This window comes from Pristis pectinata, chromosome 4 (genome assembly GCF_009764475.1).
Source record: "Pristis pectinata isolate sPriPec2 chromosome 4, sPriPec2.1.pri, whole genome shotgun sequence".
NCBI classification, from domain to species: domain Eukaryota; kingdom Metazoa; phylum Chordata; class Chondrichthyes; order Rhinopristiformes; family Pristidae; genus Pristis; species Pristis pectinata.
In genome coordinates, this window is record NC_067408.1 from 57,388,859 (window position 1) to 57,460,947 (window position 72,089).

Below are 72,089 nucleotides of genomic sequence, written 5' to 3' on the forward strand. Positions count from 1 at the left end.
CAGTGACCAGCACATTAATACCATTTATCACTGCCTCTTTACAGACAAATTAATCTACCCCTATAGCAGTGTTTATCTACTTTCTATCAATTGCTTATTCAAAATCAGCTGAATATTTATGGGATTAATCTTATTTACTAGTTGGCCCAAGTTGAATTAAAAATGATATCTAATTTCCAAAGCACAGCACATTTTGGAAATGCCTGCTAATTTGCACTGACTGTCAGTATGTAGCTCCTAATCTTTCTATAATTGAATAATATAATGCTATAGTTTCAAAGGCTAATTATTCAAAAATAGAAAGTACCATTAATCACAAAGACAGGGAAGGCAGGAGCTTTGCTAAATATTCTTGCATCTCAAATACTTTCAATAATGATTATACTAGGAGTCTTTCCTTTTATGACTTTTCATTTGAACCATTTTCTGGAATTTACTTCTTTCTTCTACCTCTTATTACCAATAATGGATTTGTAAACCTATTACACCAAACTATTGTAAGCTTTTGTTTGTATTTGTTTGTTAGCAACCAAAAGGGGGTTGGTGACATGAAGTTCATTGCCCAACAAAAACTACCACATCAGTGGTAGAGGTTTAATGTCAACATAATTGTTCAAGCGGTTCACCTTCACATTAATCTGAGAAATGGTGAATAAGCCAAATACCAAACTTTCGCTTCTTGTGCATTTTGACATTGAATCAAGGCATATAAATAAAGTTAAACAAATCAATTATTTCAAGCTTGCTCAGGATAAAAACAAACATATCAGAGGTGATTCTGTCAGGAGACTTGAATAATAATCTTTCACTGATTGATCCACAGATCAATAATGTTCCAGTTATATAATAAAGCTTACTTTATACTAACAACTAAATCAACAGAAGCAACCAAGTGTTCTTCTGCTGACAGGGAAAAATTCTTTAACACATATGCTTTCTTCTTATTTAAATTCACGTTATACAGATACAACCACAGCAATTAATTCACATATTGATGGATATGGATTTCCATCTCATTTATGATAGAATTGCATTTAAAATTAACTTTTTTTATTGAGGAAAAATTGCAGTCTTATAGTTGACTAGAAAAGTAATCCACCATAACACTCTTGATGTTAAGGGCCTTGAAATGATAGAAATTAGAGCACAAAAATGGATAATTTTCATCCTGGTGCTACCTGTTCAGCTTAACTATCTATTCTAACTTCATTTCCTCTGTATTGTTTTCAAAACCGCTTTTGCAGATACATGTTCAATTCCATTTTAAAATTACATTATTACCTTTGCCTTAAAAGCTGCTTGCAGCAAAGTATTCAGTGTTCTTTTAACTCACTTGCGAAGATATTTTTTTGAATTATTACAGAGGAAAAAAAGATAAATATGAGAAAACTGAACAGACTCTTAAATTATATGACTATTAATTCTTCCATAGAAAAAAGTTGTTACAGTTCTGTTCTATTATATCCATAAACTCTACACATACCATCAGTTCAGCTTTTTTCAAATCAACTAAATGTCAGCATAGTCTGGTTGGACCAGACTAGTCTGGTTGGTCTCTCTGACATAACCTAGATCAATTCTTCAACAATGGGAAAAAGCTTATACTATCAGCTCAAAACTTTTCATAATTTTGAAAATTTAAGATTTCATTTTTTTAAATCTTCAAATTTCTTTGCTCTAGTGAAAACAACTCCAAATTTGTCAAATATTTCTTATTGACAAACTGGTTCCAAAATTGGCTGGGTGATTAGGAGGAAAAGGGTGGTGGTGGATGGGTGTTTCACTGAGTGGAAATCTGTAACAATTGCTGTACCGCAGGGATCAGTGCCAGGACCCTTGTTGTCTGTAATATATGTGAATGACTTTGATGAGAATGTCAGGGTTATGATTCGTATGTTTGTAGATGACACAAAAATTCATGGAATCATGGTTAATGAAGAAAATTGCTCCGCATTCAATACTATATTTCCAAGCAAACTCATCACCAAACTCCAAGACCTGGGACTCAACACCTCCCTCTACAACTGGATCCTTGACTTTCTAACCAACAGACCGCAGTCAGTGAGGATAGGCATCAATACCTCAGGCATGATTATTCTCAACACTGGTGCCCCACACGGCTGTGTCCTCAGCCCCCTACTCTGCTACCTACACAACCATGACTGCATGGCCAGATTCTGCTCTAACACCATATACAAGTTTGCAGATAATACCACTGTAGTGGGCCATATCTCAAATAACGATGAGTCGGAGTACAGGAAGGAGATAAAGAGATTAGTGACATGGTGTTATGACAACAACCTTTCTGTCAATGTCAGCAAAACAAAAGAGCTAGTCATTGACTTCAGGAACGGGGGCAGTGCACATGCACCAATCTACATCAACAGTGCTGAGGTCGAGAGGGTTGAGAGCTTCAAGTTCCTAGGAGTGAGCATCACTATTAGCTTGTCCTGGTCTAATCACATAGAGGCCACGGTCAAGAAAGCTCACCAGCACCTCTACTTCCTCAGGAGGCTAAAAAAATTTGGCATGTCCCTCTTGTCACTCACCAACTTTTATCAATGCATCATAGAAAGCATCCTATCTGGATGTGTCACGGCTTGGTATGGCAACTGCTCTGCCCATGACCGCAAGAAACTGCAGAGAGTTGTGGACACAGCTCAGTACATCACAGAAACCAGCCTCTGTCTATACTTCTCTCTGCCTCGGTAGAGCAGCCAGCATAATCAAAGACCCCACCCATCTGGGACATTCTCTCTTCTCCCCTCTCCCATCAGGTGGAAGATACAAAAGCCTGAAAGCATGGACCACCAGGCTCAAGGACAGTTTCTATCCCGCTGTTATGAGACTAGTATGATAAAATGGATTCTTGACCTCACAATCTTCCTCGTTATGACCTTGCACCTTCTGTCTACCTGCACTGCACTTTCTCTGTAGCTGTGACACTTTACTCTGCATCCTGTATTGTTTTACCTCGTACTACCTCAATGCACTGTGTAATGAATTAATCTGTATGAACGGTATGCAAGACAAGTTTTTCACTGTAGCTCAGTACAAGTGATAATAATAAACCAATTCCAGTGTACAGAGAGAGTTTAGAGTACAAGTACATAGCTCAGACATCTCTGTCACTATGTACAAGTACATAGTAACAGGGATGGATAGGGTAGTGAAAAAGGCATGGTGTATGCTTGCCTTCATGGGCCAAGGTACTGAATGTAAGACCTGGGACACCAAATTGCTGCTAGACGAAACATTGGTTGACTACATTTGGAGTATTGTGTACAGTTCTTGTCACCACACTACAGGAAGCAATCGAAAGACTGCAGACGAGATGTTGCCTGGAATCGAGGGCTGTAGATATAAACAAAGATTGTTTAGACTAGCTTTATTCTCATTGGAATGAAGGAAGCTGAGGATTGACTTTAGAGAGACTTATAGAATTATGAGGGGCATAGATTAGACAGATAGTCAGAGTCTTTTTTCCCCAAGGCAGGGGAGTATAGAACTAAAGGGCGCAGGTTTACAGTGAGAAGGGAGAAACTTAAAGGAGATCTGAGCGGTAATTTTTGTTTTTACACAGAGGGTTATCTGGAATGAGCTGCCAGAAGAGGTGGTAGAGGCAGATACAACATTTAAAAGGCATTTGGACAGGTACTTGGATAGGAAAGGCATAGAGGGATACAAGCCCAATGCAGGCAAATGTGATTAGCATGGATAGGCATCAGAGTCAGCATGGAATAAGTGGGCTGTCAGGGCCTGTTTCTGTGCTGTGTGATTTTGTGATTGTTGGATTCTATGAAACTTGCATCCTTCACGAGTACAGGGGCACAGAAGCACCACCTTCGCAAGGGCAATTGGGATACACATAACTGCTGTTTTTCAGTGATGCCCAACATCGCGTCAATGAATTTTTAAAAATTATGCTGAACAAGATCAAAGTAAATCTCTCAATGGTCTGGACTATAACCCCCACCACCCTCAACCACTCCCCCCCCCCCAAGAGTCCATTACTTAATAACTATCAAATGATTACAAGGTGAAACAAGATCATGATGCAGATACAAATGAGAAAAACTTTTTTCCTTCACACCAAATTGCTCCTAGTTTGTTTGAAAAATTGACCAGTTTGCCTGGAGCTTCTGAATCTAGAATACTACTATTAATTAGCAACACAGGTGGATGGATGCAGTGTTAAAATAATATGAATTATGACATTTCAAATTTAATTAAAGCTATTAGTCATTTGCAATGCTTCCAGTTCTGAAGCAAATTTTTGATTATATTAAGAGTTTATTTGACGGAAACCAGGAGTATGGGATGCATATGGAGGGAAGAGGGGGCAAAGAATTGATTCGTTCCAAGGCATCTTCTTTACTAGATGGAGGTTAATTTGGCACTCCCTTCTAGAAAGCTTTGATGTGGTTGGAATATAGTTCCATGGATGCCTGTCTTATCCTTTGTCATTCATAGCTCATTCCCTGCGCCAGAGGACTGAGACATTAAGAAAACTGAGAAACATTGGCTTGCTGGCTTCAGGAACACAGTCAATGTTCACATGCTTATATTTTGGCTCCAGAATGTGCATCTGGTCTTATCTTTCACCCCCTAAATTCAAGCAATTCAGTATTGGTTCTGTATTCGAGGCCTGCTATCACAACGAAATTCACTTTAACTGCTAAAGTTGGCCACTCATTTACTGAAACTATACCATAAAACTTCTAAGTCACAAAGCATTAGAATCAATAGTATTCTTATGAAGGTGCAGTTAAAACACAAGATTAAATCTCTTTTAAATTCATTACTAATATGTCACACTTTATGAGGTACAGATTATTGAAAGTAAACACCATCATTAATAAAGATATTTCTGTTGACTAACAACACAATTACCACACTGGTCAACGTGAACCATTTAATACTTGAACTGATTGTACCACATTCATTCATTACTACTTTCTGATTATTTTGCCTCCTCCTCTGCTGATGCTACTGGCTCGTATTCTTTCGCAGCTACATGGACTCTCTGAACCTTCAATAATCAGCTAGATTTTTTATGCAAATCAAGAATAGTTGGTGGTGGGCTGGTAGGCTAGATGGAGTCATTACAGCTGGACTAGAAATGATGCAACACATCACACACAGAAATCAAAGGCTATCCTAATCTCTAAAATTATGTAAATTATGTGGAATGGCGATTTTAATGGTATGCCAAACCATAATCCATGCTCACCAACACCTTTAGACTGAAAAAATGTAATTTTATACATGTGGATTGTCATTCACTCAAAAGTATATCAACATTCCTTTCATCTTAAAAAGATATGTTTATCATTTTTTAAACTTTCTGTATATCAATTTCTATCTTAATCTCAGGAATATTCCAATTTCCGTTTTTCCCTCTCTACAAAATGGCTGAAATTTGGTCAAAAATTGGAGCGTTTTGTTCCTGGTTTGCTGTCTGTGATAATTCTTCAATATAACTGGGTGGTCAACTGTAATGCTGACAACACTATGGCTGGATACCATGGCTCTAGATCTCTGGAATACTGGTCCAGTAATACAATCATCATGCTCCTTTACTTACTGTGTGAGGTGCTTCATTGGCTACAGCTGTGCTACAAAAGAAGCTAATGCTATATTAACTTAAGAAAAGTGCTGATAAAGTAAGCTACAGGGTGGCAAAGAAAAATACTGCAGATGGTGGAAATTTCAAATATAAATTGAAAATGCTAGAAATACTGGGAGACCAGACCAATCTGTGGAAAGCTGAGCTTTACACATTCCTGGTTAGCTTACACCAGGAGTAATGTGTTTATTTCTTGGCATCACACCTTTGGAATGAAATATTGGCCTTGGAGAGAAGGCAGTAATGATTTACCAGAATTGGACTCCATACCATCAACTTAAAAGCATAATTATGGAAATTAAGAACAAAATATTTTTTGTTGGAAATCTGAAATATAGTTAAAAAACACTGAAAATAATAAGTAGGTCAGCAGCAAAATAAAGTGAGAGTAAACATTTCAGGTCAATGGCTTTTCACCAAAACTGGACAGCAGATCAGGCAAGATCTGTAGAAAGAAAGAAAACTCATGTTGAAACCTGGTTGGAAACCATCCTGAGATGATAACTGCTTCTCTCACCATAGTTGAGGCCTAATCTACTGAGTATTTCCAACATTCACTGTTTTTATAGAAACTACTTTAAGGGGCAAAGTAAATGAAACTCTTACAATATTAAGGGCAAATGATAAGGTGAAAAGACAGAAATTACTTCTGTTCTTCATGGCTTCAAGATCTTGGGGACAGTCTGGTAATGAGACACTTTTTATTTCCTAACACAAAGTGGAAGTAGTCTGAAAAACTTTCAAAAAACACCAGTTGCTGCCATTTAAATTGTGAATTTCAAATCTGAGATTGATAGGTTTCAGTTAACCGAAGATGTTCAGGAATAAGAGTAAAGGTCAGCCGTTATCTCATTGAATGACAGAGCAAGCTTCAAATGCTAAATGACCTTCTTCTATTCTTGTGTTCTGTTCCAGATCTGATTAAAAACTTCTTCCAGTTTCAATGAAAATTCACTGATCTCAAACATTATTTCACTGCTGAACATTTCCAGGATTCCATATTTTTATCCAAATGCTCTTTTTATTTGTCAATTACAGTGAAACTATCACCAAAGAAATTGTCCCACTTTGATCTTGGAGACATTCCACACAGAAACGGGCCTTTCAACCTATCATGTTCACGCCAACCATCAAGTACATATCTATACTAATCCCGTTTACACACTTGGTCTGTAGCCTTCTAAACCTTGGTGATTCAAGAGCTTGTCCAAAGTGCCACAGAGTCATACAGCACAGAAACAGGCCCTTCAGCACACCATCTCCATGCCGACTATGCTAGTCCCATTTATCTATGTTATCTATGCTAGTCCAATTTACCCACACTTGGTCTGGAGCTTTCAATGCCTCAATTCAAATGCACATCGAGATGCTTCTTAAATGTTGTAACAGTATCTGCCTCCACCATATCCTCAGGAAGTGTATTTCAGATTCCAACCACACTCTGTGTGAAAAATACCCCCTGGAGTCCCTTCTATACCTCTTACTCCTAATTGAAACCCATGTCCTCTGGTTTTAGATGTCTCCATGGGAAAATGTTTCCTACTCTGCCCCTTATAATTGTGCATACCTTTATCAGGTCCCCCCTCTGTCCTCATAACTGAACAGCTCCATCCCAGACAATATCCTGGTGAATCTCTTCTGCACCCTCACAAGTACAATCATATCCTTCCCATAATGTGGTAACCAGCTATGGTCTAACTGGTCTTTTATAGCGTTGTACCAAAGCCACCATGCTCTCATATTCTGTGTCCCAGCTAATGAAGGCTTATACCCCGTTTGCCTTCTTCACCACCTAATCTACCTGTGCTGCCTCCTTCAGGGATCCTGTGTTCCTTATTCCTCAAACATTTCCTAGGGCCCTATCATTCACTTTGCATGTCCTATCCTGATGAGTCCTTCCAAAGTGCATCACTGCACACTTATCAGGAATACATTCCATCTGCCATAGTTCTTCCCATCTTACCAACTGACCAATATCACCCTGTAGTTTACATCTATCCTCCTCACTTTCAACAATACCATCAATTTTCATGTCATCTGCAATTCAGTTAAATGCTGCAAATGTGACAGGAAGATAAACTAGTTCACCAAATGAGCAACATAATCAATATCTATCTTTGTGACTTTAGTGACTTATTCTTACCTTACCACCACCAATGACAAACCTACATTGAGATCTATTAACTCAGAAATGGTTGAAACTTGGTTTGAAGTACTTCTGTCACTTGGTCAGAAGTTTAAAGATTCAACTTCCATGGCAGAGAGTTGAGCATAAGGTCCAGACAGTGCATTACTGAGAGAATATTGCAGTCAGTGGAACCAGCTTTTCTTTCTTTCAGGATTGGGGCATCATTTATTGCCTACCTTCAAATGCCTTTGAGAACATGGGAGTGAGCTGTCTTATTAAACTGCTGTGGAAGTACCTTCAGTTGAACGACTGCAATGTTGTTCAGTTCGGAGTTCCAGGATTAAGATTCATAATCATGAAGGAACGATGACATATTTCCAGGCTGAGATGGTGGTAAAGGCATGGGAACCATTGTGTGCCAATGGTGGAGGGAAGCAACATAAGGCTGATGTAAATTAATTTTATCCTTGATCCAAATTTTGGCCTGGATGATGTCAAGCTTCATCAACATTGTTGGAGCTGCACAAATCCAACAGACTCCCGATTGTGCCTTGCAGATACTAGAAAGACTTTGGTGTGTCGGAAGTGAGCCATTCACACACTTGCAACATACCTACTAGTAGTAATTATGTGGTTGGTTCAGTTAAGTTTCTGGTAAATCATGACACCCAAGATGTTGATAGAGGCATAGAAGGCATAGACAGCATGGAAACAGTCCCTTCAGCCCAACTGGTCCATGCCAAGCACAGCATCCTACCTGCTAGTCCCAGTTGCCGATGTTTGGCCCATAACCCTCCAAGCCCCTCCCCTCCATGTACCTATCCAAATGTCTCTTAAATGTTGTAATTGTACCTGCTTTGATCACTTCCTCTGGCAGCTCATTCCAGGTACTCGCCACCCTCTGTGTAAAGAAGTTATCTTTCAGGTCTCTTTTAAATCTCTCCCCTCTTGTATCTGTGCCCTCTAGTTATGGACTTCCAACCCTGGGGAAAAGACTATGACTGTCCACCTTATCCATACCCCTCATGATTTTATAAACTTCTATGAGGTCACCCCTCATTCTCCTATGCGCCAAGGAATAAAGATGCAGCGTGGCCAACCTCTCCCTGTAACTCAGGCCCTCTACTCCAGGCAGCATCCTCGTAAATTTCTTCTGCAGTCGCTCAAGCTTGACAGTGTCTTTCCTACAAAAGGGTAACCAAATCTGTACACAATAAGTGTACAAATAGTGGGGGATTTCTTGCTGATAACACCACTGAATGTCAAAATTCGATGGTTAGACTCTTACTGGAGCTGGTCATTCACTAACGCATCTGTGGTGAGAATGCTACTTGCCATCAATCAGCCCATACTTTTTGGACAAGTTATTAAAACCAAGGTTCCATCTGCTCTCTCAGGACAACATTACAAATCTGACAGCATTATTTTAAAGAAAGCCAAGGGAGTTATCCTTGATGCCCAACGTTGCACAGAACACAGAAAGACGCTTCAAAAGCATACTGAACTTTCTGCCCATCAATACTAGTCCCATTTGCATTAGGCCCGTAACCTTCTATGTCTTGCATATTTAAGTGCCTGTCTAAAGACCTCTTAAATGTAGTGATTATATCTGATTCCACCACCGTCTCTGGCAGCACATTGCAAATATCAACCACTCTGTGTAAAAACGTACCTGTCAGATCCCCTTTAAAACTCCTTCCTCTCACCTTAAACCCATGCCTTTGACACCGCCACCATGGGAAAATGATTTTGACTATCACCTTTATTTATGCCTCTCATAATCTTATCCCCTCAGCCTCCTTCACTCCAGGGAAAACAAGCCCAGCCTATCTAATTTCTTCACATTATACATGTCCCCCAGTCCAGGCAACATCCTAGTAAATCTCCTCTGCACTCTCCCCAGCACAATCAATTCCTTCTTCTAGTGTGCATAATATACCAAGTGTGACCTAACTAGTGTTTTATAAATTTACAACATAACATCCCAACTCTTACATTCTATACAGCAAGCATACCATATGCCTTCTTCACCACTCTATAGACCTGTGTTGCCAGTTTCAGGGTGCTAAGGACTCGGATCCCGAGATCTCTCTGCTCACTAACATTCCTTAGTGCCCTACCATTTGCTGTATATGCCCTACCCTATTTGACTTCCCAAAGTGATGCACCTTGCACTTGTCTGGATAATATTCCGATACTCCACCCAACTTTTCATCTGATCTATATCCTGCTGCAGCTTTAGACAATCTACCTTGCTCTGCACACCACCAATTTTCATGTCATTCTAACTCTCTAATCATACTTCCTACATTCACATTGAAGTCATTGATATATATCACAAACAGCAAAAGTCCCAGTAACAATCCATGTAATACACCACTAGTCACCGAATTCCAATCAGAAAAACATCCTTCCACCACTGTTCTCTGCCTCTTATCACCAAGCCAATTTTGGATACAATTAGCCAGCTCATCTTGGGTCCCATGTTCCTTAACTTTCTGGAGCAGCCTAATGTGGGACCTTATCAACATGTATCCTTCACTCAAAGTTGCTGAAACAGATTATCTGATCATTATTAGATTTCTGTTTATGGAGCTTGTTAGGTAGATGCTCCCCATCTTACAACAAGGCACCAAAACTATAAAGCACTTTATGACCTGGTGCCCTCATCCAGCATCCAGATCCATGGTGAAGGGATGCAATACACAGTTGGATCCATTACCACAACAGCAGCATTGTCCGTGAGTTATGTCAAGTGGAAGAAATTAATTACATTCCACATGGATCATTTCATACTCTCCACCGACAGTAAAGCATTCCCAATGCAACCAAGAGTCAAAAGCCTACCTTTGAGGATCTGTGAAGCTGATCGCCAGTGTAGGTTTTACGAAACTGGTCAAAAAAGCTAAGCATTGCAAGCTCGATTTTTTCATTTCCTGACTGAGGCAGCCTGGAGTCTATCAGATTCACCAGCTGAAAAACACTATTGAAAAGAAAACACATTAAAATGGAAATACCAATTAATCAGCTGTGGTGGCACACTTACTTTAGCTCTAACTTTGTGGGTTAAATTCCCAAAGATAGAGGCACTTCTCTGCAGGACTGGAAGAGATTCAGTACGATCCAAGATCCAGCCTCTTGGATGAGAGGTTAAACTGATGGATCCACTCAGAAGGATGTGAAAGAACCTTCAGCGCTATTAGAAGAGCAGAGGATTCTCCCTAGTGCCCTAACTTCAGTCATGCATTTCAGGAGGTCTAATAAGGATAGGAGAAACACCACGAATGGCATGGCTCTGAAAAGTATTGAGGAACAGGGGGGACCTCAGTGTACAAGTCCACAGACCCCTACAGGTAGTAGCACAGGTAAATAAAGTGGTGAAGCAGGCATACACGTTGCTTGTCTTCATTGACCAGGGCATAGAATACAAGAGTATAGAGGTCATGGTACAACTTTAGAAAACTTTGCTTAGGTCATAGCATTATGTATTATGTGCAGTTCTAGTTGCCATGTTTATTAAGGGCATAATTAGATTGGAGAGAACGCTGGGGAGGTTTACTGGGATATTGCCTAAGATGGAATGTTTCAGTTATGAGGACAGACTGCAAAGAACTTGAACTTCAGTATAATAAAATTACTTGATGTGAAAACTGGCAAAGTCTGAATCAAGTATAAAGAGAAGTGAGGCCGCTGCAAGTCACAACAGCAATCTAAAAAATGTTCTGTGAATGGAGGGTACAAGGGAGTGTTTAACTAGAAGAGGAAATGAGGAGTGATGTTTTTGGACAAGGAGGAGTTGGCTCAATGCGAAGTGGTTTCACAAGTGGTATCAAGAGGTTCAAAACAGATGGCAATGGTTAGGTGGGATTAGATGCAATGAGAGGAGGCAGATCAGAAGCAAGTGAAATTTGGGGGTTGCCTTAACTTAAGACAAGATAGTGAAGTGAGGAGCAACACCTGATGAAGGGTCTTAACCCAAAACGTCGACTGTTTATTTCCCTCCTTAGGTGCTGCCTGACCTGCTGAGTTCCTCCAGCATTTTGTGTGTTGCAGTAGATTCCAGCATCTGCAGAATCTCTTGTGTCTCAGTGGAGGTCTGGAGCAGTGTCCATTAGAATGGAGATCCTGAACAGCAGCAATCAGGTGGAAGAGGCCATGGACTTTATAGTTTTGGTGTGTTGCTGGAAGAACCCAGCAATTGGATTTCATCTATTTTTTGTTGTTTACTTAAACATCATTATGTTTCATGTTAATGTCAAATTGAATCCTCCTCAAAAAATCAATGAAACACAAGTTTGTGACAGTGTTACTGATAGTTTACAACTAGAAAAAAATGTAAAAATGTAACATGCGTCATTCTCAACCAGACCATACTCAATTCAGCTGCTGACTTCTTACTGGACAACAACTGGAGAAGGGCGATAGCCTTCAAAAGTACACTTCCCATAGCAGGCAAGACAGCAGCAACATGTAATATGGCCAACGTGAAGAGGAGACAGGCTGGAGACAGGATGAGAGCTCCCAAAGGGAAAGAGACATCAAAGACCAAATATGTGGGAAACCTGCCAGGAGGCCAGGAGACACACTAGAGCCAACATCAATAGAGCTGGCAGGAGGCAGTTCATATGATCTCCTGCAGAACTGGGAAGCAGAGCAGTGATAGGTTGGAGCAATGCCACAGTAAACCTCCTAATCTCACAATGTGAGTTTCATGCACTGAAAATATTGCTCTCCCATGCAGACATACGCATCGAAACACGGACTCGTACAAACTATTAATCAAATAAACTGCTTTTCCGTCGACCTCACCATTAACTTCTAACCCCTCCAGCATCACCCCAACACTTCCCTCACTGAGTATGTATACTGTATATGGCAATGAAACAGATTATTCGATGTCTTTCAGCTCTCCAATTGAGAGTAAAATGGTGAAGAATAGGCAGAGGTCAATCTCATGGAATGGGAGCCCTCTCACCAGTCTGGAATCACCTCACAAGCAAAGTCAATAAAGTCTTTGTCAGGAATGCTCATTGACATTTCTCTGTGATTACTGCATCTCCATCAAATGACTGACAACAGACATCTTCATTACAAAAGGGAGACACAAGAGACTGCAGAATGGGGCTATATTATAGACCTCCCAATAGTCAGCAGGATTTAGAGGAGCAAATTTGTAGACAGGTATCAGACAGTTGGAGGAAATATAAAGTTGTGGTAGTAGAGAAACAAAGGACTGCAGATGGTGGAATCTAGATGAAAAACACGATGATGCTGGAGGAACTCAGCAGGCCAGGCAGCACCCGTGGAGAAAAGCAGGCGGTCAACATTTCAGGTCAGGACCCTTCTTCAGGACTGAAGATAGGAAAAGGGGAAGCCCAATATATATAGGAGGGAAAAGCCCTCCTACCCCACACCTGCCTACCACTATCTCTTAGCTGCATCTACCTATTACCACCTTGTTCCCACCCCGCCTCCCCTCTTTTGTCCACCTATCACTGCTCTGCTTTTCCCTCCTATATATTGGGCTTCCCCTTTTCCTGTCTTCAGTCCTGAAGAAAGATCCTGACCCAAAACATTGACTGCCTGTTTTTCTCCACAGATGCTGTCTGGCCCACTGAACTCCTCCAGCTTCATCGTGTTTTTCTTCAAGTTGTGATAGTAGGTGATTTTAACTTTCCACATATTGACTGGGACTCCCATATTGTAACAGGACTGGATGAGATAGAGTTTGTCAAATGTGTCCAGGAAAGTTTCCTTAATCAATATGCAGAGATCCCAACTAGAGAGAGCACGATACTAGATCCTTGACAGCCTTGCGCTGCATGTGCAGGACAGAGGGGTGGACACCTGCCTGGTCAGCTTGGACCGGGAGCAGGCCTTCAACAGAATATCACACACGTACATGTTGGATGTGATCTCCAAAATGGGCTTTGGGGAGGGAATCAGGAATTGGATCCATCTGCTCTACACAGACATCCGTAGTGCAGTCCAAATCAATGGGTGGGAAACAGAGAGCTTCCCCATCAAGTCTGGAGTCAGGCAGGGCTGCCCTCTCTCCCCCGTCTTGTTTGTGTGCTGTGTAGAACCCTTTGCCGAATCCATCAGGAAGGATGAGAGAATCAGAGGGGTGACGCTGCCAGGCAGCGGGGACACCCAGGTGAAAACCTCACTGTACATGGACGACATCACCGTCCTCTGCTCGGACCCAAGGTCAGTTTGCAGATTGATCAGCATCTGCGACCAGCTTGAGTTGGCATCAGGGGCCAGAGTTAACTGTGCGAAGAGCAAGGCCATGCTCTTTGGCAACTGGCCCGACCGATCCAACATCCCCTTCACCGTAAGGCCTGACTACAAAAATTGGCGGGAGTGGATTGGGAAGGTGAAGCAGAAACTGGGACTGTGGGAACAGCGCTCCCTCTCAATAAGTAGGAAGAACTTGGTCATCAGGTGTGAGGTGCTCTCAGGGCTGCTATACCTGGCGCAGGTGTGGCCTGTTCCTCACTCCTCCGGCTTGGGAATCACCCGTGCCGTCTTCCGGTTCATCTGGGGATCCAAGATGGAACGGGTCCGACGGGTCACCATGCACAAGTCCCTGGACAATGGGGGCAAAAATGTCCCCAATGTTGCCTTCATCCTGATGACCACCTTTGTCTGTGGCTGCATCAGGCTGTGCATTGAACCAAAGTACTTGAGCACCAAGTGTCACTATGTGCCAAGGTTCTACCTATCCCCAGTGTTGCAAAGGATGGGCCTGGCCCCGTTGCCACGCAACATCCCAGTCAGCTGGATGTTGCGCACTACCTGTCCTTCATGGAAATGTTCTTCCAGACCAACACCTTTGACCACAAGTCCATCAGGCAGTGGTCGGCATGGAACATCCTGCAGACACTGCAGGAGAAGGACTCGATGGATACTGTGGGACAGTTCCCCGAGCAGACTATCCAGACCATCTAGCAAAATGCCTCATCGCCAGAACTCACCAACAAGCACCAAGATCTCGCTTGGCTGGTGGTGAGAGGGGCCCTCCCAGTCAGATCCTTCCTGCATGGTCGAAACAGCACTCCCAGCACGCGCTGTCCCCAGGATGACTGCGCTGGGGGTGAGACGGTCACCCACCTCTTTGCGGGCTGTGGGTTTGCGAGGAGGATGTGGTGAAAGATGCAAGGGTCCTTGTCATGGTTCATCCTCAGCAGCTGCATAACAGAGGACTCTCTGATCTATGGGCTGTTCCTGGGGACACACACAGACACAGACATCAACTGCTGCTGCAAGGTCATCAACTTGGTGAAAGGCGCCCTTTGGTCTGCCTGAAACTTGTTGGTCTCCCAGCACTGTGAGATGTCCGTAGGGGAATGCTGCCAACGTGCTGAGGGATGCACTGAAGCTGGGTGCAGCCAACGCAAGGGCTCGGTGGGAAAGGACTACAGTTTAGGGTTCTTCTGCCACTGGAGAGAGAGGGGTGGGGTCAGGCAAGGAAGCCCCTTAAATACTGTAAATATGGGATTGGGGTATCACCCCATGAGTGGCATCGGTGCTGTGTTTTTTTTTAAGTAAAAAGGTAACACTAACGATTGATTCGTACATGAATGTAAAGGTTTGCACTGTTTTATTGTTGTATATAAATTGTTTTTTATGATGAATAAAGTTTATTTTGGAATAATGAAAAAGATACTGGATCTCCTCTTAGGGAATGAGACAGGGCAGGTGACAGAAGTGAGTGTAGGGGAACACTTTGGATCTAGTGATCATAATTCCATTAGTTTCAAGATAATTATGGAGAAGGATAGGACTGGTCCTAAGGTTAAGATTCTAAACTGGGGGAAGGCCAATTTTGAGGACATCCGAAAGGATCTGGCAGGATTGCATTGGGATAGATTGTTTTCCGGCAAAGAGATACTTGGTAAGTGGGAAGCCTTCAAAAGTGAAATATGGAGAGTACAGAATCTGTATGTTCTTGTTAGAATAAAAGGCAAGAGAGGGATATTGAGGCCCTGATAAAGAAAAAGGAGGCACATGTCAGGTACAGGCAGTTAGGATCAAATAAGGCACTTCAGGAGTATAAAAAATGCAAGAGAGTACTTAAGGGAGAAATCAGGAGGGCCAAAGGAGGACATGAGGTTGCTCTGGCAGACAAGGTGAAAGAGAATCCCAATGGCTTCTATAGCTATATTAAGAGCAAAAGAATAGCAAGGGACAAAACTGATACTCTTGAAGATCAGCATGGTCATCTATGCGTGGAGCTGAAAGAGATGGGGGAGATCTTAAATTAATTTTTTGTGTCTGTATTTACTCAAGAGACAGACATAGAGTCTATAGAACTGACAAAAAAAAGTAGTAAGGTCATCGACCATATCTGGATTATGGAAGAGGAGGTGCTTGCTATCTTAAGGTAAATTAGGATGGATAAATCCCTAGGGCCTGATGAGGTGTCCCTTTAGACCTGTGGGAGGCTAGTGCAGAAATTTCAGTGGCCCTGGCAGAGATATTTAGAACGTCCTTAGCCACGAGTGACGTGCCAGAGGACTTGGAGGGTTGTTCCATGGTTTAAGAAGGGCTCTAAGAATAAACCGGGAAATTATAGGCCGGTGAGCCTGATGTTAGTCGTGGGTAAATTATTGGAAGGTATTCTGAGGGACAGCATATATAAGTATTTGGATAGACAGGGCCTGATTAGGGATAGCCAACATGGCTTTGTGCGAGGCAGTTCATGTCTAACCAATCTTATAGAGTTTTTCGAGGAGGTTACCAGGAAGGTTGGTCAGGGGAAGGCAGTGGATGTTGTATACATGGACTTTAGCAAGGCCTTTGACAAAGTCCCGCATGGGAAGCTGGTCCAGAAGGTTAAGTCGCTTGGCATTCAGGATGAAGTAGTCAATTGGATTCAACGTTTGCTTAGCAGAAGAAGCCAGAGAGTGGTACTAGATGCCTGTCTCTCTGATTGGAGGCCTGTGACTAGTGGGGTGCCGAAGGAATCGGTGCTGGGCCTGTTGTTGTTTATCATCCATATTAAAGATTTAGATAATAATGTGGTAAACTGGATCAGCAAATTTGCAGATGACACCAAGATTGGGGGCATAGTGGACAGCGAAGAAGGCTATCAAAGCTTGCAAAGTGATCTGTACCAGCTGGGAAAATGGGCCAAAAAATGGCGGATGGAATTTAATGCAGATAAGTGTGAGATGATGCACTTTGGGAGGACTTACACAATGAATGGTAGTGCACTGAGGTGTGCGGTAGAATAAAGGGACCTGGGACTACAGATCTATAATTCCTTGTAAGTGGTATCACAGGTAGATAGAGTCATAAAGTGAGCTTTTGGCACATTGGCCTTCATAAATCAGGGCATTGAGTACAGGAGTTGGAATGTTAAAGTTATATAAGACGTTGGTGAAGCCAAACTTAGAGTATTATGTGCAGTTCTGATCAGCTACCTACAGGAAGGATACCAATAAGCTTGAAAGAGTGCAGAGAAAATTTACACTGGTGTTGCCCGGATTTGAGTTCTTGAGTTATAGGGAAAGGTTGAATAGGTTAGGACTTTATTCCCTGGAGCGCAGGAGAATGAGGGGAGATTGGTATTGGTATATTATTGTCACTTGTACCGAGGTACAGTGAAAAACTTGTCTTACAAACCAATCGTACAGGTCAATTCGTTACACAGTGCAGTTACATTGAGTTAGTACAAAGTGCATTGATGTAGTACAGGTAAAAACAGTAATAGTACAGAGTAAAGTGTCACAGCTACAGAGAAAGTGCAGTGCAATAAGGTGCAAGGTCACAACAAGGTAGATCGTGAGGTCATAGTTCATCTCATTGTATAAGGGAACTGTTCAATAGTCTTATCACAGTGGGGTAGAAGCTGTCTTTAAGTCTGGTGGTACGTGCCCTCAGGCTCCTGTATCTTCTACCCGATAGAAGAGGAGAGAAGAGAGAATGTCCTGGGTGGGTGGGGTCTTTGATTATGCTGGCTGCTACACCAAGACAATGAGAGGTAAGGACAGAGTCCAAGGAGGGAAGGCTGGTGTCTATGATGCACTGGGCTGTGTCCACAACTCCCTGCAGCTTCTTGCACTCCTGGGCAGAGCAGTTGCCGTACCAAGCCGTGATACATCCAGATAGGATGCTTTCTATGGAGCATCGGTAAAAGTTGGTGAGAATCAAAGGGGACAAACCAAATTTCTTTCACCTCCTGAGGAAGTAGAGGTGCTGGTGAGCTTTCTTGGCTGTGACATCTATGTGATTTGACCAGGACAGGCTGTTGGTGATGTTCACACCCAGGAACTTGAAGCTCTCAACTCTCTCGACCTCAGCACCATTGATGTAGACAGGTGCATGTACACCGCCCCCTATCCTGAAGTCAATGACCAGCTCTTTTGCTTTGTTGACATTGAGGGAAAGGTTGTTGTCATGATACCATTCCACTAAGCTCTCTATCTCCTTCCTGTACCCCGACTCATTGCTGTTTGAGATACAGCCTACAACGGTGGTATCATCTGCAAACTTGTAGATGGAGTTAGAGCAGAATCTGGCCACACAGTCATGAGTGTATAGGGAGTAGAGTAGCGGGCTGAGGACGCAGCCTTGTGGTGCACTAGTGTTGAGAATAATCGTGCCGGAGGTATTGCTGCCTATCCTCACTGATTGCGGTCTGTTTGTTAGAAAGTCAAGGATCCAGTTACAGAAGGAAGTATTGAGTCTTAGGTCTCGGAGTTTGGTGACAAGCTTGCTTGGAATTATTGTATTGAAGGCAGAGCTGTAGTTGTTAAACAATAGTCTAATGTATGCGTCTTTACTGTCCAGATGCTCCAGAGCTGAGTGTAGGGCCAGGGAGATGGCATCTGCTGTAGACCTGTTTCGGCGATAGGCGAATTGCAATGGGTCCAGGTTGTCTGGTAGGCTGGAGTTGATGCGTGCCATGACCAACCTCTCAAAGCACTTCATGATGATGGATGTCAGAGCCACTGGTCGGTAGTCATTGAGGCATGCTTTTCCTTTAGACCATCTAGTTCTATAAGATCTTATAGAGGTATACAAAATTATGAGGGGTATAGATAGGGTAAATACATGCAGGCTTTTTCCCCTCAGGTTGGGTGAGACTGGAACTGGAGGTCACAGATTTAAGGTGAAAGGTGAAATATTTAAGGGGAATCTGAGGGGGAACTACTTCACTCAGAGGATGGTGCGAGTGTGGAACGAGCTGCCAGCAGAAGTGGTGGAAGCGGGTTCAATTGTAACACTTAAGAGAAGTTTGGATAGATGCATGGATTAGAGAGGTATGAAGGGCTATGGTCCGGGTGCAGGTAAATGGGACTAGGCAGAAAACAAGGCCTGCATGGACTAGCTGGGCCAAAGGGCCTATTTCTGTGTTGTAGTGCTCTATGACTCCATCTGGAATAACACACCAAGCGCTGGAGAAACTCAGGGTGTCAGGTTCTGGTAACCATTCCCCCTCTGTCCCTTTTCCCCTATTTTTCCTTTCTCTCCTCTCCTGATCCACTTGGTCCCCATCACCTTATCTCTTTCCCCTCCCCCATCCTCTCTATCTGCCCATCACCACACACTCCTCCCTCTAGTTCCCCTCCCCACCTCTCTCCCTGTAATTCCATGCTCCACCATCCTCTCCTATCAGATTCCTATTCAGCCCTTTGTAACTCTCACCTATCATCTCCCAGCTTCTGACACCACTCCCACTCTACCCCTTCCTCATCTGCGTATCACCTCCCTCATCTGCCAGCTCTTGCACACCCCACCTTTTTATACTAGCTGTCTCCCCTCTTTCTTTCCAGTCCAGATGACGGGTCTCGACCAAAAATGTCAATTGTCCATTTCCCTCCATTGATGCTGCCTGACCCACTGAATTCCTCAGCACTTGTTGTGTTGAATGTTCATTACAATATGTGCTGCTGCATCACCATGAAGGCGTTTATGATGCTGCCTATGTGCAACTATCTTCAGGATATGAAGAGAGGCCTGCTATTTCTTCCTCATCAAATTTCAGGTCATAAGTAGGAAGAGGAAAAGAAGGAACAGGGGGCAGAGAAGGTTGATGATGATGTCCACAGAATCATCACAGAGACAGGGATTGTGAGGAAAGAGCAAAACAGGAATGAGCAAAATAGGATTGAGAGAGGTATATCCATGGGGAGATCCCCCCCTCTATTCTCACTCTCTCTCCTGAGGGGTGGGGCAAACAATTTTCTCCTCGGCACGGTGGGGTCACAGGCTTATCAATGATGCCTTGGAGACATTGAAGGGAAGATAGACTCACAAAGCACAACATCCACTAACTGTAAAATTCATTAAGGAGATTAACAGTGTACATATCAGGAAACATCTGCTCATGAGCACATAACAGAATGAGAAAGTCATTGAATTAATAACAATAACCTTTGATCTAAGAAACCTGAACATCTCTTACTCCGAAAGGGCTTCTCTCTTGCTCTAGTATAGAGCCATCTGCTGGACATTATGCGCAATTGCATGCAAACCCCACCGGCTTCATGGCTGTGATACTGGACCAGCAACTCAGAGATCATTCAGTTAAAATATCAATTTGACATGTGGTAAAATTTAATTGGATATATCTGGAAAACTGTAATCAGCATTTGAATAAAAATACAACCTCCCATGCTGTGACAAAAAACTTGAATGCTGGAAAACAGAAAATGCTGGGAACATTCAGCAGATCAGGCAGCATCTCTGGAAAGAGATGAAGGGTCTGGCAGCTAAAGTGTGTTTCTCCGTTAAAGCTGTCTGGCCTGCTGAATGTTTTCAGCATTTTCTGCTTTTTATTTCAGATTTCCAGCATCTGCAGTTTTGATTTTCATTTAATGATAAAAATTTAAATGGATCCTGACAACATACAGAACTTGCCAACCAGTCTCTCGACCTGCCACCCTGATTTATGAACTTTATACCCTGACCAATAAAACCTGTCACCTCAGTCACAGTATTATAACCTTACAAACCCTCCATCCTGTTCACAGCAACACACACAAAAAGTGCTGAAGGAACTCAGTAGGTGAGGTAGCATCTCTGGTGGGAAATAAAAGTCGAAATTTTGGGTCGAGACCTTTCATCAGGACTGAATCTCGACCCAAAATATCAGCTGTTTATTTCCCTCCATAGATGCTGCCTGACCTGCTGAGTTCCTCCAGCACTTCTTGTGTGTGTTGCTCCAGATTCCAGCATCTGCAGAATCTCTTATGTAATCCTGTTCACAGAACCTCTCCCACTAGCCAATAGAATTTATTGCCCCAAATGTTCAAGTACTGTCCACTGCCACAAATGGAGATAAAAACCCTGCCTGATTCATTATGAGGTCCTTACTGGAGAATATCAATTTCATCCCATGAGCCAGAAAGGCCACTAAATGGTAAAAGATTCTTCAAATATGAAGTAATTCAAGGGCAAGTTCAGCTGACATCCACACAAATGCTCTCTGACTGTTTCATTAAATTGATCAAGAGGAAAAAACATTAGTGATTTTCATTCCCCCTTTTTACAATGAGGTCGATCACATCGGTCTCAACCTTGCTCAGGCTCTGGCTGATATGTAAAATTAGTAATTTTGGTTGTGTACCACTTTAAGGGTTTCATTATGTGCCTAAATACTCTCTATTTGTCAGAGTCATACAACATGGAAACAGGCCCTTCAGCAAGCTGGTCCCATCTGCCCGCGTTTGGCCCATAGCCCGCTAAACCTCTCCTATCCATGTATTTATATAGATGGCTTTTAAACACTGCAAATGTGTCTGTCTCAACCACTATTTCATTGTTGCAACAATGTTTAGTGTAGTAGGTTCCAGAGTCTGCCTGTCTCTGTGGAATAAGTACAAGGAAACGTATTGGCCAGGCTCTGCAAGTTCCTTAACCAATAAAGCACTCCTTTTTTTAGTTTAATTTACTTGCTGTCATCCACTCAGCCTCTGGTTTGTTTTCATACAGTAACTGCTGTTAATTTGTTGAAGCCAGCAGAATAAAGTTTTCTGTGTGACAAACAATAGGATTGTTTACAGCCACACTTGACAACAGACAAGATGAAGTTTGGCGCCACCATGTGGCAAATCCATTTTATAAAATGATAACCAAAGATAGACCTATATTTAAACTTTTCAGCAAGTCCAATCCCTAGATTTTGATTCCTGTCTCAACTTCTAAGATATGCTCTTAATACATTAATTTAAACCTCTCAAATCAGTTCCATAACAACAGCAGATACCTTAGGAAGAAATTTTTGTGATTGAAAGCCAGTGACAAGCAGTATGCCACATCGATTGGTGCTGGGACCCTGCTGTTTTTATATACATTAACCACATATATGTAAATGTGGGAGGTATGATTAGTTTGCAGAAGACAGAAAAATTGGTGGTGTCAATAGTGAGGATAGTCTGAGGTTACAGAATGATAAGTTGGGCAGGGCAATGGCAAATGAAATTTAATCTTAGAACCATAGAACGATACAGCACAATACAGGCCCTTCGGCCCACCATGTTGTGCCATCCTTCAAACCACACCTATGACTATCTAACCCCTTCCTCCCACATATCCCTCTATCTTAAATTCCTCCATATGCTTATCTAACAATCTCTTGAACTTGACCAACATATCAGCCTCCACCACCACCCCAGGCAGCGCATTCCATGCACCAACCACTCTCTGGGTGAAAAACCTCCGTCTGATATCTCCCTTGAACTTCCCACCCATTACTTTAAAACCATGTCCTCTTGTTTTGAGCATTGGTGCCCTGGGAAAGAGGCGCTGGCTGCCAACTCTATTCCTCTTAATATCTTGTACACCTCTATGTCTCCCCTCATTCTCCTTCTCTCCAATGAGTAAAGCCCTAGCTCCTTTAGTCTCTCCTCATAATCCATACTCTCTAATCCAGGCAGCATCCTGGTAAATCTCCTCTGCACCCTTTCCAACACCTCCACATCCTTCCTATAATGAGGAGACCAGAACTGGACACAGTACTCTAAGTGTGGTCTAACCAGAGTTTTGTAAAGCTGCATCATTACTTCGCGGCTCTTAAACTCGATCCCCCGACTTATGAAAGCTAACATCCCATAAGCTTTCCTAACTACCCTATCCACCTGTGAGGTGACTTTCAGTGATCTGTGGATATGAACCCCCAGATCCCACTGCTCCTCCACACTCCCCAGAATCCTGTCACTTACCTTGTACTCCGCCTTGGAGTTTGTCCTTCCAAAGTGTACCACCTCACACTTCTCCGGATTGAACTCCATCTGTCACTTCTCAGCCCAGCTCTGCATCCTATCAATATCCCTCTGTAAGTTTCAACAGCACTATCCACAACACTACCGATCTTTGCGTCATCTGCAAACTTGCTAACCCAGCCTTCCACCCCCTCATCTAAGTCATTAATAAATATGACAAAAAGTAGAGGTCCCAGAACCGATCCCTGTGGGACACCACTAGTCACAGCCCTCCAATCTGGATGCACTCCCTCCACCACAACCCTCTGCTTTCTACAGGCAAGCCAATTCTGAATCCACACTGCTAAGCCCCCCTGGATCCCTTGACCTCTGACCTTCTGAAGAAACCTACCATGCAGAACCTTATCAAATGCCTTACTAAAATCCATGTAGAATACATCCACTGCACTACCCTCATCAATCTTCCTGGTCACCTCCTCAAAGAACCCTATCAGGCTTGTGAGGCAAGATCTTCCCTTCACAAAGCTATGCTGACTGTCCCTAATCAGTCCATGATTCTCTAAATGCTCATAGATCCTGTCTCTTAGAATCCTTTCTAACAGCTTACCCACCACAGATGTAAGGCTCACTGGTCTGTAATTCCCTGGACTATCCCTACTACCTTTTTTGAATAAGGGGACAACATTCGCCACCCTCCAATCCTCCAGTACCATCCCAGTGGACAACAAGGACTCAAAGATCCTAGCCAACGGTTCAGCAATCTCCTCCCTCCCTCTTGATAAATGCGAGGTGATTTTTTTTTGGGGGGGAGCTAAAAAGGGTAGGACAAATTCCATGAATAGTAGGACTTCAGGGAGTATTGAGGAGCAAATCAGCCTTGGTGTACAAGTCCAAAGATCTCTGAAGGTGACAGCGCGGGTAGATAGGGAAATGAAGAAGGCATGTAGGATCTTACTTTCATTAGCTGAGGCATAGGGTATAAGCGCAGGAGGTCTTGGTACGAGAGTCAGAGAGTCGTACATCACAGAAATAAGCCTTTCAGCCCAACTCGTCCATGCTGACTGAGATACCTATCTACATAGCAGCTATAGCCAAGAAAGCACACCAGCTCCTCTACTTTCTCAGAGGCTAAATAAATTTGGCATGTCCCCTTTGACCCTCACCAATTTTTATAGATGCACCATAGAATGCATCCTATTCAGATGCATCAAGGCTTAGTATGGTAACTGCTCTGTCTGAGACCACAAGAAACTGCAGAGAGTTGTGGACACAGCCCAGCACATCAGGAACTCAGCGTCTCCTCCATGGACTCTGTCTACAATTATTGCTGCCTTGATAAAACAGTTAACTTAATCAAAGACCCCTCCCACCCTGAATATTCTGTCTTCTCTTCCCTTCCATCGGGCAGTAGATACAAAAGCCTGAAAGCACGTAACATCAGCCTCAAGGACAGTTTCCATCCTGCAGTTATAAGACTATTGAACAGTCCCCTAGTATGACAAGATCGACTCTTGACCTCACAATCTCCCTCCTTATGGCCTTGCACCTTATTGTCTGCCTGTACTGCACGTTCTCTGTAACTGTAACACTAAATAAACACTTTATTCTGCATTCTGTTATTGTTTTCCCTTGTGCTTTGTTTTCCCTCAATGCACTGATGTGATGAAATGATCTGTATGGATGGTATGCAAAACTAAGTTTTTCACTGTACCTTTGTACGTGTGACAATAATAAACCAATTCACTATTTTCCCGCATTTGATCTATTTCTCAGTGATTGACTCAATTACTATTTTGCTGGCCAAGACTCAAAGGAAAAACATCTACATAATATTAGAAAATGCAAACTGATATAATTAATACCCAAATGAGACATTACTCAGACTTTTACTTTTGGTATGATGATCAGTCGACTAGAACAATCAATTTGAGAAAGTCAACTCCACAAGGCCTATGAGTATTTTCTATCAATACAGCAAAAACAGAGGTCAAAATACATACTCTTTAATCTGAATGAGTTGTAAAAAACACAAAACATGGAAACGAAACCAGAAAATGCCGGAAAACTCAGCAGGCAGCATCTGAAGACTTTTTTGATTTTCATGTAAACCTACAAGGCAGACTGAAGGACAGAGAGAAAAATATATCAGAAAGGGACCAGGCAAGCCTGCTCTGGGCATTAGTCCTCAGAGACCTGTTGTCATGGGCAATCTGTGCATCTTCAGAAAAATAACCAGTTGTGGATTGCTAAATGCATCTGAATCCCTGCTTCCAAGTATTCAGCATTAGAAGAAAACAGAAAAACAAAATTAAGGTCATTTGCCTGCGTTGCTTTGAGACCAGTGGTATTGCTTTTGAAACTTGGAACTAGTCTTGTTGTTTAGATACAACATGTTGGCCCATGACAAGAAAGTCTGTATTTTTACATATGTGTCACAAACATTCTATGCCCACCTCCACACCTCAGAATGAAGGAGACAAACTCCAAGCGACAATGGCAATGCTGTAGCTTTTCTTCCTTTCATTATGTGGCACATGCATTCTAATCTGTTTTAAGTGATAGCATGCAAATAAAAGAAAATCACAATCAATGAAAATCAATAAAAAAAAACCTGCAGGTGCTAGAAATCAGAAACAAAAACAGAAAATGCTGGGAAAACTTATCAAATCAGAATTTAATCACAATTAAACTTTTTACCTCTACCTTTGCTCAGCTGTGGTCATCTTCAAACAGAAATCAAGAATCCAACATCTATTATTCCTGCCAGCTCATGACACAAATCTTCAGATTGGCATCAAATGCAAGTGCAAAATTCCTAAAAAAAAGACCCTCATGTAATATTTCAGTCTATATTCATGTCTACAGTCCATATATAGATGAAAGTCTACAGGATAGAGTATCTAAAAGGAACTTAAAAGTAAAAAATGATTTTCATTTGCTCATTCGCTCTGAGAGTGTTTGCTATTCGAATAGGTTTTATTTTAAATATCAGCTATTCTTTTGTTTCACTTCATTTCAAAAGAAAGGATTCAGGCTAAAATCCAGGATGACAGGAGTAAAATTGCCTCTTAATACAACTTTACACAGCAGTATGCTAAAGATTCACAACATAACCATGACATCCTTCTTACTAAATAGTTTGCAACATCAACTGTATGTCAACTTTATATAAATTATTTGTTATTCAGATCGTCACAGATAGAAAATGCGGTTTGTTTTACTTGAATCCAGCAGTGTATAGTGAATAAAAACAGTACCATAAAGAACTTCTAGAAGAAACCCAGACATCTCTGAAATCCAACAGAATAAAAAATCTACTTCCATATACCACACCTTATTTTCACATTAGATTTTCATTACATTGATTGAGTCATGAACTTAACTAATGCACACATAGTCTAAACTTGCTGAATACACATCAGTCTCTTCAGCTCATATAAATAAGGATCTCCATTTTTCTTATGCGCAGCCCAATAAGGGGAAAACACTGATTAACAAAATGCTGTACTATAGTAAATCTAACTTTTCAACCTGCTACAGAGCCACATATAATTAGGAGTTGGCTCCTAGGGGCAATGGGTAAGAGCAGATACTGGAATAAGTATCACCAACACCTACTGTAATTCCAACTCTAACATATTTGAAGAAAATGAGGACAAGTCAAATGAGACCAGTCCAATCTTTCTTTTTCGATTCCCACCCCCCCCCCCCCCAACAGCAGAGATAGTCACAAACACTCAAAGAAACAATGTCACTCGGCCTCTAATACTTGACCACACAATTGCCTTCTTCATGCCCATAATGCCTTTCGCCTCTTGTCTGCATTAGCCCTCTGTTCCTCAGCTAAGATGCCTCTTTCCCCCTCTGAGGCAGCTCTCATTCTTCCCACAAAATTAATTTCTCCTCCTCTCACTAGCTGTAAATTCCTCCTGACTCTGAGGCCCACTCTTCACACATTCCCTCCGGGTAGGCAGCAGACTGATGCCATCCAGGCTTTCAATGAGAAAGATCAGTTTCCCAAAGCAGCAAAAGTCTGACATTTGTAATGCAACTCACAAGGACTGGTCAACTGAGGCTTAGAGATACTGCACCCTTAGTACTCCACGAAAAGCTGAAACAAACTGTCAATACCAAATGAAGCAGAATTATGTGTTTCAGCTAGACTTGACCAAACTGCTATCTTTATTCTGGAATTACAATTTATAACACCTTTGCTCATTAAATGTCAGTCCCACATTTGTCTGACCAGTCTAACACAGAGGTTGTAGGTTCTTTCTTTTCTCTACATAGTAACAAAATAGGTAAGCAAACTGAATCATGTTAGAAAACATAACCAACTGATCTATTCATATATAAACTCATGGCATATGTGACATTAGTAAATAATAATTAAACCTTAAATACAGAAACTGCAATATATTTTTCTAAATTATGTAAATTGTTTTGTTCACAACACAAGTAGAATGTCAAATGACACATCCACATGAATTTAATTAAAAAGAAGCAAGAAACTGGTCTTAAAGAAAATAAATCTCACATAAAACAAGTACCACAAATCATCCAGATATTTGGAAGATATAGTAAAAGCTTTACTTTAGGAGTTTATGTGTTATAATTGATGCATGTGGCATAAATAAACACACCTGTAACTGAAGCTCAGAAATTATCAGCTCATCTAAAAAGTTTTCAGGCTCCCTTTTAAATTAGAGTAAAATACCAATGCTGACAGATTTTTTTGGCAGATTTAAACTCCAGCAACCAAATGATTTTATTAATTCTGGCAGCTTAAGTCATACTTTCCAAGTCACATGAAAATAAATTCTTTGATCATACACTAAGCTGCTACAGCATGAGTTAAAGAAATTGGACATTCACCTAGAATGCTGAGAGTCTGCATGCACCACTGCATATAGTACTATGATATGAAAAAAAGGTTGGGCAAACTTTGAGCTTTTTAAATCTGAAGAGGATAATTGAGAAGAACCTTATGTATATCTGAATATAAGATAGCAGACAGAGCAGGAAAAACTTAGAATGTGGTTATAAATTAACTTGTGGGGGCTACTATACAGATATAACTTCAAATTAAAATGGAAACAAATGTATAATGACCCAAAATGTTTTACCAGGTTTACATTTGCAGCATGTCAAAGTTGTTATGCTGGTGAAGGCAACATAGAATTTGCACACAGGAAGGTCCAACAGAGATCATATGAATTACCACATAATGTGAGTTTGTTGTTGCTAGGTGAGATCAGGTCACTAGGATAACTCTTCAATCTTCTATGAAGAGTGGCCAAAGAATATTTAATATCCAGCTAGCAGCCCAGGTTTCAGCTAAACATCTCACCTAAAACATGACATTTCCAACAATACACAAACATGATGATGAGTTACATACCAATGAATGATACATTTTTCTGTATTGGATTTTCAACCAACAACCTCTGACAGGAAGCAAGAGTGTCACCAAATGAATAACATGCAAGATTAATTCACATTTTTTCAATGAAATTAATCATATTAAAACTAAATATTGGCAACCATTATCAAAGCCTAACCAAAAAAGCATAGCTGCAAAAAGATCATCAGAGTTTCAACTTCTTTCACTGGTGAACAAACAGATAATGTCACACCACACACACTTCATGTTAGAAGGTGTATAATTCATCACAAGTAGCATCTCAAAGCTGAATGAAAAGTAGAATTTTGTTTTATAAAAGTATGACCTACCGGTAAACTAATTCTCCATCCATGGCATCTTGTTCATCTGTGCAGGTAAAAGTTAACCTGCCTCCAATTACAGCACCAACCAAGTATACTAGCCAAGCCATGCAACCTAAGGATATAAAGAAATAAATGCTCATTTCTTTATCCTTAAATGAAATACTGTCACGAAATTAAAAAATAATAATGGAATAAAGTCAGAAAATATTGGAAATGTTGAACAAGCCAAGCAGCATCTATTCAGAAAGAAACAGAGTTAATGTTGCAGGTTTGATAGCCCATCATAATAATAAGTTTCCAATAATCCAGACTGAATCTGTGTAACTGGACACTACCATGATTACATTATTCACCTTGGGAACCTTTATTCTGTTCGGTGCAGCTTCAATTGGGATCAGCAAATTAAACCATCTGAATTTTGACGCGACTTAAAACTGCGGTCTTCAGTGAGCCTAAGACTTTATTTTTTCACTACCAACTGTTTGGCTCCTATAAAAGCTCATGTGAAATTAATTTAAGTACAACTGACCTGAATGTGTTTTGGATCAGTACTTTCAGCCTGAAATCTGTTTTGTAGCCATTTTTTTCATTCAGATTATTCACTTCTGTTAATGACGTACAAAGTTTCTACTTTGCTTCATAATCTTTTTGACCTGGCTAGTATATGACAACTTCATGAGGAGGATTACAAAGTAGAGTAAGTGGAGCAAGTGTCAGTAGGGATCATTTCGGGAACAGTGAATATGGAACCTTAAGGTCTGGAATAACAACAGAAAATAACAAGATGCAACCTGGAGTGAAAAAAGATCTAGTTAGAATGCCAACTTGACTGGGTTGAAAATGGATTCACCCACGGAAAACTGGAATCAAAGACTGGCAAGAAAAACTGTAACTTGAACAATGGGCAGCCTTTAAACTGGATATGGAATAGGCTAAAATTGACAAAAGGTCATTACAAGAAAGGTTGACTGTGTTTAAAGCAGATAGATCATCAGGTTCTAAGGATCTTATCCTACATTTTTGCAAATACAGCAAGAATCATATGAGGAGCTCCGAACTGCATGAACATATAACAGTACAACACAGGAACAGGCTCTTCAGCCCACAATGTTGTGCCAAACTAATTAAATTAGAATCAAATGCCCAACTAAACTAATGCCGTATGCTTACACAATGTCCATATCCTTCCATTTCCTGCACTTCATGTGCCGATCTAACAGTCTCTTCAACGCCTCTATCATATTTGCCTCCACTACCACCCCAGGCAGAGCATTCCAGGCAGCCATCACTCCAAGTCCATAGCTGTGTAAAAAACTTGCCCTGCACATCTCCTTTGAACTTACCCCTTTTCACCTTAAACGTATGCTCTCTGGTATTAGATATTTCAACCCTGGGAAAAAGATACTGGCTGTCTATTCTATCTATGCTCTTCATAATCTTACAAACCTCTATCAGATCTCCCCTCAGCCTCCACTGCTCCAGAGAAAACAACTCAAGTTTGTCCAACCTCTCCTCATAGCACATGCCCCATAATCCAGACAGCATCCTGGTAAGCCTCTTCTGCACTCTCTCCAAAGCCTCGACATTCTTTCTACAATGAGGCAACCAGAACTGAATGCAAGACTCCAGATGCAGTCTAAATGAAGTTTTATAAAGCTGCAACTTAACTTCCTGACTTGTGAGCTCAATTTCTCAACCAGTAAAGCATGCCATATGCCTTCTTTACCACCCTATCAACCTGTGTAGCCACTTTGTCAGATTTGGACTTGGACCTCAAGATCCCTCTGCATATCAACACTTTTAAGGGTCTTGCCATTTGATTTGTCTCTTTACATTTGATCTCCCAAAGTGCAACACTTCACACTTGGCCGGGGTAAACTCTATCTGCCATTTCTCCATCCATATCTGCAAATGATCTATATCCCACTGTATCTCCTACGCTATCCACAACACCATCAATTTTCATATCATCTGCCAACTTACTAACCAACCCATCTGGGTCATTTCTATATATCACAAACAGTAGAGGTCCCAGCACAGATCCCTGTGGAATACCACTAGCCACAGTCCTCCAGCTAGAATGTCTATTGACCACTAACTTCCGTCTTCTATGGACTTGCCAATTCTCAATCCAAACGGCCAATTCACTGTGGATTGCATGCATCCTAATCTTCTGGATGAGCTGCCCATGAGGGACCTTGTCAAATGTCTTAATAAAATCCATGTATTCAACATCCACAGCTCTACCTTCATCAATCACCTTCGTCACCTCTTTGAAAAACTCAGTCAAGTTCATAAGATATGACTTGCCCCCCCCCCCCCATGCTTTATTAAGAGATAGATCATTAAAAATTGAGCAACACAAAATGTGGAGGAACTCAGCAGGTCAGGCAGCATCTATGAAGGGAAATAAATGAGCTCTGAGTAACAATTCAGACAATTAGAAAATGAGTAATCAATGCCTTATTGTTGATCAGATTTATATTTTGCTTCTTGACCTTACAATTTGTTGCCTATTTTCTTTCAAAAGGCTACAGTGCTTTCCAACATGAAATTCCACGGGATGCATCCTCCACTACTAACAGCAACAGATCTCTCAAAAGCAACAGAGCTCTTGAATGGACCTCTCATGCAGTAAAATATGAACTCTTGATCTCCCAATCTTCCTCTTCATGGCCCTTGTACTTTATTTGTCTGCCTGCATTGCACTTTCTCTGTAATTGCAACATTATATTCTGCATTCTATTTTTCTTTTACTACCTCGATGCATGATCCGTATGTGTGGTGTTACGTACCAGCAACAAAAGAAACACACCGAGTCATGTATAAGTGTTAGAAACTATTTTATTAATAACTACTTGTAATAATAAGAAAAGTTAAAAATGTTAGATATCAAATATAATTCCCAAAACTAAACTCAAAGTGCGTGTGTGTGGCAAAGTAAACTCCAATTCCAGGAATAAGTCTCAAAGTTCAGTTCAGCAAGTCGTAAGGTGAGACGTGAGCAAAGGCTTTTGCAAAACCACCGTTAACTGAAGAGAAAATGTAGAGAAAATATAGAGAGAATTTACGAAATCCAAATGTTCCACGATGGAACCCAACCGCCTCACTACAGGAAAGATATGGAAGCCATAGAGCGGGTGCAGAGGAGATTTACAAGGATGCTGCCTGGAATGTGGAGCATGAGGGAACTCGGCCTTTTCTCCTTGGAGAGACAGAGGATGGGGGCGGGGGGACCTGATAGAGGTGTATAAGATGATGAGAGGTATTGATCAGGTAGATAGAGGTTTCTCCCCAGGTCTGAAATGGTGGCCACAAGAGGACATAGGTTTAAGGTGCTGGGGAGTAGCTATAGAGGAGATGTCAGGGGTAAGTTTTTTACTCAGAGAGTGGTGAGTGCGTGGAATGGGCTGCCGGAAATGGTGGTGGAGGCGGATACGATAGGCTCTTTCAAGAGATTGTTAGATAGGTACATGGAGCTAAATAAAATAGAGGGCTGTGGGTAAGCCTAGTAATTTCTAGGGTAGGGACATGTTCAGTACAGCTTTGTGGACCGAAGGGCCTGAATTGTGCTGTAGTTTTTCTATGTTCTATGTTCTATGACACCCCAATCACTGATGATCCCCATTTCTTTGTTCCGAAGTATCTGCCACCCCGAAAGGCATTTGAGACGTGGCCATCCACAGAAATACCTGTTTCCTTCTACAGGTTAATGACAAAGTAGACTCCACTGGATCACTCCAAAAATCCATACGTGGGTTGTAGTGACAGACACAGTTATTGTTCTTCATCAGTCGATACAGAGACTAGCAGTCAGTGTCTCTCTCTCTCTCTCTCTTTCTGACTGACTCCCTGAACAATAAACGTCAGCACAATGTTATCTTCTTGCTGTCATAATGACACCACACACACACACACACACACACTACTCTACTGTACTATATTTTAAAGGGACAGTCACCAAAGAGCAACCTGATCCGTAACAGTGGTATGCAAAACAAATGATTTTCACTGTATCTTGATACATGTGACAATAATAAACCAATCCAATCTAACAGCTTTTCCTGAGCCTGGTCCTGGCCAATACAAGTGTGAAAGGCAGCACCTCAAGAAAGTCCTACTTTCTTAATATGTATTAATGCCTGCATCCTGTATCTTTAGCTGGACCCTGTTCACGAAAGGGAAACATGACTGACTGGACTTCATTTTTTTTTCCAAAATATAGTTTGTTCATAAAATTTGTAAATGAACAATATAGAATATTTACATACAGACATAAGCAGTAAGTCTAAGGAATCTTTCCACATGTTCCAGCCCCTCAGTGTCCAATGGTGAGACAGTCTTAAACTATGGACTTTACTTATGGCCTCTATGAAGACCACACCAAGCTTCAACACGTCCCTGAGCATGTAGCCCTGAACCTTGGAATATGCCAGTCTGAAACATTTAGTCACTGATAGCTCCTTGCACTGGGAGATTAGCAAGTTTCAGGTAGACCAAAGTGCTTCTTTCACAAGGTTAATAATCATCCGGCAGCAGTTGATGCTTGTTTGAGTGCATATCCCTAGGCAGAGTCCTAGAGAACATAGTCTTGTGTTAACTAGCTGTTTGGGCTGAACCTCAACAATGACCACTGCATCTCTTTCCAGACTTGCTTGGCAAATACACATTCCAGAAGGAGACAGATGACAGTTTCATCCTCACCAGAGCTGCCTTAAGTACACTTAAACTCTGCAGTGCTTGCAGGATAGGACAGGGAGGGTTCTCCTCATCCTCAGCCAACAAAGGTCTTGGTACTGGTTTCAAAGTTTTGGTGATGAGGCATTCCACAAAATGACTTGACAGTCGGCTCAGGGAATCACCTAACAGGATCCACAATCTCCTTTTCACTCAGAGCCTTGACACCATTCCATGCAGACTGTCTGATTGACTTATGGACAAAGCTGTTATCCACAAACTTTTCAATGTGGGACAGCTGGCACAGTACAATCCAAATGAATGGAATATCCCAAGGCAACATGGTCAGCCTTCAAACTACTGGGGACAAACAGAACCTCAACTCACAGCAACACCTGGGTTTGTGTACCTAGAGTCTATGCAGTCACACACAAAGGTTATCAGGATGAGAGCTAAGTTGAATATTCACCACCCCCACCCCACCTTCTTATGGAGATCTGTACGTATGTGCATCTGTGGACACTGTCCATTTTCAATTTCCAGATTAAATGAAACATGACTTGAATATTGCTACAGCCCAGGAAAAGGGCATAGGCCCCACATGCAACACCGAATATCTTGCACCTGATGACCAGGTTCATTTCCACAATCAAGAAGAACTACTCCTACATTCCCACTTTCTGCTTCACTCTGGCTATACACTATCCAGTTCTCGGTTTACACCCTGGCTCCTCTGAACCATATTCTCAGTATATTCAGGTAATCAGACAATGACAGTACAGGTGACAAAGGATTGGTTTGACCAGTTAAGAATGCCGACTGGACCACTTATCAAAAATTATAACTCAACACTTATAGTGCTACCAGAGTCAAGTTCAGCTCATGATCATGACATATACACCAACTGTCAAGAAGAGCTTTTTTTCTTGATCAGTTTGGTTGTACAGTCCGCAAAAGGACAAAACTGACAATAAAATGATCCCACATATTCGAACTTCAAGCTTGAAAATATGAGTCAAAATTGTGGAGGTAAAGGCCATAACCTTCCAACCCTCTTAGACACTGGGGTCATGTCAGACAACTGAAGGAATGTAAATGTTACAACGTTGCTCAGAAACAAAAGCATAGAGATGATATTAGCGACTACTGGTCAATCACTTTAATTTCAATGGTGAGTAGATGTGAGAAGGAATAATTAGGCATAAGGTTTAGATTTACAAGAATGTTGCCAGGACTTGAGAGCCTGAGTTATAGGGAGAGGTTGGACAGGTTAACACTTTATTCCTTGGAATGTAAGAGACTGAGGAGTGACCTTACAGAGATGTATAAAATCATGAGGGACATGGATAGGGTCAATGCACAGGTTTAAAGTGAGAGGGTAAAGATTTAAAAAGGGACCTGAGGAGCAACTTCTTCACGCAGCAGGTGGTGTGTATATGGAACAAGCTGCCAAAGAAAGTAGTTGAGGCAGGTTCTCTCCTCTTCCATCAGGTAGAAGATACAGGAGCCTGAGGGCACGTATCACCAGACTCAAGGACAGCTTCTACCTCACTGTGATAAGACTATTGAATGGTTCCCTTATATGATGAGATGGACTATGACCTCATGATTTACCTTGTTGTGACTTTGCACCTTATTGCACTGCACTTTCTCTGCAGCTGTGATACTTTACTCTGTACTGTTATTGTTTTCACCTGCACTACATCAATGCACTCATTACTAACCCAATGTAACTGCACTGTGTAATGAATTGAGCTGTACAATCGGTGTGCAAGACAAGTTTTTCACTGTATCTCGGTATAAGTGACAATAATAAACCACAGCAAATACAGTAACTACAATTAAAAGACATTTGGATAAGTACATGGATAGGAAGGGTTTGGAGGAATATGGGCCAAACCCAGGAAAATTGGGCCAGCTTAGGCAGGCACCTTGCTCGGCATAGACAAGTTGAGCTGAAGAGCCTGTTTCCATGCTCTACAGCTAATAGATATTGACTTTGATGAATCAATAAAGGATCCAAATTAGGATTTTTTAGGGGATCTGGGCATCACTGGCAAGGTCAGTACTTATTACCCAAGAAATGCAAACCAATATATGTTGGTAAGAAGTCACTTTTCCATGTAGGAAGTTGAAAAAAGACTTTAATATAAATCATAAATCATTAATGTAAACGACCACAGCTATTAGCTCTGCTCTCTACATTTTTCCTGAGTTTGTTATGCAGCGAAGATCTTCACCTTGATGGACAAAATCCACATTGCAACTCTGGAGAAGACCTTCAGCTCCTCGAAGGAAGCAGTTGAGAAGTTTTGCTTTGGTAAAATGCTGTGAGAACTTCTTGTAATTACAGCAATTGAACATGTCCCTTCTTGAAGATAATCACTAGCAGTCTCTCTACTTTCCAGATGAGGGAGATGAGATCATGAATTCACACCAGAAGCATGCCATGTTTTCATACTTCAGTGAAGTTTTCATCTACTCCAAAGACCTTGCTTTTCACCTGATATTTTCAGTGCTCCTGGGTGGTGCAGTATCAAGACTGGTGTACTATGGACACTGTCTCAATTGAGGAAATTCTCAAAATAGTCCCTCCAATGTGCGCTTCTGCCTTTCTTCTTGATAAGCTCTCCTGCATTCTTGGCTCTCAGTGGGCTTAGTCCCAGGATGATTAGACAATAGATGGCTTAGCTAACACTGAAGAATCCACACATTGCTGGATCTACTTTTTACGTTACAATTTTTTTGTTGGACCTTTAGTTTCATAATGTTGTAGATCTTTTTTTTTCCTTAAAATATAATGGAGTTTCCTGTCCAATTCCACATTGCATTTATGATTAATTCATTCCTGGATCTCCTGGTCATTCTCATCCAACCACTTTTTTAGTAAGAGCTAAAACATTTTTTTGCAGGTGCTACTTTAGCGGACTTCAAGGTAGTCCAGACACCATGGACACACTAAGGCTTCTGTCGTACTGTTTGTGAGGCAGATATCCTTGCAGCCCCTCACTCGAATGCTAACACATTCTGCCAAGTCCCAATGCAGACAGAACAGGGTGTTGGTTATAACAAAACAGCTTTACAAGCAGTTCATCAGAAAGAGGACAATGGCTTAGGGATTGTCCACAAGAGATCTGGCATTCTGGGTTCAAATTTAATATTGAGGAGTGAAAAATACCATGCATGATTCTTTTTCATGAGGGGGTGCCACTATACACCATCAATGGAATGTCAGAGCAAAGTCTTGGCCTGATAGCAAGGAAGGACCAAGCACCAGGTTCTGCTGCATGAGCTTAAGACATACCTATAAGAAGCACTGACAACAACATACACTTGACGAACATACTCTATTTTCATGCACACAGAAGAACACAGTATGCACTTTTGCTCAAAAGCACACTGTATTAGTTTCCTGATTCTATGTTTCAAAATAATTGAATAACAACACCCTTTTAAAAAGCATATTAATCGAGTTTCCAGCAGATTCTTCAAAACTTTTGCCACTCAACCCATAAATTAGAAGAAATATTCAAAGCATTAATTGGAGCACAGCTAACTCATTCGATCCATTAATCAGAACACAGGCAAGGCCTTTCACCCCATTAATTGGAATACTTTCACATCCTTAACTCAACTCAACTCAAGTGGAACAAACGACCACACTTTCAGACCACTATCGATATTTGTATTGGATTATTGGAATTGGTATTGGTTTATTATTGTCACATGTACCGAGATGGTGAAAAACATTTGTTTGCATGCCATCCAGGCAGTGTTCCATTAAATGGAATACCGAAGCGCACATTCGTCCCATTAATTGAAATGTTTGGCAACATATTCAAGCAACAGAAAACCCAACAGTCATAAAAGGTTGTTTGCTCAGGCAAGTGGCAAATATGCTTACCATGAGTAAGTGTGTACATTTATACAGTGGTTATAAGCCCACAGAGACCAAAGTGCTTGACTAATTATTGAATATTTTTATGAAACATCACTGTGGCTGATAGGAAGTTTATGCATTCAAAATAGTAAAGATGACAAGTAGTCCATTGATCTGGTCCTGGTAATCTGGCTGAGGAAAATGTATCCTGAACAGACAATTGGAACCTCAGTACAGCACTGCCTTCATAAAACAGCATTTTGGGGAATTCACTGGTGCGTTGAAATGTTAGTTCAGAAAATAGCTCCATGTCCTGAAATAGGAATTGAATCCCTAATCTTCTCACTTAAGTAAACAATTAACGAGAGAGCCAAGCTGACTTAAAGAAAAGAAGTTAAATTTTTGCAGTTATATAGCAGCTTCCATAATTTCAGGATCTTTGAAAGTCATTTGCTGCTGATTATACTTGAATTGTGGTCAGTGCTTTAATACAAGAAAATGCAACACATCTGTGTTTTTATAAATTTGGATTTGTCCTGCAGTTTTCTAATGCACTTGAGAACCAATTTGGCACGGGCAGAGCCCACAAGGAACAAGGTGCTTCATTAATTACTAAATACTTCTACAATACCACATAATGTGAAAATTAGACATTTGGCAACACCAGGAGATGCTCACTAGTTTTTTTTCAATAATAATGTTACCGCAACCTGAGAAGGATTACTGGGTCTCTTGTTAATATCTTATCAGAAAGCCGGGACCTCTGACAGAGTTACTCAGAATTCCACAGGTATACCATCTAGCATTATCAGCTCCAGACTCTGTAGTAATGTTTCAATCAATAATCCCTGAAGCAATATTTCAATCAATAACCTCATCAGGCAGCATGGACTAGATGGGCTGAAGGGCCTGTTTCTTTGCTGTATGATTGAGAAATGCATTCATACTTCATTCTGCAACTACCCCAAGGGGTGGTGGAAAGATTTATTCAAAGATTTCAAAAAGGAACTGAATAAATATTGAAGAGAGAAAAATTGCAGAAATACTGGCAATTAAATTAAATGGAATTCTCTTCCAAAAAAATTGATGACCAAAATAACTAAAATCAATTTTTATACATTCAATTTAAGCATTCCAATCTTGCAGGAACCAAAGCTGAACTGGATAAATATCTAGAGGTGAAAAAAATGGCAGGATATGGGTAAAAAAAAACACTAATTGGTCTATTGGACTGCACCCCAGAAGAATTGAACACTCATTGGGTTAAACGGCCACCGTGGAGTCACAGAGACATACAGCATGAATACAGACCCTTCGGTCCAACGAGTCCATGTCGACCATGGTGCCCACTCATCTAGTCCTAATTTCCTGCATTCAGCCCTTTCAGCCCAGCCCCTGCATGTACATATGCAAGTGCTTCTTAAATGATACCCGCATCAACCACTTCCTCTGGCAGCTCGTTCTATCTACTCTTCACCCTCTGCGTGAAGAAGCTGCCCCTCACGTCCCTTTTAAATCTTTCCCCTCTCACCCTAAATCCATGCCCCCTAGTTTTGGACTCCCCTACACTGGGGAAAAGACTGCTACCATCCACCTTATCTATGCCCCTCATGATTTTGTAAACCTCTACAAGATTCTCTTACGCTCCAAGGAAGAGGTTGGCACCTAGCGTGGCCAACCTCTCCTTGTTACTCAGGCCTTCTAGTCCTGACAATATCCTCGTAAGGCTTTTCAGCACTTTTGTTGTTTAACCACATCTTTCCTATAACAGGATGTCCAAAACTGTACACAGTACTCCAAATGCAGCCTCACCAACAAATTATACAACTGCAACATAGTATCCCAACTCCTATACTCAATACCCTGACTGATGAAGGCCAGCATGCTAAACACCTTTTTTACTACTCTGTCTACCTGTGACAGCGCTTTCAACAAACTATGCACTTATAATCCTAGATCCCTCTGTTCCACCACACTACCTAGTGCCCTACCATTATTAATACAAGTCCTACGCCGGTTTGACTTTTCAAAATGCATCAGCTCACATTTATCTGTTTTGAAATCCATTTGACACTACTCAACACACTTCCCTAACTGATCAAGATCCGCCTGTGATCTATGATAACCTTCTTCACTATCAACAGTGTTGTCATCTGCAAATTTACCAATCAAGCCTTGATGCATTCACATCCAAATCATTTATATAAATAATGAATAACAAGGGTCCCAATACTGACCCCTGCAACACACCACTAGTCACCGGCCTCCATTCCGAGAAACAACCTTCAACCACCATCCTCTGCTTCCTACCTCCGAGCCAATCTTGAATCCACCTAACTACCTCTCCCTGGATTCCATGAGACCTAATCTTCCTGACCAACTTACCATGCAGGACCTTGTCGAAAACCTTGCTAAAGTCCAAGTAGACAACATCCACTGCCCTACCCTCATCTACCTTTTCAGTTACCTCTTCAAAAAAACTCTAAAAAGTTCATCAAGCACAACTTTCCATGATCAAAGCCATGTTGACTCCTCCTAATCAGACTCTTGTCTATCCAAATCCTGGTAGATCCTGACCCTCAGAATTCCCTCAAGTAACATCCCCACTACTGACATCAGGCTGACCGGCCTGTAGTTCCCTAGCCTGTCCTTGCTACTTTTCTTAAACAACGAAACAACATTAGCCACCTTCCAATCTTAGGGAACTTCACCAGTGGATAACGATGAAGCAGAAATCTCCGCAAGAGCTTCCACAATTTCTCCTCTAGCCTCCCACAAGGTATTGGATGCACTCGATCAGGCCCTATGGATTTAGCCACCTTAATGGGCTGTAAGGCTGCAAATACCTCCCCTCTGGTAATATTAATTTTCTCCAAAACTTCTCCAATAGTTTCCCTTATCTCTTGAGCAACCATGATTGAGAAATATTCATTAAAATCTCACCCATCTCCTATATTCTTAATCCTTTTATCATTATCAAGGGATCCACTCGTCCCCAACCTCCTAAACACAACGCATGCTTCCTTCTTATTCTTGACCAGAGCTTCAATATCTTTCATCAGCTAAGGTTCCCTAAACCTGCCAGGTTTACCTTTCACCCTAACAGTAACATGCTGCTCCTGGACTCTTGACATCTCACTCTTAAAAGCCTCCCTCTTGCCGTTTGTGAGCTTCAAACAGGCTCACCCAATTGACCTCTGTTAGATCCTGCCTAATTCTCCCAAAATTAGCCCTGCTCCAGTTTAGGACCCTAACCTGTGGACCTGTCCTATCCTTTTCCAACACTATCTTAAAACTAATAGAATTATCATAACTAGAACCAAAGTGCTCCCTGACTGCCATTTCAGTTACCTGCCCTACCTCATTCCCTAAGAGAAGGTCTAGTATTGCACCTTCCTGAGTAGGGCCCTCTATATATTGACTCAGGAATCTTTCCTGGACACATTTCACAAATTCTACCCTGTCCAGGCCCATAACACTCCGGGTAGTCTAGTCAATACCGGGAAAATTAAAATCTCCCACTAATACAACCATATTATTCTTACAACCATCAGCAATTTTTCTACACACCTGCTCCTCAAGTTCCGCTGACCATTGGGGGCGTCTATAATACAGCCCCACTAGAGTGACTCTCCCCTTCTTGTTTCTAATGAGGCTCACTGGACGATCCCCCAAGAATGTCATCTCTAAGCATCGCTGTTATGTCCTCCCCTATCAAAAAGGCAATACCTCCTCTTCACTTCCCTGTACATCTGTCACTCCTGTAGCATCTGTGTCCTGGAATATTGAGCTGCCAATCCTGTTCTTCTCTCAGCTGTGTTTTAGTTATGGCTGTAACATCCTAGTCCTCAGAGCCAATCCACACTCTTGAGTTTATCCACCTTACCTTTTATACCTTGTGCATTGAAATAAATGCAGTTTAACTGGATATTCCTTTCCCTGCCTTTCGTGTGCCCCTGCCTATCCCTGATTACTAAACTTGCTCTCACTGGATGTAGCAGAAATTCTGTTTAATCTATAATAAAGACGATAACTTTGAGTCTCGTTCCAAGGCTTTATTTCTGCATGGTACCATGGAGAGTGGGCAGCAATCTCCACCGTCACCCAGGCTCTGACTTACAGTTGGTTACAAGCTTGTTTATACTTCGAAATAACAGCTTATCCTGTGATTGTTTTAGTTACAGTTACAACATACTTAATCCTTAGTCAAGGTGTTACAAAAGATAAGAACTGGCCAGTTCCTCTTCTCAGAGCATCCAAGACCAGATTCATATTCTGTTTATATGCAGGGTTTAGTTTCAGCAGTTTCTGCAGGACTGCTGACTGTAGACCCAGTTCCCTTACACAATGTCAAGTATTTCATCCACCCCAACATAGTCAAAGAAGGCTATTTTATTCTTCCACATTAGCTACTGCTTTCTCCCATGACTTGCTCCTGCTCAGAGTCCCAACCCCCTGCCAATCTAGGATATTGGTGTAATATTCCGTCATATGCTATGACCTTCCTACAATGCAATGCTCACCAATACCCTTATTGGAGCACACCAAATTTCCACCAAGTGCCTTTCTTGACAACAGTTTCAACAACTCACTCAGATCTGATTAAGATAACACAACAAAACTACAGCACCAGTTCTATCATTTTATGTTCTCCCTTATGTTAGCTTCTTTGTGTGTTTATTTATTGATATTACTGAGGTGAGTTTGAGTTTGGGGCACAAGTACAAGAGTTGGGACTTCACATTACAGTTGTACAAAACATTGGTGAGATTGTGTGCAGTTCTAGTCACCATGTTATAGAAAGGATGTGATTAAGCTAGAGAGGCTGCAGAAAAGATTCACAAGGATGTTGCTAGGACTACAGGGCTTGAGTTATAAGGAGAGTCTGGATAGGCTGGGACTGTTTTTCCTGGAGGAAAGAAAGCTAAGGCTTGACTTTATGGAGGTTTATAAAATCATGACAGACATAGATAATGTGGATGTTCACAGTCTTTTTCCCAGGGTAGGGAAGCCTAAAAACTAGAGGGTGTAGGTTTAAGGCGAGAGGGGAAGATGCAAGGGGGACCTGAGGAGCAGGTTTCTCACACAGAGGGTAATGGGTGTGTGGAACGAACTGCAAGAAGAAATTGTAGACATGGTACAATTACAATATTCACAAGACATTTGGACAAGTACATGGATAGGAAAGGTTTAGAAGGATGTGGGCCGCTCTCAGAGCAGCTCAGGAAGGCACCTTGGTCGGCATGGATGAGTTAGGCTGAAAGGCCTGCTTCCATGATTCATTACAACAAAATTTATATTATTATTTCTATAGGCTCCTCCTCCTCCCTGACAGAGGGCAATGAAACTCCGTAACCTGCTACCCCTGGAGGCTAAATCACTAGAGGGACTTAAAGAGGAGGTCGATAAATTTTGAAAGTTCAGGGCAATTCAGGGCTATGAGGAACCAGCACAGAAGAGGAGGTGAGGCTGGGGCAGATCAGCCATGATCTTATTGAATGGCAGGGCAGGCTTGAAGTGGCCCACTCCTGCTCCCACTTTCTTGCACTCTTGTTGTATTTTCTGTCTGAAAATGAACAGTCAAGGATGGCATAAATTGAAAGAGATTAGCTATAGGATTCAATTCCTGATTTGTGCCAAATTAGTCAATTTTAATAATGATGATAATTGGTGTTTGTAGATTATTCCAGGATAAGGTAACTTGCTCTAGATTTCAATCCGTCAATGCTAGTTCGAAAGTTTATACAGAGTCATGGAGAGATACAGGACGAAAACAGGTCCTTCGGCCCATCGACTCCACACTGACCATCAAGCCACCATTTTTAGACTATTGTAACCCACTTTATTTTCTCCACATTCATCCCTGTCCATCCCCCCACAAATTCTACCATTTATATCTGCACAAGGGACAATTTACAGTGGCCAATTAATGCAGCAACTCACACACTGAATGTGGGAGGAAATGGAACCTATGCAATCACAGAGAGTACATGGAAGCTCCACACAGCACTGAAGGTCAGTATTGAAGCCAGAGCAATGGACTTCTGAGGCAGCAGCATTGTGCTGCCATGATGAGGATAACTGACAAAACTGATGTAATTCACAGGACATCTAGCCTTGTGCATGAACAATGTCACATGGGTGAGATATTGCAGGCCAGACTCCAGAGAAGACAAAAGTGATATGCATCTAGTCCAGGGCATTTTATAAAGTATTATATTGGTCATCCATAATGATCCATAACAAGCAGAAATCAAGAAAATTTCTCCATCAGCTATATTTACAATAAAAATTGATATGCATTTTGTTTTTTAAACATACCTATCAATGTGCTCTTTACTTATACTCTATGCACCTTTCTAGTAAAGAAATGTTTAGTAAAAACAATTTTTGTTATGATATTTTCCCTCCCCATTTCTAATTTTCCCAACACTAGTGCTCAATGCATGAAAACACTTTGAGCTGAAGTGTTCACACGTAAAACAACGGGGGTCCCTCGATACTGACAAGATCATTATGAAAGCAGGATTTATCTTGCTGAATTACTTTTCCAGTAAAATACCCAAAGCCACCAGGCTCTTAATGATTTTGCTTCAAGGATGATCTGAATCAATTTATTGGTGAAAGGCAGAGTTAGGCGGTATAGCTTTGGAAACAACCATGTTTTATTTAGCAATGATATCCTGAAACACAAACCATGAATCAACATAAGATTGCTCTAGATTTCTCAGAGTAGTCACCACCGAACTTTACAGTTTCTGACTAATTAAGAGCTCATTAGATGGAGAACAAAAATCTGTGCTGAAGATATGGATTGCTACACACATCATTTGAACAGCTGTCAACTATGATACAAGAGCAGGAACTCTGGAGAGAAAATGATGAAATATATTTTGCTATGCAGTACTTTCTGTCTGTACTAAGGAAGAAGAATGGTCAAACTGGGTGCTCTGGTGTACTTAACACAGTGAAATAAGTGGCCACCTGTCTAAAGCACTTCCACAAGTGGAGAAAGATGTACCTCTGTATATAATATTGCTATCTTCCATATAGATTGAGACCGAGAAGAAATCCATCTCCACAAAGCCAAAACACAGGCAGTGGAAAGTCACTATCAGCACTCAGCAAGCATTTAAGGATGATGGCCACAAAACTGTTCATACATTCAAAAAATTATATAAACTCTGAACAAGGTTTTAGAAATATTGTTTTTGCTCTAGGGATAATATAATGTCTAGATGAAGTGCTGTTACTGGAACACCGTTAAAATAGAATATCAAATGCTTACATCACTATTTCTTTTCATCATTCCTTACTATTTTCATTTGACAGACTCATTGAGCTGGGGTATGGATGGTTCCTGTAACAAGAAGCCCATGTTGTTTCAACCAAATGGCTATTCTTTGGGTCAGATCATCCAACCCAGGAGTAACTGCTGATACTTAGTTTTGCAATAATCCAGCTCCAGAAAGATTTTTCTGTGCAACTGGACTGCTGAGCAGTGGGACGACAATTCCCTGGAACTCTGGCTCAAGCTAAGTCTCCAGCTGTTGAGGGGGCAGGGAGTTGATGGTTGAGGTAATTGATTTTCGGAAACTCTGTGTGCCCTAATAATTGTTTGCCTTTAATACCAGCTAATAAAGCAGCAATACTTGAACAAGGAAACCCCGATCATGTTTCTCAGCTATATCCTTTTATTGGCAAGGTGGAGGTGGGGAGGGTGGGAGGGGCATTGTAGATTTGTGGCCATGAAGTCACATGCCACTGTAAAAAAGGACGCAGCTAAGAGGTGTTACCAGAGGTTTTGATGTCAATATTTCTTAAAAGGAACTAAGTTCCTTTATTTTATTGTTATATTACTTTAGTTTATCAGCGACAAGGAAGCATACAGGAGTAAGATAAATCAGCTGGTTGAGTGGTGTTGCAACACCATCTCACTCTCAGAATCAGCAAGACCAAAGAATTGATTGTGAACTTCAGGAAGGAGAAGTCAGGAGAACACACACGAGTCCTCACTGAGCAGCTTCAAGTTCCTGGGCGTCAACATCTTGGAGGATCTATCCTGGGCCCAACACATTGATGCAATCATGAAGAAGGCATGCTAGCAGCTCTACTTCGTTAGGAGTTTGAGGAGATTTGGTATGTCACCAAAAACTCTTACAAATTTCTATATACATAAGGTAAAGAGTATTCTGACTGGTTGCATCACAGCCTGGTATGGAGGCTCCAATGCACAGGATCACAAGAGGCTGCAGAGGGTTGTAGACTTGGCCAGCTCCATCAAGGGCACAATCCTTCCCCACTATCGAGGACATCTTCAAGTGGCAGTGCCTCAAGAAGGCGGCATCTATCACTAAGGACCTTCACCATCTAGGACATGTCCTCTTCTTGTAACCACCATCAGGGAGGAAGTACAGGAGCCTGAAGACCCACACTCAACGATTCAGGAACAGCTTCTTTCCTTCCATCATCAGATTCCTGAACAGTCCATGAACCCATGAACACTACCTCATTATTCCTTTTTTGCACTATTTATTTATTTTTGTAATTTATAGTAATTTTATCACTGTACTACTGCCACAAAACAACGAATTTCACGTCATTTAAGTCAGTGATAATAAACCTGATTCTGATTCTGTTACATTAATAGCAGTTGCTAAGGCCAGTCAAGTGAACTCCCTCCATTCCCCATACATGCTGATCAGCAAGTGCTACAGAGTGTTCCACACAATCAGTATGTGCTATTACTCATCTATAAGCTTTGACTGGGTACTGGAAGTATGTTTAGCTGTGGAGAGCATCAGGGCCATATTTCATATTTCCCTTTTCAGCCACTTGCATGCCCTTTTCAGCACATGTCACTGGATGACAATTAATGTCAAGACCTCAGGCAAATTTCTGTCCCCAACCAGATATAGCGCTTAAACCACTGCACCTGCTGAATTAGCTCATTTAGTGCAGAATAAAAATTATACCTGAAACATTGCATCTCTCTGGCTTTCTTTACAACCATTAAATTGTCAAAAGGATTTGAGGCCATGTTTTTGCCAATTCACCAATTATCTGCAACTGGAATTGGTTTATTATTGACACATGTACTGTTACGGACTCAGTGAAAGTCCCTTTAAGATAGAGAGTGTGTGTGTATGTGTGTGTGGGGCGTGCTTACGTCAATAGAAGATAAAGGACGTAATGACGTTGTTGAAGAAGTTAGAAGAAGAAAGAGAGAGAGAGAAGGGAGAGAGACACCAGCCTGCTTGTTTTCTCTATCGATGGATGAGAAACAATAACTGTGTTTGCCACTGAAATCCATGTATGGAAGTTGGAAGTAATCCGGTGGAGTTCACTTTGTTGCTGACCTGTAGAAGGAAACAGGTATTTGTGTGTGGACGACCACGGTTCGGATGCTTTTCGGGGTGAGGAAGTCACTACCGAGTAAACACTGAAGTGTCGTTTGGGTTCCATCGTGGAACATTTGGATTTCGTATGTACTCTCTCTATGTTTTTCTACATCTACATCTTATCTTCAGACAACGGTGGTTGTTGAAGAAGCCCTTGCTCATGTTTCACCTTATGGCTTGCGGAACTGAACTTTAAGAACCATTCAGGAACTGGGAGTTTTGGACTTTGTCACACACACACACGACGAGTTTAGTTTTGGGGTTAACGTTCGAGGTTTAACATTCTTGAATTCTAACATACTAACACTTTTACTTTTTATTTTACGTATTATCATAAGTAGTGATTAATAAAATAGTTTTTAACGCTGAATCATGCTCAGTGTGTTTCTTTTGTTGCTGGTTTGTGACAAAATTGGGGGCTCGTCCGGGATAGTTCCCAAGGTTAACGAGTGTCGTCTGGGATTGTACCCCAGATTGACGAGATTTGTTCGGGATTCAATCCAAATTCTTTTTAATTGGCTTGTGTGTGTGGAAACCAGCAGCAATGGATATTAAGGCATTTTTGGAGTCACCAACCCAAAAGGGATTGGAGGTGGCGAAAAAGGATGATCTGATAAAGATTGCTACAAGGCTAAACCTTACAGAAGTAAAGCAGTCTATGAGAAAGGCAGATATTCAGAGACTGATAGCTGGCCATTATGTGGAAAAGAAGGTGTTTGAGAAAGAAGTGTTAAAACAGTTTCCTGGCAGTGAAATAGCAATTTCTGAGGCACAGGTGCAGCTGGCAAAGATAGAAGCTGAACGAGAGCAAACCCAGTTAAAGATAGAGGCTGAACGAGAGCAAAAGAAATTAGATGCCGAACAAAAGAGATTAGAGGCCGAACAAAAGCTAACTCAGATGAAGATAGAGGCTGATCTAGCAATGAAGCAGATGGAGCTGGATAACGAGGAGAAAAAGAGGCAGCATGAGTTACAAATGAAGCGTAGGAGTTCGGAATCTGATTCTGATGATGGTTTTTCAGCCAGCAGGGAGGTTCGATTAGTCCCTCCGTTTGAAGAAGATCAGGTTGATCAGTATTTCCAACATTTTGAAAAGGTTGCTGTGAGTTCAAACTGGCCAAGGAAAGGATGGGCTCTTATGGTACAGAGTGTGATTAAAGGTAAAGCTCAAAAAGCTTATTCTGCTTTGTCTGTTGAGGATGCAGCTGATTATACCAAGGTAAAACAAGCTATATTGAAGGCCTATGAATTGGTCCCTGAGGCTTATAGACAAAAATTCAGAGACTTGAGGAAATCTGCAGATCAGACATATGGAATTTGCCAATGGAAAGAGAATATGTTTTGAACGATGGTGCCTGGCTAAAAATGTAGATGGGGATTATGATAAATTGACAGAATTGATACTGGTGGAAGACTTTAAAAGATGTGTTCCAGCTGAATTAACAACATATTTAAATGAAAAGGCAGTGGAAACTTTACAAGAAACTGCTAGGTTGGCAGATGATTATGCTTTAACCCATAAATCCAAATGGGGACAACCTAAAACCTTTCAAAAGAGTTACAAAGACAATCCAGGTAAACTAGAGATTAAATTGGGAGGTAATCAAAAAGGAAAGGATGAAAAGAAGCCAGGGCTGGAGAAACCTGTTGAGCGTACTTGTTATTACTGTAGGAAACCTGGCTACGTGATATCTAATTGTGCCCTTTTGAAGAAAAAGAAGGAAGCTGGGCCCAATGCTTGCTTTCAGGCAATTAAAAATCAAAAAGGTTTAGGAGATGCTGTTAAAGACCAGTCCTTGCAAGAGGGAAAAGCGGAAAAGTTGGAGGAGGTGAGAAAAGAATTCCGTTCGTATGTATCAGAGGGTTTTGTTTCACTGAATGATGAGTCACCCCAGGTGCCAGTGAAAATTCTTAGAGATACTGGGGCTAGTCAATCTCTCTTGCTGGACAGTGTTTTAAATTTTGGTGAAGAAAGTGACACTGGTGAAGTAAATCTAGTACGAGGCGTTACAGGTGAGACCATGTCTGTCCCTTTTCACAGGGTGATTTTAAAGTCAAAGTTCGTAGAAGGACCAGTCGAGATAGGGATAAGACCTAGTTTGCCAGTGGAAGGAGTTTCTTTGTTATTGGGAAATGACCTTGCAAATGGAGAAAGTGATCCTGTGGTACGGTTAACAACCAAACCAAGGATTGATGAGTCTGAGGATGATCCAGATGTTTACCCATCATGTGCGGTGACTCGAGCTAGAGCTAGAGAATTAGCCAAGACAGACAGTCCGGTGCAGTCTGATGTAGTTCCTTGTGACAGTCCTAAACAGGAAGAAAATTTTGATGCCTTATCTGAGACTTTTCTGTCTTCACTGGAGGATCAACATCCTTACAGTGAGCCTGAATTTAAAGATTTGTCTTTGTCAAGGAAGGATTTTATGGTGGAACAGACAAAGGACCCTGAGTTGACAGAATTGAAAGAAAAAGCTCTCTCATGTGAGGAGATTGAAAAGTTGCCAACTGGATACTATGTCAAAAATGGAGTGTTAATGAGGAAATGGAGACCTCCTCATGTTCCTGTTAATGAGGAATGGGAAGTTATTCATCAGGTTGTTGTTCCAAAAGTTTATAGGGATGAGATTTTAAACCTGGCCCATAGTATGCCTTTGGGTGGTCATTTTGGTGTGAATAAAACTGTAGGGAAGATCTTGAAACAATTCTATTGGCCTGGTTTGAGAAAAGATGTGGTGATGTTTTGTCGAACCTGCCACACATGTCAGATGGTAGGTAAACCAAATCAAAACCCCCTGTGGCTCCTTTGAAACCAATTCCTGCTTTTGGTGAACCCTTTTCGAAGGTGATTGTGGACTGTGTTGGTCCATTACCAAAGTCTAAGACTGGAAATCAGTATTTGTTAACCATCATGTGTGCCACTTCTAGATTTCCAGAGGCAATACCCCTTAGAAATATTAAGGCCAAGACGGTGTCAAAGGCTCTTGTAAAATTTTTTTCCTTGTTTGGTTTGCCAAAAGAAATACAATCTGATCAAGGTAGTAATTTTATGTCAAAAATTTTTCAACAAATAGTCTATGAGCTGGGAGCAAGCAGATTGTATCATTTGCATATCACCCAGAATCTCAAGGAGCTCTGGAGAGATTTCATTCTACTCTCAAAAATATGCTGAAGACTTATTGCTTTGAAAACACCAAGGATTGGGACGAAGGTATCCATTTACTTTTGTTTGCCGTTAGAGAATCGATCCAGGAGTCAATAGGATTTAGTCCGTTTGAGCTTGTGTTTGGACATCGGGTGAGAGGACCTTTGGAGTTGTTAAGAGAGCAATGGGTTAATGAGGAAGTTCACTTGAGTCTGTTGGACTATGTCCAAAATTTAAAACTCGGTTGGAGAGAGTCTGCCAGCTAGCGAGAGAGAATCTGAAAACAAGCCAGATAAGAATGAAGACATATTTTGATAGACGTGCTCGGCCTAGGACATTCGCAGTGGGGCAAAAGGTGTTGGTATTTTTCCCTAGCCCAAAATAATCCCTTGCAAGCTCGTTTTCTGGACCCTATGTTATTGAATCTCGAGTGAATGATCTAACATATATAATCAAAACACCAGATAGACGCCAAGAAAACACAACTCTGTCATGGTAAACATGCTAAAACCTTATTATGAGAGGGATTCAGTGGTGGCCTTGGTGGATGATGTAAAGGTTGTTTCTAGAATGCCTGATGTTGATGTTGAGGAAGGCCAATTTAGACCAAATATTGTTCCATCGAAACTAAAAAACCAAAATATCCTGGAGAACCTTGAAACGAAGTTGGACCATTTACAAGTTTCACAAAAAACAACAGATGAGAGAATTAATTTTAAAATTTAAAAATCTGTTCCCAGATGTTCCAAACAGAACATCGATAATTACCCATGATGTTGATGTTGGGGATGCAAAACCAATCAAACAACACCCATATCAAATGAATGTGGAAAAAAGTAAACTTGTTGATCAGGAAATCAAATACATGTTGGAAAATGATATTATTAGACATTCTACTTCAAATTGGAGTTCGCCCTGTGTTATTGTACCTAAACCTGATGGAACTGTTAGATTTTGCACAGATTACAGGAAAGTGAATGCTGTAACAAAGTCAGATGCTTACCCTATTCCTAGGGTGGATGATTGCATAGATAGAGTGGGAAAGGCAAAATTTCTTACAAAGATTGACCTATTAAAAGGGTACTGGTGTGTTCCATTAACAGATAGAGGACGAGAGATTTCAGCCTTTGTAACCCCTTCTGGATTGTATGAATACAATGTTTTGCCAATTGGAATGAAAAATGCTCCGGCAACATTTCAAAGAATGATTAATTCAGTGATTCATGGGTTAAAACATACAGATGCCTACATTGACGACTTAGTGACTGGGAATGATACATGGGAGGATCACATCTCTGCGTTAGAAAGGTTGTTTGAAAGACTTTCCAAGGCTAACATTACAGTTAACTTGGCTAAAAGTGAATTTGGCCATGCCACTGTGACGTATCTTGGTTATGTTGTAGGTCAAGGCAAGCAAGCTCCTGTTCAGGCAAAAGTTCAAGCGATATCTGAGTTCCCTATTCCCACAGGTACGAGGACTGTTAGAAGATTTTTGGGAATGGTTGGATATTACCAAAAATTTTGTAAAAATTTTGCTGATATTGCTCTTCCCCTAACTAATCTTCAGAAGAAGGGAGTAAAGTTTGTTTGGACAGATTCTTGTCAAGAAGCATTTGAGAAGCTGAAAGCCATTTTATGCTACCATCCTGTGCTCAGAACACCTGACTTTGAAAAGCCATTTTCATTAGCAGTAGATGCCAGTGATGAAGCTGCAGGAGCTGTGTTGTTGCAGAAGGGTGACCTTGATGATATTGACCATCCTGTAGCTACTTTTCAAAGAAATTTAATGAGCATCAAAAGAATTATTCCACCATAGAGAAAGAATTACTGTCGCTTGTTTTAGCCTTGCAACATTTCAGTGTATATGTTTGCACCGCTCAGAAACCATTGACTGTGTATACAGATCATAACCCATTGGTGTTTCTGAGCCGAGTCAAAAACAAGAACAGAAGGCTGTTAAACTGGAGTTTAATTTTGCAAGAGTTTGATCTCATGATAACTCACATTAAAGGCAAAGATAATGTGATTGCTGATTGTCTTTCCCGATGTTAAATGGGAAACATGTATCTGTACTAATCTGATAGTCTGTAGTTGTGTAGAATGATAATTATTAACATTACTAACTGTATGCGCGGTTAAAATTTTCTTGGGAAAATTTTTTTTTAGGTGGGAGGTGTTACGGACTCAGTGAAAGTCCCTTTAAGATAGAGAGTGTGTGTGTATGTGTGTGTGGGGCGTGCTTACGTCAATAGAAGATAAAGGACGTAATGACGTTGTTGAAGAAGTTAGAAGAAGAAAGAGAGAGAGAGAAGGGAGAGAGACACCAGCCTGCTTGTTTTCTCTATCGATGGATGAGAAACAATAACTGTGTTTGCCACTGAAATCCATGTATGGAAGTTGGAAGTAATCCGGTGGAGTTCACTTTGTTGCTGACCTGTAGAAGGAAACAGGTATTTGTGTGTGGACGACCACGGTTCGGATGCTTTTCGGGGTGAGGAAGTCACTACCGAGTAAACACTGAAGTATCGTTTGGGTTCCATCGTGGAACATTTGGATTTCGTATGTACTCTCTCTATGTTTTTCTACATCTACATCTTATCTTCAGACAACGGTGGTTGTTGAAGAAGCCCTTGCTCATGTTTCACCTTATGGCTTGTGGAACTGAACTTTAAGAACCATTCAGGAACTGGGAGTTTTGGACTTTGTCACACACACACACGACGAGTTTAGTTTTGGGGTTAACGTTCGAGGTTTAACATACTTGAATTCTAACATACTAACATTTTTACTTTTATTTTACGTATTATCATAAGTAGTGATTAATAAAATAGTTTTTAACGCTGAATCATGCTCAGTGTGTTTCTTTTGTTGCTGGTTTGTGACAGTACTGAGACACAGTGGAAAAACTTTTGTTTGCATGCCATCCATACAGGTCATTTCATAGTAAGTACATCGAGGTAGAAAAAGAAAGAAAAAACAGAATTCAGAATTTAGTGTTACATTAACAGAGAAAGTGCAGTGTAGATAGACAAATAAAGTGCAAGGGCCACAACAAGGTAGATTGAGAGATCAAGATTTCATCTTTTAGCATATCAGAGGTCTGTTCAAAAGTCTGTCAACAACAGGATAAAGTTGTCCTCAAGTCTGGTGGTATATGCTCTCTAGCTTTTGTAGCTTCTGCCTGACCGGAGGGGAGAAGAGAGAATGGGAGGGGTCCTTGATTATGTTGGTTGCTTTCCCAAGGCAACAGAAAGTGTAGACGGAGTTGATAAAGGGAAGGCTGGTACACATCTGTGCAACAGTTTCTTAGTAGTGTGCTTGTTAACTAATGGCATCAGTTAAATGAGTTCCTTGAATAACATATAAAGCAATTAGAAGTCGTCTTATTGCAGATTAGATTTGTATTTTTCTTCCCAACTCCTTTTTAAACCATTACCAATTCTCTGCTAAAGACTGCAATGCTTCATGAGGTGAAATTCCATAGGATGTATCCTCCACCACTGAGCCAAGCAGCCGTGCCTGAGCTCAGTCAATGAGTACTAAAAAAAACACAACTAAGAGAGGCATTACCTTCAGCACCTCAGCATGTGTGGAGGAAAAAGAAATATTGTTTCAGATCAATCATCTTTCAACAGCCAGAGCTCCAGACTGGGGCAGAGACACCGGGAATGGCTGGAGTCTTATTCAGCTCAAAGCCTCATGCCTCTCAGCAGCCCAATGGCATCAATATAGTGATAGGAGACTAGATAGTGAGGGGGACAGGAGATTCTGTGGCTGCAGAAGAGATGCCAGGATGGTGTGTTTCCTCCCAGGTGCCAGAGTCAAGGATGTCTCTGACTGGCTCAGAAAATTCTTGAACAGGAAAGTAAACAGCCAGAGGCCATTGTACATGTTGGTACAAACAACATAGGTAGAACAAAGGATGAGGTTCTGCAGAATGACTACAGGGAGTTAGGTAAGAAGTTAAGAAGCAGGACCTCGAGGGTAGTGATCTCTGGATTACTCCCGGTGCCACGTGCTATTGAGGTCAATATAGAAGGATAGGCCAAATGAATTTGTGGCTGAGGAGCTGGTGCAGGAGGCAGGGATTCAGGTTCTTGGACCATTGGGATCTCTTCTGGGGTAGAGGCAACCTGTAGAAGAGGGACAGGTTGCACTTGAACCAGAGAGGGACCAATATCCTTGCAGAAAACTTGCTAATGCTACATGGGAGTGTTGAAACTAGATTGGCAGGGGGATGGGACATCCGAGCAGGAGCAAATCATAGGATAAAGCAGTAGCCAGCAAGAGCAAGTTTAGTAATCAGGATAGCCGGGGCACAGTAAAGGCAAGGAAATGAATACCCAGCTAAACTGTATTTATTTCAATGCATGAGGTTTAACAGGTAAGGTGGACAAACTCAGAGTGTGGATTGGCTCTGAGGACGGGGATGTTATAGCCATAACAGAAACATGGCTGAGAGAAGGGCAGGACGGGCAGCTCAGTATTCCAGGATACAGATGCTACAGGTGTGACAGAGGTACAGGTGAGGAGGGGGTGGTGCCTTTTTGATAAGGGAGGACATAACAGCAGTACTTAGAGATGACATTCTTGGGGGATTGGAAGCCATATGGGTAGAACTTAGAAACAAGGGGAAAGTCACTGGCAAGTTTAGGGAACCTTAGCTGATGAGAGATATTGAGACTCTGGTCAAGGGGGGAAGAAATAGAGAGCTCCTCCACTGAGTCTACAAGGGTAGAAATCAAAAATAAGAAAGGTACAATAACTCTGATGGGATTATACTATAGATGCCTCAATAGCCACTGGGACATTGAGGAACACATATGCAAATACATTAAGGAAAGGTGCAAAAACAACGGGGTTGTCAAAGTAGGTGACTGCAACTTCCCCAATATCAACTGGGATCTCCTTAATGGAAGAGGATTAGATGGGGTAGAACTTGTTCAGGTGTATCCAGGAGAGTTTCTTAAAGCAGCATGTCAGTAATCCAACCAGAGGAGAGGCCATACTGGACCTTGTGTTAGGAACATTTAGAAAACAGTGATCACAACTCCCTAAGTTTTAAGATAGGTATGAATAAAGATAAGAATAGACCTTATGGGAAAATATTAAATTGGGAGAGGGCAAATTATGAAGAGTATTAGGCAGGAGCTAGGGATAGCTAATTGGGAACAGCTGTTTTTGAGCAAGTCCACATGAGACATGTGGAGGTTGCTTAAATACCAACCGCAAAGAGTACAAGACCAGTATGTTCCAGTAAGAAGGAAGGACAAGGATGGCAAGATAAGGGAACCTTGGAGGACGAGGGAGATCATGAATTTAGTCAAGAAGAAAAAGGAAGCATACGTAAGGTTTGGGAAGCTAAAATCAAACAGAGTCTTGAGGAAAGAAGCCAGAAAAGAACTCAAGGATGGAATTAGGAGAACAAAGAAGGGCCATGAAATGTCTTTGGCAAGTAGGATTAAAGAGAATCCCAAGGCATTCTATGCATACATCAAGAGCAAGAGGATAACTAGGGAAAGGATGGGACCAGTCAAGATAAAGGAGGGAACATGTACTTGGAGGCGGAGGATGTGGGTGAGGTCCTAAATGAATTGGTGTTCACCAAGGAGAAGAACGTGAAGGATAGTGAGATCTGTGTGGAGCATACTAATATGCTAGGGCATTTTGAGATAAAGAAAGAGGTGGTGTTGGGTCTCTTGAAGAATTTTAAGGTGGATTAGGGCAGGCATGGTAGTGTAGCAATTAGCATAATGCTTTACAGTGCCGGCGACCCAGGTTCAATTCCGGCCACTGTCTGTAAGGAGTTTGTACATTCTCCCCATGTCTGCGTGGGTTTCCTCTGGGTGCTCCGGTTTCCTCCCACATTCCAAATAAAACGTACAGGTTAGGAAGTCGTGGGTATGCTATGTTGGCGCCAGAAGCATGGCAACATTTGCGGGCTGCCCCCAGAACTACGCAAAAGATGCATTTCACTATGTGTTTGGATGTACATCTGACTAATAAAGATATCTTATATGTCCTCAGGGCCTGATGGGTTATACTCAAGGTTACTGAGAGAGGCAAGAGATGAGAGTGTCGGGGCTTTTACAAAGATCTCTGTATCTTCTCTAGCCACAGACAAGGTTCAGAGAACTGATTGAGTATCTAATGTTCAAGAAGGGAAATAGGGATATTCTTGGAAATTACCGAGCAGCGTGTCTCACGTGGTAGGGAAGCTATTGGAGAGGGAGTCTTGGGGATAGGATTTATGTGCATTTGGATAAGCATGGCCTAAGTTGGGATCATCAACATGGCTTTGTACAGGGCAGGTTACGTCTTACTAACTTGATTGAGTTTTTCAAGGAGGTTACGAAGATTATGAAGGTAGAACAATGGATGTTGTGTACATAGATTTTAGTAAGGAATTCAACAAGGTCCCTCACGGTAGGCTCATCCAGAAGATTAAGAAGCATGGGATCCATGGTGACTTGGCTAGATTGCCTTGCCCAAAGAAGACCAAGAGTAGTGGTCGATTGGCCTTATTCTGGCTAGAGGTCCATGACAAGTAATGTTTTACAGGGATCCGTCTTGGGACCTCTGCTGTTTGTGATTAAAAATAAATGACTTGGATGAAAATATGGATGGATGCGTTGGTAAGTTTGCGGATGACACAAAGATTGACGTTGTGAATAGTGTAGAACGTCTCACCCCAGGAATGAAAGGCTTAACTTAGGAGGAGCATTTGATCTCTCTTGGCTTGTTTTCAATGGAGTTCAGAAGGATGAAACGTACGAAATACTTAAAGGCCTGGATCAAGGGGCCATTAGCAGGAGAGTCTAGGATCCAAGGGCACAGCCTCTGAATAAAGGGACGTTCCTTTAAAATTGAGATGAGAAGGAATTTCTTCAGCCACAGAATGGTGAATTGTGGAATTCGTTGCCACAGAGGGCTGTGGAGGCCAAGTCATTGGATACATTTAAAGCAGAGATTGATAGGTTCTTGATTGGTAAGGGGGTTAAGGGTTATGGGGAGAAGGCGGAAGAATGGGGTTGAAAAAATATCCATGATTGAATGGTAGAGTAGACCCGATGGGCCAAATGGCCTGCTTCTGCTCCTATGTCTTATGGTTGCCAAAGGATACAGAGGGACATAGATCAATTGCAGACATGGGTGAAGAAATGGCAGATGGAGTTTAATCTGGGCAATTGTGAGATGTGGCGCTTTGGGAGATCAAATGTAAAGGGAAAGAACACAGTTAATGGCAGCACCCTTAACTGAATTGATGTACAGAGGAACCTTGGAGTCCATGTCCATAGCTCCCTGAAAGTGGTTGAACGTCGGTATGGTGGTAAAGAAGGTATATGGCATGTTTGCCTTCATTAGTTGAGGCAATGAGTTCAAGAGTTATGTTGCAGTTTTATAAAATTCTGGTTAGGCCTCATCTGAAGTATTGCATTCATTATGGTCACCACATTATAGGAAAGATGTGGAGGCTATATCCAGGGTAAAGAAGAGGATTACCAGGATGCTGCCTTGATCAGAGGGCAGGTGCTATAAGGAAAGGTTGGACAAACTAGGGTTGTCTTCTCTGGAGTGGCGGAGGCTAAGGGGGGGACCTGATTTATATTATAAAATTATGAGAGATATAGATGGAGTAGACAGCCATCTTCTACAAGCCCACTGACTCCCACAGTTACTTTGACTACACCTCTTCCCACCCTGTCACTTGTAAGGACGCCATCCCCTTCTCCTAGTTCCTCCGCCTCCAAAATGCATCTGTTCCTATGATGAGGCTTTCCATTCTAGGACATCAGATATATCCTCTTTTTTCAGTAACTGGGGTTTCCCTTCCATCATCATCAATGCTGCCCTTGTCCGTATCTCCTCCACTTCCCGCACGTCTGCCCTCACCCCCTCCCTCCCCCCCCAACAATAACAGGGACAGGGTTCCCCTTGTCCTCACCTACCACCCCACGAGCCTCCTCATCCAATACATCATTCTCCGCAACTTCCGCCACATCCAACAGGATCCTACCACCAGGCACATCTTCACCTCATCCCCCTCTCTCTGCCTTCCACAGGGACCATGGTCTCCTCTATTGCCATGTTGATGCCAGATGCAAGTTGGAGGAACAACACCTCACGTTCCACCTTGAGAGTCTCCAACCTGATGGCCTCAACGTCAATTTCTCGAACTTCCCGTAACCCAACCCTTTCTGTTTCTTCCCCCCCCCCCCACATCCTTTATTTTCCCTTATTTCTGTGGCTCCCTTCCTCTACCTTGATGACCCACCCATCTCCTCTCCTACCCTCCTCCATCCTTTATTCCATGGTCCACTGCCCTTTCCTACTGGATACCTTCTTCTTCAGCCTTCTACCTATCACCTCTCAGCTTATTATATCTTCCCCCCCTCCCCCACCCACCAAAATTCCTCCACTCACCTGGACTCACCTATCACCTGCCTGCGTGTGTTCCTCCCCCTCCCCCACCTTCTTATTCTAGTTTCTGCCCTCTTCCTTTCCAGTCCTGATGAAGGTTCTCGGCCCAAAACTTCGACTGTTTATTTCCCTCCATGGATGCTGCCTGACCTGCTGAGTTCCTCCAGCACTTTTTGTGTAATGCTCCAGATTCAGGCATCTGCAGAATTTCTTGTGTCTAGAGCAGACAGCTGGTACTTTCTCCTAAGGTTGAAATGTCTAATACTAAAAGGGCATGCATTTAAGGTGAGAGGAGGAAAGTTCAAAGGAGATCTGTGGGGCAAGTTTTTTTTACATAGAGAGTGGTGGGGGCCTGGAATGCGCTGTCAGGAATGGGAGTGGAGGCAGAAACGATACAGGCATTTAAAAGGCTCTTAGATAGGCACATGAATATGCAGAGAATGGAGGGATATGGACCATGCGCAGGCAGAAGAGATTAGGCGTCATTAGCTACAAAACAAAGTCCGGTAGCATCACCAACAACAGCACATCCCATCCTGATGAGCTTTGCGCATTCTATGTTCATTTTGAACAGAAGAGGAATGGAACGTGACCACACACCCAGACAGCCTTCAATGCACCTGTACCCACAGTCACCATTGCAGACGTCAGTCTTCCAGAGAGTGAACCCATCTGGCCCGGATGGAGTCTTTGGCTGTGTCCTCAGATCCTGCACAGATCAGCTAGCGGCGGTATTTGCAGATATTTTTAACTTCTCTCTACTTCAGTTGGAGGTTTCCACCTGTTTTAAGAAGAACACTATCCTCCCAGTACCTAAGATAAACAAGGTAATATTCCTTAATAACTACTGCCCAATGGCTCTGATATCCACCTCATGGGGCGCTTCAAGAGGCTGGTCATGGCACACATCAACTCCAACCTTCCAACCTCGACACCTGCAATTCGCCTACCTCCAAAACAGGTCCACGGCAGATGCCATCTCCTTGGCCCTACACTCACCTCTGGACAGTAAAGATACCAAAGTTAGACTACACCTCCACCTTCAATACTATAATTCCAAGCAAACTCATCTCCAAACTCCGAGACCTGGGACTCAACACCTCCCTTTGCAACTGGATCCTTGACTTCCTGACCCACAGACCGCAGTCAGTGAGGAGAGGCAGCTTCACCTCCACCACGATTCTCCTCAACACTGGTGCTCCACAAGACTGCTCTAACTCCATCTACAAATTTGCAGATGACACCACTGTAGTGGGCCAAATCTCAAATAACAATGAGTCTGACTACAGGAGGGAGATAGAGAGCCTCGTGGCATGGTATCATGACAATAACCTTTCCCTCAATGTCAACAAAACAAAAGAGTTGGTCATTGACTTCAGGAAGGGGCGGTGGTGCACATGCTCCTGTTTACATCAATGGTACTGAGGTTGAGAGTGTTGAGAGCTTCATGTTCCTAGGAGAGAACATCACCAATAGCCTGCCCCGGTCCAACCACGTTAATGCCATGGCCAAGAACACGAACCAGCACCTCTACTTCCTCAGGAGACTAAAGAACTTTGGCAAATCGCCTTTAGCCCTCACCAATTTTTATAGGTGCACCATAAAAAGCATCTTATTCGGATGCATCATGGCTTGGTATGGCAATTGCTCTGCCCAAAACTGCAAGAAACTGCAGAGTGTTGTGGACACAGCTCAACACATCATGGAAACCAGCCTCCCCTCCATTGATCTGTCTGTATCTCGCTGCCTCAGTAAAGCAATCAACATAATCACAGACCCCAACCACCCTGAACATTCTCTCTTCTCCCCCCTCCCATTGAGCAGAAGATACAAAAAAGCCTGAAAGGACGAACTACCAAGCTCAAAGACAGCTTATATCTGGTTTTTTTAAGACAATTGAATGGTTCCCTAGTACGATAGGATGGACTCTTGACCTCACAGTCAACCTCATTATGGCCTTATTTTCTGCCTGCACTGACTTTCTCTGTAACTGTGACACTTCATTCTGCATTCTGATATTGTTTTCCCATGTGCTACCTCAATGCACAGATGTGATGAAATGATCTGTATGAATGGCACACAAAACAAAGTTTTTCACTGTATCTCAGTACATGTACTACGGCTTTTCTCTTTGGAGTGATGGGGGATGAGATGCTACTTGATAGAGGTGTATGAGATTATGAGAGGGATAAATAGAGTGGACAGCCACCATATTTTTCCCAGGGCAGCAATGTCCAATACCAGACGACATCCATTTAAGGTGAGTGGAGGAAAGTTTAGGGGAGATGTCAAGGTGGGTTTTTTACAAGAGAGTGCTGGGTGCCTGGAACACACTGCCAGAGGTGGTGGTAGGGGCTGATACAAGAGGAACATTTAAAAGACCCTGGGAAAGGCACATGGATGTTAGAAAAATGGAGGGTTATAGGCTGTGTAGGAGCGAAGGGTTAGATTGATTGTAGGGTAGGTTTATATTGGTTGGCACAACATCATGGGCCAAAGGGCCCATACGGTGCTGTACTGTTCTATGTGATGATAATAAACCAATTAACCAATGTTTAGTTAGTTCGGTTGAAGGGCCTGTTTCTGTGCTGTACTATTCTATGTTCCATTCTATCTTCACATCCTTCCTGTCTATGTTCTATGCTCTACCTGATCTTCCATTTTATTTATGTTACTACTGTATGGTGCTGTCTTTCAAAATGGCTTGGTATCTCAACTATAGTTTTCAATTTCAAGAAAAGTGTGGTGATCAATTTACCTTCTGGTCTACAATGACTCCATGTAGTCACTGAAAATGTATCTCTTTACTGAAGTGCATCTTGGATGAGGCAATACATTTGTGTGAAATTTGATTGGTTACTGTAATTCAGTTTGCTGAATCTGCTTAATGATGAAGAGTACAACAGAGGAAATTGCTTTCTTGGTTAAGAACTAAAGTCATCAGAGGAGCTTAAGTCTACATTTTGTCAATTCCTACTAGAAACATTATAGTAACAGATTTTTTTCCTGCTGACTGAAAGAGCCTTTCTGCCCCCTGTGGGGTAAAGATTTATGGTCAACCAGTGGAAGATCCCCAAGGAGGCTCAACACTTTGATCAAACAGAGGTGTGGATTCCTGCTCAACTGAGAACAATGGCTTGTGCCCCTTTCTAAAGTGAGCCATGATGCACTGACAGCCAAACTTGATACCAACCAGTTGCCAGTATCAAACTGCATCAACACAAGAAAAATAAAGGAAGCAATCAGTGGCTTAACCAATTCAATCATCAGGAATCTCCTATGAAAAGTTGCATAAAGGTATTTCTCTGAATTTGGTTTGTCCAGTCCTGTATATGGAAAAAGCTACATTCCAGTCTCCAGACTTAGTGAAGGGTCTTTCTATTTTGATGCTGATAAACCTGCTATCTCCACCAACACCACTTCCCCGCCACCCCCCACCCCCCACCCCCCGATTGTTTTGTTTTCTGGATCAGAATTTCATCATTTGTAGTTTTTAAGTCTCAGACATAACTACTGGTCTGGACCATTTTGATTACTGCTTGCCAGAAATGCAAATGGAGCAACTGCAATTGGTATAAAGTCCCTCAGTTGGAAGTGAGAGAAAACAAAATATTCCAGCTTCTGTTTGCTGGTCAGTGGAAGAGAAAGTGAGTGAGAGCATTAGAACATCAGACTTAGGAGAAGGAGTAGGCCATCTGGCCCTTCACGCCTGCGCTGTCTTTCAAGATCATGGCTGATCTTTTGTCTCGTCTCCATTTTCCTGCATTATGCCAATATCCAATGATTCTTCAAATAACTAGAAATCTATGATCTCTGTTTTGAAGATAACCTAAATCTGTGATGGGAAGGGGTAGAAGTCGGCTCAGTTGTGATGTCTTTATTGGTGAACAGCCAACACAATACATGAAGAATGACACGAATTCAAGGTAGATGAAGACAGCTGGAATTGTACCCCAATGTACCTCAGGCATGGTAGTGCAGCAGTTAGTGTAACGCTATCACAGCACTAGTGACCCGGGTTCAATTCAGGCCACTGTCTGTAAGGAGTTTGTATGTTCTCCCCATGTCTGCGTGGGTTTCCTCCGGGTGCTCCGGTTTCCTCCCACATTCCAAAGACGTACAGGTTAGGAAGTTGTGGGCATGCTATGTTGGCGCCAGAAGCATGGAGACACTTGCGGGCTGCCCCCAGAACACTCTACGCAAAAGGTGTATTTCACTGTATGTTTCGATGTACATGTGACTAATAAAGAAATCTTATCTTATCATTATCTTCATATCAGGAGTGGTAAAAATAAACTACAAAAGAATACATCGATTCAAAATGAGTAATCAGATCGAGGTTGAAATACTGTGATAAAAGAAATTGCACCACAGAACAACCAGAACTAGTGCGTGCAGACACAAGCGACTGTAGATGCTAGAATCTAGAGCAACAAACAGCCTGCTGGAGGAACTCAGTGGGCCTAGTAGCATCAGTGGAGGGAGAAGAATTGTCAACGTTTTGGTCAAAACCCTACATCAGGACCAAGGTTAGTGGGGGAAGAAAGCCTGTATAAAGAGGTGAGGGGGAATGGTGAAACAGGGGCCAGTGCATCCCATCTGCCCTCCATTTATTGTGCCACATACATATCTATGAAAACCTTTCCAATATAACGGAAGCATACATTAAATTACTTTATGCACTTTTCCTTGTATAATTTCACTCACAATGTTCTTGAGAGGCACTTGTGTTTTGCAAACATCTCAGTAGCTTTTGAACTACTAACTCACTTAAAATAAAAGAGCATCCAACAGTGCATGTCATCAATTGATGGGTCATGCAACCTCTGGCTCATACCAAGATGGGTGGCACTGAGAAAGCTATTGCTACTGTGGGAGCCAAAACCTTTAACAGAAGGCGCTTGTCCCCGACAATCAATGTTGCAATGGGCTAGATTGTCTAATGTGCCACTCAACAGTTTTCTAAAGGCATATGCATCCCCAATGACTGCTACTACCCTCAGCTCATATCTTTCTTGCCAAAACTCCTTTCAGCTGCAATTATTAATCCTGGAACAACCTAACCAGAAGCTGTTTCAAAAGTCACGCAGACAATGAATAACCACACCATGACAAGTGCCATCACAGATAGCAGAAATACAAATTTTCATGCTCTTCAGTCATGGATATGTCCCCTTTATTTACCAGTAAACATATCACAAAGCAGACAGGGCTCTAAACTGCTTTTCACAAGGCCATTGATACACAAAGAGGATTCTCATTGAGACAGACCACTCAGTAAGTGACAGCAGATAAGAAATGATTCAGCCCACTATGATTTGAAACATCAATGATACCCTGAACACATGTATGTCATATATGCAAGGTTTGTTGCAACCATGATTTGCCAAGAATGAGGAATCCTTCTTGTAATGAAACAGAAATGCCGGAGCAGTGATCCAATTCCCAAAATATTTTCATAATGGGTACTGCAAGAAATGCCACCACCACCAAAGAAGTCCTTCAGTTTGCCTTTAGTTGATCCTCTTCTTCTAACAAAGGCAACTATAGCCTGTTGCTTTTCAAACAGGCAGAGTAATGGCAGTTGGAATTTAATCCTGACAAGTGAGGTGATGCACTTTGACACACACCATGAATGGTTAGAGCCCTAGGGAGTATTGAGGAATAAAACGGACTTTGGTGTACATCCACAGATCCCTGAATATGGCAGTACAGGCAGATATGGTGGTGAGAAAGGTATACAGGGTGCTTGCCTACTTTAGCCAGGCACAGAATATAAGAGTCAGGAGGTCTTAGTACAACTTAATAAAACATTGGTTAGGCCACAGCTGGAATTTTACGTGCAGTTCTGGTTGCTGCCCTACATAAAGGATGCAATAACACTGGAGAGGGTGCAAAGGAGATTCACCAGGATTTTGCCCGAGATGGAACATTTCAGTTATGAGGAGACACAGTATAGACTGGATTTGTTTTCCTTGGAGCAGAGGAGGCTGAGGTGTACCTGATAGAGATGTAGAAATTTATAAAAAGCATAGATGGCTCGATAGTAAGAAACATTTGATCTTGGCAGAGGTGTCTAAGACCAGAGGGCAAAGGAGGGAAATAAAAGGATTAGCAGGTATCTGAGAAAGATCTTTTTAAACTTGAAGGCGGTTGCCTTCTGGAACACAACACCTGTAAAAGGTGGTGGATGCAGGTACTCTCACAAAATTTAACAAGCATCTGGATGAGCATTTGAATCACATAGGCTACGGACTAAGTGCCAGTAAATGGGATTAGTATTGATAAGTTCTTGATGGATGGCATGGACATGATGGGCTGAAGAGCCTGTTTCTATGCTGTATGACACTATGTCCAGTCAATTTAAAAAAAAGTCTTGTGGTTCCAGCAACTTATGACAGGAATAAATGAACAGTCAATAATACTTACTTGGCTGTCAGCAGGTGGTGGTGAAACTCTCAAACCCTACCAGTCCCTGAAGTATTGTGGGCTATAAATTAGAGTGATGCCACATAAAGAACTGAATGAACCTAAAATGTAAGGTCAGCATTCTTGTTTCAAGCACTCATAGTGCAGCTATGATCCTCACCCAAAGTCGAAAGGGATAGATAAAAGGGAGCAAGTACAGTTTTCAGGGACTTGAATGAGGCCTGATGTGTGTTTGTACTGCACAGGAAATAGTTGTCAAATTTTTTGAAACATGTATACAAATGTCTATAATATACAGTATATTATATCCAAGATGTCTCATATTAAACTCCTCAAATGCAGTAACAGCTGTCTGACAATGCTTTGTACAAAGTATAAGTAATCAAAGGAAACTTTATTTGATGTAGTCAAGATTTTGAATGCAAACCAATGGCTACTCACTTTCCTGGACTGCAATTTCTATGTTCCTGCCATTGGGAGAATGCAGGAGCTCCTGATATGACTGAGCAGACTGATCAAACAGCCGCATAAGCAGTGCGCAGGTTTTCTTGTATTCACAACGACTCACAGTACACAGCTGCTCCAACTGCTAAAGGACCAGACCCACATCATTCAGGGGATCCTCCAAACCATCCCTGCCAAATGAAAAAAGGAAAATAAATTAGCCAGAGTAACTGAACACACTCTTACTGATTTTTATGTATTTAAGATGCTATTGGAATGTAATATTTGACTAAAATTTCATCCCTTTACTTATTAATCCACAGAATTAATAGTTTCTCAAAATAGGTTGAAAAATTTAAAATGTATTTTCTTAAATTTAATCTCTTATTTGCTGCAGCAAGTTCCACAAATACCTCCAGTGCATTATTCCAATGGCCAGTTGCAGCAGGTGAGCTAAGGCAATAAATGCCTACAGGTTATTCCATTGTGAGGACATTATAGCCACCTGCAATCCTATCATTACCTGACATCCCACTAACATCATGAGTTGAAATCATATTTTATACCCCATCTCTGATCTGAAGCATGAAGAGTAGTTAGAGTGCCTCTATTGTTTACTGAAAGTAAAGTGTATTTTTTCACATTATTCTTCACACCAGCAAGGTTTAGAATGTTTAATGTCAAATTGCATAAATATATTCACGATACAGTATTTATACAGCCATTTAACAGTAGCAGAAAAAACTCAAAGCATATATCAATTCCAAACTCAATGCACCTTCATAAAATTTCAAAGTTTGTCTTTTACCACTACTAGCTATTCCTTTTCTTTACACCTTCTTCACAGTAATTCATATATTTATAAATTAGAGTTGCATCAAAGATGTACTTGATCAGATATCATTCAATACTAACTTAGTTACATTCTGTCCTTGTGTCACAATGACTGACACAGGTGAAAATAACCAACTTCAAAGTTTCTCTTTCAACCTCTCTGAACTTAAACAGGGTTGCATTCTAATTTTCCAACTCCAGACTTTCACAAACAGATGATTACCCAGCGCTAAAAGAGCTTCATGGTCACTTTTCTAATGAACACATTTTTCCTGCTTTTTTTCTGGCAGAAAGAGAGCCAGGAGATGTGTCTATTCCTTTGCATTGTGCTTGCAAACAATATCCCTTATTATTTTTTCTTATTAAATATGAAGGTTATAACCTTAAAATAGTTAGATGTATATAATAATTCTAAGACATTACAATAAAAATCACACTTTCTTTCAAAGGCCAAAAGTTTAACATTACAAACACAACATTGCCTATAACATCAGAAAATAACAGAAGCATTAAAAACAAATTTTGAAACCAATGCACTAAAAGAAATTGGACAGGATTTGAAGAACATCTTAAAGGAAGGAAGGAAGAAGGGCGGCAGGACAATCTAGGAGGAAATTCTAGAGCTGAGGGCCTTGGCAGTCCTGGGTATAACAGCCAAGTGGAGTGATTAAATTCATGGATGATAAAAAGCCAGTGTTGGATGAGCAGACACATCTTGGAGGGCTATGAGTGGGGAAGTGACTACAGACATAAGAAGGAGTGAGGCAATGAAAAGAACATAAAAGGAACACCTTAATTTTAAAATTAAGGTGTTCCTTAACCAATTAAAACATGGTGATGATGGGTGAACAGGCCTTGCTGTGATTTGGGGGTGAGCAGCTGAGTTTTGCCTGAACTCAAGTTATGCAAGGCAGATCAGCAAGCAGTGCTTTGCATTGTCAAGTATGAGGGTAACAAGGGAAGGAAGAAAACAAACAAAAAAAAAGGAAAAAAAGAAAAAGAGAAATGTCAAAGCAAGAAAGAATATAGACTTGCATTTATATTGCTCTTTTTATTTGATTTTCAGGAGGTCCCAAAGTGCTTTGCATCACAGAGTTCGTTTAAAGCACAATCACTGTTGCATTGCAGGAAATGTGGAGTCAAGATCCCATGACTCTATTTATAGCAATTTTGAGCATTGGATAAACAATGGCAAGCACACTAGGGATAATTCTCCTGCTCTTACTTGAATTGGTGCCATGATTTCTTTTATGTCTGTTGAGCAGCTGGGGGCTAAGTGTAACATCTTACCCAACAGATGACATCTCTGAGAGTGCAGCAATCCAACACTACTGCACCAGATTAAAAGCCTAAATTTTTTGCTCAAGTGATTTGAATTGGACTTGACCCCCATGAGAGTGCTTGTGCCTAGCCAATAACTGAAAGGTATGGATGAGTGCCTTGGGGCAGGGATAAACTCTGGCAATTAGAGGAGAAAATAGGCGGTCTCAATAATGGCACCAACATGCAGTCCAAAGCTCATTCTGAGGTCAAATATCACTGTCTTTATGTTACTACAATACAAAGTAAAATTAGCAGCAGTATTATGTTTGCACACCTCAAAACAACCTGATGAAACTCTTTCTTAAAATAATTCCCTCCTGGCAGAAACCAATTTGTTATAACAGAGCTGCTTGGTACTTTGACTATTTGACCCTTCAGGATATGCCACTGAGATTTGTAACCATAAAAGGGACATTGTGCCAGGTCTAATAATCCAGAGATCTAGAACAATAACTTGAAGGTTAGAAGTCAAATTCCACCAGAATAAAACAAAACAATCAACAAGGATAACCATCTATCACTGAAGTGTATTGAAGAATCTTCTCATTCACTAATGTCCTTTGAAGATCAATTTCTAACTTTTGATCTGATCCAGCCTACACAGACTCAGAGTAGGGTAGTTTACTCTTAAATGCCCTCTAAAATGGACTCATAAGTCACTCAGTTCAGGGGCAATTATGATTGGGCAATCAATGTTGGCTTTGGCAGCAACACCTGTATCCTTAAAAAACATAATACACAGAATGTGTAATTAGTCAAAACTAGAAATGAAATGGATAAGGTTGAATAGGTCTGTGATTGTGTACCTTATGATTATGGGCACTGCCTCCAGCCTTGAGGTAATGTAGGCTATTGCAACTTCTGGTGCATACGTCTCCATTAGATGAGGTTCAGTAGATTTAACAAAGGGGACTGATGCTACCTTCCAGTTCCATAGACTCAGGAGATAGTGTAAATAGTTTGGAGCAAATTCCCAATGCTGTATAGCAGGAAAAAAAAATGTAACAAATATTGGAACTTATGAGCATTTAATATAGTTTAAAATGTTTGGGTAAACTATATGAAAAGTGTTGGGAAGTTTTTGTGAAATTTTCTTTCTGTGGTGCACTGAAGCTATGAAATTCCAATCCATGTGGCCAAATCAGAAATAGTTTACCATTTCATTCAATGTGAACGTATTAGACTTATTTTTATAGTGTTATGTCTATGTCTTTTGATCTCATTGCTGGTTTCCATGTGATTCTCTGCAGAATTATCGGAATCTCATTTTCTCCAGGAGGTGTTAACAGCTGGCGAGTAAAAGTCTTTATTGCTGGAGAAAACATAATTCCTGCACCATTCTTCCAATGTTGACAAGGATATATAATATGTAAATGTTCTGACTGAACTACTGCCTCAAATAATGTGTTGCAAATACACATTCCTAAAATCGGTGAAGATGATGGCAAAGATTCCAAAAATAATGCCATTCATGACTATATAGCTAAGAATTTGCTGACAGGACTCTGGGGTTCAATTTTGACTGCCATCTCCTGGCATGTACGGAAGATGGACAGGCATCAAATTGGTGACCAAGCTGGTAACATGTGATGTGCCTGTTTCTATTTCACTCCATCTGATTGCCAAGTGTCTGTTTTTCTGCCTCTATTCATTTATAAGACAAGTATTTATTGCTCATCTCTAATTCCCTTTGAGAAGGTAATGGAGAGCTGTATTCTTGAGAGGATATCTTGTTTCAAGTGTTAGGCACCTTATAAAATGTAAATCGTGGTTCTATGATCTACACATAGGCTTCATCAGAATTGGCTAGACCATAGAAGACAGAGAGTGGTGGTCAATAGGTCTTATTCTGGCTGGAGGTCTGTGGTTAGTGGTGTACTGCAGGGATCCATACTGGGACCTCTGCTGTTTGTGATATATATATATATGACTTGGATGAAAATGTTGATGGGTGGGTTAGTAAGTTTGCAGATGATACAAAGATTGGTGGCATTGTGAAAAATGTAGAAAACTGCCAAAGGATACTGTGGGATGTAGACCAGTTGTAGATATGGGTGGAGAAATGGCAGATGGAGTTTAGTCCGGCCAAATGTGAGGAGATGCACTTTGGGAGATCAACTGTAAAGGGACAGTACAATGTTAATGGCAAGACCCTTAACAGTGTTGATGTACAGATGTACAGAGTCCATAGCTCCCTGAAAATGGCTGCACAGATTGAAAGGGTGGTAAAGAAGGCATATGGCATACTTGCCTTTATTAGTTGAGGCACTGAGTTCAAGAGTCAGGAAGCTATGTTGCAGCTTTATAAAACTCTGGTTAGGCCGCATCTGGAGTATTGCATTCAATTCTGGTCACTCCATTATAGGAAGGATAAAGAGGCTTTGGAGAGTGTGTAGAAGAGGTTTACCAGGCTCCTGCCTGGATTAGAGAGCAGGTGCTATAAGGAGAGGATGAACACACTTGGGTTCTTTTCTCTGGAGTGGCAAAGGCTGAAGGGAGACCTGATAGTAGTTTATAAGATGATGGAAGGCTTAGATAGAGTAAACAGCCAGTATCTTTTTCCCAGGTCGAAATGTCTAATACTAGAGGGTATGCATTTAAGGTGAACGGGGGTAAGTTGAAAGGAAATGTGCAGGGCAAGTTTTTTTTACACAGAGAGTGGTGAGTGCATGGATTGTGCTCAGGTGTGGTGGTGGAGGCAGCTACGATAGAGGTGTTTAAGAGGCTCTTAGATAGGCACATGAATATGCAGATAATGGAGGGATATGGACTATGTAATTAGTCATCATTAGCTTAATTAGTTGTCAATTGTTACATCCTTCCTGTAATGTGGCAACCAGAACTGTACACAAATCTATTAAGTGTGGTCCAACCAATGTTTTCTACATCTACAACATAACATTATAAACTTAATGCCTCATCCTATGAAGGCAAGCAAACCAAATGCCTTCTTCACTATCCTATTCACCTATGTCTCCATTTTCAATGAGCGATAGACTTGTACTCCATGATCTCTCTGTATATCAATGCTCCTAAGGTGCCTGCCATTAAGACTATGACTCTGACTTCTCAAAAGGAAGGTCCCATCACCAATCCCTGTGAACCTGCTTTTTACAGGCTTCCTGTCAAAAAAAATCCATCCGCTGCTACCTTCTGCCTCCCATCACCAAGCCAATTTTGGAACCAGTTTGCCAAAAGTCCTTGGATCCCTTCTGCCTTAACCTGGACCAACACGCAGGACCTGGTCAAATGCCTTACTGAAGTGCATGTAAACCAAGTCTACCACTCTGTCTTCATCAATCTTCTCAATTACCTCCTCAGAAAACTCAATCAGATTTGGACATCATGCCCCCTGCACAAAACTGTGCCGATTCCTCATAATCAGTCCATGCCTTTCCAAGTGAACGTAAATCCTGTCCTCTCAGAATCTTCTCCAACAACTTCCCTTGTACTGATGTAAGTCTCACCAGCCTGTAGTTTCCAAGTTTATCCCTATTGCGCTTTTGGAACAAGGGGTCAACATAAGTTATCCTCCAGTCTTCTGTTACTTCACCCAATGCAAAGATCTCTGTTAGAACCCCAGCAATCTCCTCCCTTGCTCCCCTGGGCTAGGATGGATCCCATCACACTTGTGGATATGCGTATCCACACTAACATGCACCAATAACCCTGAATGTAAAGGGATACTAAGGGTTGGATAAAGAGAAAAAAGGAAGCAAAAAGCAGGATAGAGAACTAAAGATACATTGAGCCTGTCAAGAGTATAAAAAGTGCATGGAGGTACTTAGAAACAAGTGAAGTACCAGATTACTGGAGGACAGCAAATGTCCCCCTTTACAAGAAGGGCAGCAGGGAGAAGCCTGGTATTTACAGGCCTGTGAGCCTAAAATCAGTAGCAGTTGTTAGAGGAAATCATGAAGGATAGAATTAAGTGATCACTTGAAATGGTAGGGACCTATCGGAGATAGCCTGCATGGCTTTGTCAAAGGCAGATTCCATCTGAAAAATCTGACTGAATTTTTCAAGATGTAATAATGATGTGGGCAGTGCAATCAACTTGGCTTACATGAACTTCAGTAAGCCCTTTCACAAGGACCTACATGGTCAAAAGATTAGGGCCTATGGGATCCAAGGCAAGTTGTAAATTGGATCCAAAATTGGCTTGGCAATAGCAGATGGTAGAGGGTTGTTTTTGCTGTTGGATGCCTGAAACTAGTGGTGTTCCACAGGGATGTGTTGGTGAAATGGCAAATGAAGCTTTATCCAGATAAATGTGAGCTGATACATTTTAGCAGTACTAATGAGGTGAAGACATACACTAAGAATGGTAGGGTCTTAGGGAGTATTGAGGAACCGAGAGATCTTGACATCCATGCAAAAATCCTTGAAGGTGGCAGCACAGGTAGGTAACATGGTTAAAAAGAGATATGGGATACTTGCCTTCATTAGTCAGGGCAATGATTACAAGAGCAGGGAGGTTATGCTCCAACTTTATAAAATATTGGTCAGAGCTCAGTTAGTGTACTGCATGTGGTTTTGAACATCACACTATTGGAGAAATGTGATAGCATTGGAGAGCGTGCAGAGGAGATTCACAAGGATGTTGCCTAGAATGGAGTGTTTCAGTTAGGAAAGACTGGGTCTGTTTTTCCTGGAGTGGAGGGGGTTAAGAGGAGGCATTACTGAGGGATATAAAATTATGAAGGGTGTTCCCCTTATCAGAGATAAAACTAGAGGACATAGATTTAGGGCAAGGGGTAAGAAGAAAAGTCGAGGGGATCTGAGAGGGACCTTTTTGATCCAGAGAGGGGTGAGCATCTGGAATACACTGGTGTAAGCAGAGTCTCTGACAGCATTTTAGACCTGTTTAGATGA